A 52,989-nucleotide genomic window follows, 5' to 3' on the forward strand; every position below is an offset into this window, starting at 1 on the left:
CCAGGGGGTACTCTCTAGGCCGGACTTTGCTCTCTATGGTCCGGCAGTCCTCCAGGGGGTACTCTCTAGGCCGGACTTTGCTCTCTATGGTCCGGCAGTCCTCCGGGGGTACTCTCTAGGCCGGACTTTGCTCTCTATGGTCCGGCAGCCCTCCGGGGATACTCTCTGGTCCAGCTCCCGTCTCTATGGTCCGGCAGTCCTCCGGGGGTACTCTCTGGTCCAGCTCCCGTCTCTATGGTCCGGGAGTCCTCCGGGGGTACTCTCTAGGCCGGACTTTGCTCTCTATGGTCCGGCAGTCCTCCAGGGGGTACTCTCTAGGCCGGACTCTGCTCTCTATGGTCCGGCAGTCCTCCAGGGGGTACTCTCTAGGCCGGACTCTGCTCTCTATGGTCCGGCAGTCCTCCAGGGGGTACTCTCTAGGCCGGACTCTGCTCTCTATGGTCCGGAAGTTCCCCACGTGCACTCTCCGGTCCGGACGACCGTCTCGATGGTCCGGCAGTCCTCCAGTTGTACTCTCTAGGCCGCACATTTTCCTCTATGGTGCGGAAGTCCCCCAGCTACATTCTATGCGTCTGGACCTCCGTCTCTATGGTCCGGAAGTCCTCCAGGTGTACTCTCTGGCCCGGCAGTCCGCCATCTCTATGGTCCGGGAGTCCTCCAGCTATACTCTCTGGTCTGGACTGGGCTGGGCTCTATGGTCCGGAAGTCCTCCAGCCCCTCTCCCCGACCCCCTAGGGCTCGCAGCCCCCCCCGGCCCCCCCGGGATGCACAGCCCCACTCCTCGGCCCCCTCGGGGGTCCGCAGCCCCCCCAGTCCCCCTCCCCAGATGCTCACAGGGGGAAAGGAACGGCTCGGCCTCAAGCTCTGCGGGCTGCCTGTGGCCCCTGCAGAGCCCACGATCCTCGGCAGCCCACACGCGGGGCGAAGCTCACAGCCCGAGAAGGAGTCACGGGGGGCCGCCGCTCCTGCCACAACCCTCCTTCCCAGCCTGCTGCTGGAGCACAAGGCACTTGAAAGCAGCAGGAAAGAACAAGGAGGGCCTCGCAAGATGGCAGGAATAACGCGGGCAGCCTAAAGCGTTTAGCCAGGCAGGGCTTGCCACTCACCTTGTGCCGTGGTCGAATCCCAGCCCGCAACTCAGCACCACACAACCGCTCACTCGCTGCCCCCTCAGCGGGAGGGGGGAGAGAATTGGAGGGGCAAAAGTGAAAAAATTCCACTTGTAAGGGAAAGGGGGGGGGAAAAAAAACCCCAAACAACAGAGAGAAAAACCCCAGACAGACAAGCGGTACAAACGAAAACAAGGGCTCGCCGCCAACCGCCCGATGCCCAGCCAGCCGCAGCCCAGCAGCGGCCCCCCCGCCAACCGCCCCCCGAGTTTTATTTCCTGACGTCATAGTGTCTGGAACATCCCCTGGGTCCGCCGGGGTCAGCTCTCCCAGCGGTGCCCCCTCCCAGGCCCTCGCGCACCCCCAGCCCGCTCGCCGGCAGGGCGGGGCGAGGAGCAGCACAGCCCCCGGCGCCGTGCAAGCGCTGCGCAGCGGGAACTCACGCAGCCCCGCGTCACCGACGCCGTTTTCAGCACAAACCCAAAACGCAGGAGGAGGGCGAGCGGGGTGGGAGCGGGGGGCGGGGGAGCGGGAGGGGGGTGCCAGAGTTTGGGCGGGGGGCAACGGGCAGGTTGGCGGGGCAGGCAGCACCCCAGGGGTCCGGGCCCCTCAAATGGCTGGTGTTTCACCCCAAAGCTTCCCCAAATCGGGGGGGTTTTTGCTTTTCTATAATATCAAAACTGGGGTTTTTTCCTTTTCCAAAATATTCCACTTGGAGGTTTTTCAACGCTTTTTCACAACAAAAATTGGCGATTTTTGCTTTTTCGTTTTGTGCATGAAAATGGGGGTTTTTTTGCTTTCCGGCTGCCCAAATGCTGGTGGATTTGGCTTTCCCGGGAGCTCCAAGTTGGGTATTTTTCCCCAAAAAATGCGGGGTTTTTTTTTCCCCACCCCTTGCAGGCCCCGAATTAGGGGTTTTGTGGTGTTTTTATGCCGTGGCAGCAGGTCCCGCTCTGTGTGCACGGCCCTGCAGGGGAAAGTCCCTGTTGGGGGAACTGGCCCCCAATCAGGATGGGAAAAGGTGGAAAAGGAGAACAGGGAAGAGGCAGCTTTTGAAAGCGCTTTTGTATCTTCAATAGAGAGGTGTTTCCCTATTTCCCACTCATTATATATAATACCTGCTCAGACTAGATATCTGTCGACTTACATATTTTGACACTTAAATGTCTTTATAGACTTCTCTATTTAAACTTACATATATTTACACTTATCTCTTTATAGACTTAGATTTTAGACTTAGATACCTATTTACACTTATAGATCATCTCTTAGATTACATACAATGCCTATTTAGGCTCTCTACATAACACGTAGTGAGTGTAGACAGCGGTATCTATTCAGACTTTTTTCTATTTTCAATTCCTTCATACATAAAATATATCATCCCTTTTGCATTTGGAAGTGCTTTCTTTTTTAATTTATATAGACGTGAGTTCTTTTTGTATTTTAAAACCCTATATACGTCTTCCGAATTTTTTTCTGCTCTAAAATCCTTTATATAATAGGGCAGGTATAGGTTCCTATTTTGAAATCCTTGTATACGTATAAAGGAATATTATTTTTCCATATATAGAACAAGGAGAGATTTTTCTCTATTTCGAGGCCTCACAGATAGATTTACAGTTTTTTAAAAACTTTTGAACCCCCCCAGGAATTATCAGGCATTTTTGGGCTGTGACCCCCTTTTTGGGGGGGGGGGACGACCCCCCCTTCCCCACTCACCTGCTCCTCCACGGCATCATCAGCCCGCCGGTGATGTTGGGGTGCCCCAAATGACATCATCACCCCTCCAGGCCCCCAAACCCCCCTTTTTATTCAGCCCCCAAAAAGGCACAACAGGAGGGAAACGGCCCCAACCGGCGGCTCGTTACGTCAATAATGCCGTTGGCGTATGTACGCACGCACCCCCGCCAAAAAGGGGGGCTCCGCTAGAAAGATAAAGGAGGGGCAGCCCCCCCAAACGCTTGCAGCCCCCCCTTAGCCCCCGTCCCGCAGGCTGGCAGCCGGCCCCTTACCCTCAGCACGCCCAACGACCGGCAGGCAAACCCGGGCCGGGGGTCTCTCCTGAGCACCACGGGACGCTTACAGCGAGGCATCTGAAAAACAAAAATCCCAACGGATATTTCAGCACGTTAAAAAAAACAGCACCGAAGGCAGCAGCGGAATTCGGTCAGGACAAGGGAGAGGGTAGCAGTCGAGCTAAAGGAGGGTGCCAGGCAAACGGGTGTCCTGGTTTCGGCTGGGATAGGGTTAAATTTCTTCCTAGTGCTGTGTTTTGGATTTAGTAGGAGGAGAACGTTGATAACACCCTGATGTTTTCAGTTGTTGCTAAGTGCCCTCCTAGTCCAAGGACAGCTCCCGTGCCTACTGACTGAGCTAGGTACACAAGGTGGGAGGGAACACAGCCAGGACAGCCAGCCCAGCTGGCCAACGGGGTATTCCATACCATGTGACGTCATGCTCAGTATATGAAGGGTAGGCGTGATCCAGGAAGTACCGATCACTACTTGGTTATCGGTCAGCGCGGGTGGTGAGCAACTGCATTGTGCATCACTCATTTTGTATATTTTATCATTATCATCATTATTTTCCCTTTTTTTCCCTGTTCTATTAAACTGTCTTTACCTCAACCCACGAGTTTTTCCTCACTCTTACCCTTCCGATTCTCTCCCCGTCCCGCTGGGGGTGGGGGGAGTGAGTGAGCGGCTGCGTGGTATTTGGCTGCCTGCCGGGTTAAACCACGACAACGGGTCAGCTCGAAATACAACGCGGCCTTTAAAAGCTCGAGCGATTCGAACGCTTAAAATCCGCGTGAGGACTAATTGACGCGATTCTGAACGCGTCCTTCGCAGAGAAGTAAACGCTCTCGCTGGTGTCGGAAAACGCCCCGTCCCTTCCTTACAGCACCGCTGCCGGGAGATAACCCCGTGAGGCTGCAGGACAAGGGCGCGCCGTAATCAGCATCTACGCTCACGGATCCGCCGCCACAGCTCCAGCCCTTGCGCTGCTGCTGCTGCTGCTGCGCATCTCGCTCGCTTGGCCGATAAAGCTGAAAGTGAAGCGTAAAACTTTGAAGAGTAAAATGAAAAAGAAAGAACAAATCTCAGCAATTCATTTTATGTAAACGTACGCGCACCTTTTTAGCATACGTACAATGAGAAGGCTTATACCGTAAAAGTATTTCATTTTCCTTTTGCGTTAATTGAAATTGCGTAGCTGTGAATTCATGCCGTTAAATTATCTACCTCCAAACTACACAGCTATCGTTTGACCAGGGGTTTTGCGTGCGTTACGTGACTAGGAGCGGCGCCGAGACCGATGCTACCGAACTGCCGGGGAAAGGCGCCGTCGAAAGCGAGACAGAAATAAAGGACTTCAGAGCACTCTGCCAAAAGATCGGGAAAAAAGCCCGTAACGTTCAGTTGCCTCTCTTTTGAAACGTTTAGAGCAACTACCCAACTGCTTAAGCACACCTAATAAATTATACGCTACGGCTATTTGGCAGTTGCAGTTTAAACAACGCAAGTCAGTTTGGAAGTTATACAATTTTAACTTTCTTTTTAAAATTTCATTTACGATAGAAAAATCAGTGAGATAAGAGATCTCCCGTATGGTTTTACTCTTTTTTTGGGGGGGGGTGGGGGGGGTGGGGGCAGGCGGTGGGGAATATCAAATCCCCAGTGCTGCAATACATCAGGCTACCAAAAAGGACCGGCAGGTTTGCTAACGCTGTTGGCCGTAGCCGAGCGTGCGGAGGAACGCGTCTTTACGATCTCTCGACCGTTACACCCGAGAACCAAAGATCAGCCGTACGTCGACTATCGGAAGACGTGCTGCGCTTGGGTCTGTGCAAGGAAATCGGCTTACCCCTTTTTTTTTTCCCCAGAGAGAGAGAGAGCGAAAAGTCTCCTTGCGGATGACTTCTACTGCCGAGCACGTCATCTCTGAAGATCCATTCTGATGGGAAGTTCGTAAAAGGCAACTCCTTTGAACGAGAAAGATTTCCATTCTGGAAAATCTCTTTCCAACCAAAGTCAAAATTACGCGCTGCAGGTTAAGGAAAAAGGACGCGATAGAAGCAGTAACTCACCAAAACCGCATCAGGACTCTCTGTCGCTAGTTACGAGGCTGCTACCGCTTCTCGGGAAAGCCTGGAAAACGCACCGAAGCGACACCGATTTGTCCCGTGTTGTCCGCGCCTCTTCTTTGACCTTGATTGCTTTTAGCACAGATGCTAGCATCTCAGTAAGGTGTTCGAGTGCTCCTGTAAGGCATTTTAAACACTGACTGACTGAAAAAGCCTAAAGCTTTTATCGTGAAAACAAAGCCTGTTTCTCCCGAACATCCCAACTCTTACAAACGGTTCCTTTCCTCTTCTAGTCCAACGTTATTTTCACAGCACCCTTTCATAGCAAGCGCACAGAAACAGAAGACCGTGCTTGCAGGAAGAGAAAACAGACGGAGGGCAGCAAGCTTTGCATAGGCGTACCACGCTCCAGAACAGACCTCCTTTATTTTTAGTATTTGCGTTAAAATATTTCACATTAAAAAATCACATAGAAGGAGAGCTGCCACGTTCCTCGTGTTAACTGTAAAGTCCGTGCTACAAGCACCTTAGGAAAAATGCAGACACGTATCACAGGCCTACCTTGTACTTGCAGACCACTACGGACCCTTTCCATCTGTCTCGTACTTTCACGGCAGTTGACGTTCTGCTGAGAGGAAAGGAAAAAAAAAACAAACAACGTTTAGCACAAAGCTTCCTTTGCCGTGAAGAGAACAACTGAGTGGAGGAGAAAGTATTTGGCATCGTCTTTGGTGCAGTTGTTGAGACAGGCCACTAGAACTTCTGCACGTTTTAGACAACCGTGCCTTTTTTTTGGCTCATCGGCAGCTTTAGTTTCGCTAGAACTCACTTTCCTAGAGACGCGCAGGTGACGGGCACAGGTACCTACGTACGTTTTCTCAAGCCTAAGTAGAGCCGCGATTTCCTCACCCGATACGTCCCAAGTGGAGTATTTTTGTTAAAGAGTACGGCAACCCGTCCGTCCTCGCAAACTCGCTGCGGAAGAGGAATCCTTTTTTCCAGGCCGTTTCTCCAAACAGTCGAGATCTTTGAAAACCGCAGTTGTTTTAAAACATTTGGAGCACGTTGCCAAACAACGCTTGGCAGTAAGACTTTGACGTGTTTGACGCACGCAAATCTGGGGTAACTCGCTACTTGCTTCCTGTTGTCGTTGTTCTTCCTTCAGAAATTCTACTTGTAGCCAAGTTATTCGCTACTGGTTCAAGCATTTACCTTCCAGCTATTACCAGCGCGTTTACACAGGCGAGGAACTAAATCGCTCTTCTAAAACTACCCGAGTGAAAATGACAGCCACGAAAGAGGAGTGACAGAGAAGGAAAGGAGAGGTCAGGCAGCAAGAGAGCTCTGCAGGCTGCCACCAGTCAACGTCGCACTCTTAAGGAAAAACAAACAAACAAACAAACAAACAAAAAACCAAACAAAAAAAACCCCAAAACACACAAACACAAAAACCAACAACAAAACAAAACTTTGACGTTGTACCTTTCTTTTCTTTTGGAGCTCGTCCCTGTCTCAGCTGATCGTCTCGACAGAGCACAAAGTGCAGATGATCCGTATCCCGATGACATCTGCACGCGATGAACACGTGTTCAGAAATAGTCCAGATCTGTAAGACTGGTGTCATTTGTGTGGTTCCAAGCATCATAACTCCGTTTTACTGACCAATGCATTTGTGAGGAAACTAAGTAGCTTTTAAACGTAGCCTCTCCTTGGGGAGAAAAATGCGTTAGGGAGTGAAAAAAAGGATGATTCAGAGCTCCCAACCATGACGGAGCAGCGGGAAAACTAATGAAAGTGAAGACCAACAGCAGCAACGTGAAGCGGCATTTGGCTTCAATTCTGATCACGTACTTAAGCGGCTCTCCAAGTCTATACCTCCATCCTATGAACGACTAGCCCTTTTTTGGAAGGACCAACTTTTGTCCTTCAAAGTGCTAGATTGAAGACTCCACTGAACAGAACGTGGATTGAGCCACAGGACAACGTGCCATCGACGCTCTAATGAAAAAAAAAATCACGTAAAAATCAAGTTGAAATATCAGCTTCCATCGTGTCTCATTCATTACGTTTCTAGTAGTACCTGGGTGCTCCAAAATTCACTCTCCTGACACCACGTAGTACTACAAATTGAGTTACGCAGGTAAAAATAAAAGGCTCTTTCCAACCTGCCCGTAAAATCAGTACGAACAAACAGAAGAGAAACACTTGACCCTAAAGAAGGTCACAGGCAGCTCTTAATTTATCGTAGGCGAAAGCTCATTCTTTTCCCTGAAAGGAAAACGCTCGTAACTACCCAGGGACCGATGCGGGAACGAGGCACGCGCGCTCTGTTAACGGCAACTGTTCATCAGCTTTTCTGCACCGGCACAAATTTGCCTTTTCCCTGGGTTTGACGTGGAGCACCTGCAGCGTCCTTGAACGCGCCAATGTTTCTCCCCGCTCCCCCGGCCCCCCACGTGCCATTACCTGAGCAGCAAGCGGCATCAGCCACGCAGGATTTTCTTCACGTGACGCAGAAGGTGACGCTGGGAAAAGAGGAGGCACAAAATGAACCTGTTTGTCACACCCAGCCAACGGTGAAAACCCAGGGAAGGATTCTGCCGTGCGGGGCCGGGCTGTGCACCCCCGGAGCTCCAGCCGGCCGGTTTCGCTCCCCTTTGCCGGGTACCGGGGAGACACCGCCGCCTCGTGCTGCCGCCTGCCCCCCGGGGAGAGCCGGGGGACCCCCACCTCACTTCAGCCCTCGGGAACGGGACCGGGAGAGACCCTCCACGCAAAGAGAGCGGATCCACGCGTGGCGTGGATTTAATCCCCGAGAGAAGAGGCCGGGCTCCCCGCTGGCAGAAGGACAACTCGCCTCCCTGCCGCTCGGAGCGCCTTGCCGGGGACAGCCCTGCCTGCGCCTGGCTGCTCTTCAGCCGTGCTGGGAGTGCAGTCTGGCCGACGGATGCTCCGGCAAACAGATACTGCAGCGAATCGCAGCTCCCGCTCGTTACAGCTGCTGGTAATTTTGCCTCTGGCTAAGGCATGCCCCAGACAGCGGACACCTCGTCTCGTTCCAGCTCCTGCTTGCTACGGTTCTGGCTAATCGAAGCTCCAGCTCTGCACCGTTGATTTCAGCTCCTTCTCCTTACAAGCTCCAGCTATTTGCAACAGCCTGGGCTTTTGACAAGGTCGTAAACCAACCGCCGTCAAAACTCGACTATTAGGATTAAATATCATAGTTGGACATTGTATAAGCATTAATGAGTTTGTACGACTAATTAGTTAATAACTATTCTAAGCAGTCGACAAGCAAGAGCTGGACTCGAAGAGGGCGTGCGGGGTCTGAAAAGCAGAGACCGCCTCTTCCCCCCAGAGACCACCGCAGACGTTGAGTTGGGCCTGGTGCATGCCGGCCTCCCGCACTTCGGGGTGCAGCAGGACCAGACCCGCCCCCCCCCCCCCCCCCCCCCCCGAGAGGGTCCACGCACCCTGCCCACCCCCTGCTTTCCCCTGCAGCCCCCAATGCCCTCCCACCCCCCCGCACAAACGGCCAAACCGGCTTCTGCTTTAGGCCCCCAAACCAGCTCACTTAGCGCCCATTTCTGAGCCCAAAAACCCAGCTGCTGCGCCTCTTCTCAAGTCCCAAAGGTGACCCCGGGGAGGGCAAGCGCTTGCGTGATGCTTCGGGCAGAAACGGGGCTGAAAGGTCCGATCCCGGTGCCGGGGGAGCAGAGGCGAGCTGGCTGGGACCAGCTTTTGCTCCTGGAACAACCCCAGGTCCCTGCTCCGAGGTCCTCCCCTTGGGGCCCTGGGGTGGACCTGTCCCTCCCCTTCAAATGCTGCAGGAGTTTCGGGGGCAGAAGGCCGTTTCTAAGCCCTCTCTCCAGCAGCTCCTCCCTCGACTCGGCCCGCGAAGCCCCCAGTCTGCCTGCAGGGAGGGCTGGGGGGTCCCCGGCCCCACGGGGCGACAGTGGGGACTCGCAGGGAGGATCTGTTTGCACAAAGCGCCCCGCCCCCCCCCCCCCCCCCCGCCGGCCGGCCCCCCCCGCCCCGGCCCACTGCGCGGCCCCTCTAGGGCACGCAGCCCCCCCCCCAACTCCCCACTCCCCAGATGCTCACAGCCCCTCCCCCGCCTGGAGCCCCCCCAGACCCTGTCCCCGGAGCCTGCAGAACCGCCCCCCCCCCCGCCACAGCCCGGCTCCCCGGGCCCGCGGCCCCTCACACTCACGCTGCGCCGCCGCCTCGGTGCAGAGCCCGCCGCGCGGCCCGTTGGAATACCGTCCGCAACCAATCAGCGCGCGGCTCCACCGGACCGCCCGCGCGAGGCACGCCGGGAGTTGTAGTCCCCACCCGGGGACCGCGCATGCGCACGGCGCCCCGGGGACCGCGCATGCGCACGGCGCCCCGGGGACCGCGCATGCGCACGGCGCCCCGGGGACCGCGCATGCGCACGGCTCGCAGCCCCTCCCCAGCGTTTGCAAGCACTTCCCAGCCCCAGGACCCCCGGAGTTCACAGCACCCGACCACACCATTTTCCAGCCCCCTGGGAGCCCCACTCTCAAGTCCCGCCAGGACCCACAGCCCCACTCCCCAGCTCCTTGGGGGACCGCGATCTCGATGGTCCGGGAGTCCTCCAGGTGTACTCTCTGGTCTGGACGTCCGTTTCTATGGTCCGGCAGTCCTCCAGGAGTACTCTCTAGGCCGGACTTTGCTCTCTATGGTCCGGCAGTCCTCCAGGGGGTACTCTCTAGGCCGGACTTTGCTCTCTATGGTCCGGCAGTCCTCCAGGGGGTACTCTCTAGGCCGGACTTTGCTCTCTATGGTCCGGCAGTCCTCCGGGGGTACTCTCTAGGCCGGACTTTGCTCTCTATGGTCCGGCAGCCCTCCGGGGATACTCTCTGGTCCAGCTCCCGTCTCTATGGTCCGGCAGTCCTCCGGGGGTACTCTCTGGTCCAGCTCCCGTCTCTATGGTCCGGGAGTCCTCCGGGGGTACTCTCTAGGCCGGACTTTGCTCTCTATGGTCCGGCAGTCCTCCAGGGGGTACTCTCTAGGCCGGACTCTGCTCTCTATGGTCCGGCAGTCCTCCAGGGGGTACTCTCTAGGCCGGACTCTGCTCTCTATGGTCCGGCAGTCCTCCAGGGGGTACTCTCTAGGCCGGACTCTGCTCTCTATGGTCCGGAAGTTCCCCACGTGCACTCTCCGGTCCGGACGACCGTCTCGATGGTCCGGCAGTCCTCCAGTTGTACTCTCTAGGCCGCACATTTTCCTCTATGGTGCGGAAGTCCCCCAGCTACATTCTATGCGTCTGGACCTCCGTCTCTATGGTCCGGAAGTCCTCCAGGTGTACTCTCTGGCCCGGCAGTCCGCCATCTCTATGGTCCGGGAGTCCTCCAGCTATACTCTCTGGTCTGGACTGGGCTGGGCTCTATGGTCCGGAAGTCCTCCAGCCCCTCTCCCCGACCCCCTAGGGCTCGCAGCCCCCCCCGGCCCCCCCGGGATGCACAGCCCCACTCCTCGGCCCCCTCGGGGGTCCGCAGCCCCCCCAGTCCCCCTCCCCAGATGCTCACAGGGGGAAAGGAACGGCTCGGCCTCAAGCTCTGCGGGCTGCCTGTGGCCCCTGCAGAGCCCACGATCCTCGGCAGCCCACACGCGGGGCGAAGCTCACAGCCCGAGAAGGAGTCACGGGGGGCCGCCGCTCCTGCCACAACCCTCCTTCCCAGCCTGCTGCTGGAGCACAAGGCACTTGAAAGCAGCAGGAAAGAACAAGGAGGGCCTCGCAAGATGGCAGGAATAACGCGGGCAGCCTAAAGCGTTTAGCCAGGCAGGGCTTGCCACTCACCTTGTGCCGTGGTCGAATCCCAGCCCGCAACTCAGCACCACACAACCGCTCACTCGCTGCCCCCTCAGCGGGAGGGGGGAGAGAATTGGAGGGGCAAAAGTGAAAAAATTCCACTTGTAAGGGAAAGGGGGGGGGAAAAAAAACCCCAAACAACAGAGAGAAAAACCCCAGACAGACAAGCGGTACAAACGAAAACAAGGGCTCGCCGCCAACCGCCCGATGCCCAGCCAGCCGCAGCCCAGCAGCGGCCCCCCCGCCAACCGCCCCCCGAGTTTTATTTCCTGACGTCATAGTGTCTGGAACATCCCCTGGGTCCGCCGGGGTCAGCTCTCCCAGCGGTGCCCCCTCCCAGGCCCTCGCGCACCCCCAGCCCGCTCGCCGGCAGGGCGGGGCGAGGAGCAGCACAGCCCCCGGCGCCGTGCAAGCGCTGCGCAGCGGGAACTCACGCAGCCCCGCGTCACCGACGCCGTTTTCAGCACAAACCCAAAACGCAGGAGGAGGGCGAGCGGGGTGGGAGCGGGGGGCGGGGGAGCGGGAGGGGGGTGCCAGAGTTTGGGCGGGGGGCAACGGGCAGGTTGGCGGGGCAGGCAGCACCCCAGGGGTCCGGGCCCCTCAAATGGCTGGTGTTTCACCCCAAAGCTTCCCCAAATCGGGGGGGTTTTTGCTTTTCTATAATATCAAAACTGGGGTTTTTTCCTTTTCCAAAATATTCCACTTGGAGGTTTTTCAACGCTTTTTCACAACAAAAATTGGCGATTTTTGCTTTTTCGTTTTGTGCATGAAAATGGGGGTTTTTTTGCTTTCCGGCTGCCCAAATGCTGGTGGATTTGGCTTTCCCGGGAGCTCCAAGTTGGGTATTTTTCCCCAAAAAATGCGGGGTTTTTTTTTCCCCACCCCTTGCAGGCCCCGAATTAGGGGTTTTGTGGTGTTTTTATGCCGTGGCAGCAGGTCCCGCTCTGTGTGCACGGCCCTGCAGGGGAAAGTCCCTGTTGGGGGAACTGGCCCCCAATCAGGATGGGAAAAGGTGGAAAAGGAGAACAGGGAAGAGGCAGCTTTTGAAAGCGCTTTTGTATCTTCAATAGAGAGGTGTTTCCCTATTTCCCACTCATTATATATAATACCTGCTCAGACTAGATATCTGTCGACTTACATATTTTGACACTTAAATGTCTTTATAGACTTCTCTATTTAAACTTACATATATTTACACTTATCTCTTTATAGACTTAGATTTTAGACTTAGATACCTATTTACACTTATAGATCATCTCTTAGATTACATACAATGCCTATTTAGGCTCTCTACATAACACGTAGTGAGTGTAGACAGCGGTATCTATTCAGACTTTTTTCTATTTTCAATTCCTTCATACATAAAATATATCATCCCTTTTGCATTTGGAAGTGCTTTCTTTTTTAATTTATATAGACGTGAGTTCTTTTTGTATTTTAAAACCCTATATACGTCTTCCGAATTTTTTTCTGCTCTAAAATCCTTTATATAATAGGGCAGGTATAGGTTCCTATTTTGAAATCCTTGTATACGTATAAAGGAATATTATTTTTCCATATATAGAACAAGGAGAGATTTTTCTCTATTTCGAGGCCTCACAGATAGATTTACAGTTTTTTAAAAACTTTTGAACCCCCCCAGGAATTATCAGGCATTTTTGGGCTGTGACCCCCTTTTTGGGGGGGGGGGACGACCCCCCCTTCCCCACTCACCTGCTCCTCCACGGCATCATCAGCCCGCCGGTGATGTTGGGGTGCCCCAAATGACATCATCACCCCTCCAGGCCCCCAAACCCCCCTTTTTATTCAGCCCCCAAAAAGGCACAACAGGAGGGAAACGGCCCCAACCGGCGGCTCGTTACGTCAATAATGCCGTTGGCGTATGTACGCACGCACCCCCGCCAAAAAGGGGGGCTCCGCTAGAAAGATAAAGGAGGGGCAGCCCCCCCAAACGCTTGCAGCCCCCCCTTAGCCCCCGTCCCGCAGGCTGGCAGCCGGCCCCTTACCCTCAGCACGCCCAACGACCGGCAGGCAAACCCGGGCCGGGGGTCTCTCCTGAGCACCACGGGACGCTTACAGCGAGGCATCTGAAAAACAAAAATCCCAACGGATATTTCAGCACGTTAAAAAAAACAGCACCGAAGGCAGCAGCGGAATTCGGTCAGGACAAGGGAGAGGGTAGCAGTCGAGCTAAAGGAGGGTGCCAGGCAAACGGGTGTCCTGGTTTCGGCTGGGATAGGGTTAAATTTCTTCCTAGTGCTGTGTTTTGGATTTAGTAGGAGGAGAACGTTGATAACACCCTGATGTTTTCAGTTGTTGCTAAGTGCCCTCCTAGTCCAAGGACAGCTCCCGTGCCTACTGACTGAGCTAGGTACACAAGGTGGGAGGGAACACAGCCAGGACAGCCAGCCCAGCTGGCCAACGGGGTATTCCATACCATGTGACGTCATGCTCAGTATATGAAGGGTAGGCGTGATCCAGGAAGTACCGATCACTACTTGGTTATCGGTCAGCGCGGGTGGTGAGCAACTGCATTGTGCATCACTCATTTTGTATATTTTATCATTATCATCATTATTTTCCCTTTTTTTCCCTGTTCTATTAAACTGTCTTTACCTCAACCCACGAGTTTTTCCTCACTCTTACCCTTCCGATTCTCTCCCCGTCCCGCTGGGGGTGGGGGGAGTGAGTGAGCGGCTGCGTGGTATTTGGCTGCCTGCCGGGTTAAACCACGACAACGGGTCAGCTCGAAATACAACGCGGCCTTTAAAAGCTCGAGCGATTCGAACGCTTAAAATCCGCGTGAGGACTAATTGACGCGATTCTGAACGCGTCCTTCGCAGAGAAGTAAACGCTCTCGCTGGTGTCGGAAAACGCCCCGTCCCTTCCTTACAGCACCGCTGCCGGGAGATAACCCCGTGAGGCTGCAGGACAAGGGCGCGCCGTAATCAGCATCTACGCTCACGGATCCGCCGCCACAGCTCCAGCCCTTGCGCTGCTGCTGCTGCTGCTGCGCATCTCGCTCGCTTGGCCGATAAAGCTGAAAGTGAAGCGTAAAACTTTGAAGAGTAAAATGAAAAAGAAAGAACAAATCTCAGCAATTCATTTTATGTAAACGTACGCGCACCTTTTTAGCATACGTACAATGAGAAGGCTTATACCGTAAAAGTATTTCATTTTCCTTTTGCGTTAATTGAAATTGCGTAGCTGTGAATTCATGCCGTTAAATTATCTACCTCCAAACTACACAGCTATCGTTTGACCAGGGGTTTTGCGTGCGTTACGTGACTAGGAGCGGCGCCGAGACCGATGCTACCGAACTGCCGGGGAAAGGCGCCGTCGAAAGCGAGACAGAAATAAAGGACTTCAGAGCACTCTGCCAAAAGATCGGGAAAAAAGCCCGTAACGTTCAGTTGCCTCTCTTTTGAAACGTTTAGAGCAACTACCCAACTGCTTAAGCACACCTAATAAATTATACGCTACGGCTATTTGGCAGTTGCAGTTTAAACAACGCAAGTCAGTTTGGAAGTTATACAATTTTAACTTTCTTTTTAAAATTTCATTTACGATAGAAAAATCAGTGAGATAAGAGATCTCCCGTATGGTTTTACTCTTTTTTTGGGGGGGGGTGGGGGGGGTGGGGGCAGGCGGTGGGGAATATCAAATCCCCAGTGCTGCAATACATCAGGCTACCAAAAAGGACCGGCAGGTTTGCTAACGCTGTTGGCCGTAGCCGAGCGTGCGGAGGAACGCGTCTTTACGATCTCTCGACCGTTACACCCGAGAACCAAAGATCAGCCGTACGTCGACTATCGGAAGACGTGCTGCGCTTGGGTCTGTGCAAGGAAATCGGCTTACCCCTTTTTTTTTTCCCCAGAGAGAGAGAGAGCGAAAAGTCTCCTTGCGGATGACTTCTACTGCCGAGCACGTCATCTCTGAAGATCCATTCTGATGGGAAGTTCGTAAAAGGCAACTCCTTTGAACGAGAAAGATTTCCATTCTGGAAAATCTCTTTCCAACCAAAGTCAAAATTACGCGCTGCAGGTTAAGGAAAAAGGACGCGATAGAAGCAGTAACTCACCAAAACCGCATCAGGACTCTCTGTCGCTAGTTACGAGGCTGCTACCGCTTCTCGGGAAAGCCTGGAAAACGCACCGAAGCGACACCGATTTGTCCCGTGTTGTCCGCGCCTCTTCTTTGACCTTGATTGCTTTTAGCACAGATGCTAGCATCTCAGTAAGGTGTTCGAGTGCTCCTGTAAGGCATTTTAAACACTGACTGACTGAAAAAGCCTAAAGCTTTTATCGTGAAAACAAAGCCTGTTTCTCCCGAACATCCCAACTCTTACAAACGGTTCCTTTCCTCTTCTAGTCCAACGTTATTTTCACAGCACCCTTTCATAGCAAGCGCACAGAAACAGAAGACCGTGCTTGCAGGAAGAGAAAACAGACGGAGGGCAGCAAGCTTTGCATAGGCGTACCACGCTCCAGAACAGACCTCCTTTATTTTTAGTATTTGCGTTAAAATATTTCACATTAAAAAATCACATAGAAGGAGAGCTGCCACGTTCCTCGTGTTAACTGTAAAGTCCGTGCTACAAGCACCTTAGGAAAAATGCAGACACGTATCACAGGCCTACCTTGTACTTGCAGACCACTACGGACCCTTTCCATCTGTCTCGTACTTTCACGGCAGTTGACGTTCTGCTGAGAGGAAAGGAAAAAAAAAACAAACAACGTTTAGCACAAAGCTTCCTTTGCCGTGAAGAGAACAACTGAGTGGAGGAGAAAGTATTTGGCATCGTCTTTGGTGCAGTTGTTGAGACAGGCCACTAGAACTTCTGCACGTTTTAGACAACCGTGCCTTTTTTTTGGCTCATCGGCAGCTTTAGTTTCGCTAGAACTCACTTTCCTAGAGACGCGCAGGTGACGGGCACAGGTACCTACGTACGTTTTCTCAAGCCTAAGTAGAGCCGCGATTTCCTCACCCGATACGTCCCAAGTGGAGTATTTTTGTTAAAGAGTACGGCAACCCGTCCGTCCTCGCAAACTCGCTGCGGAAGAGGAATCCTTTTTTCCAGGCCGTTTCTCCAAACAGTCGAGATCTTTGAAAACCGCAGTTGTTTTAAAACATTTGGAGCACGTTGCCAAACAACGCTTGGCAGTAAGACTTTGACGTGTTTGACGCACGCAAATCTGGGGTAACTCGCTACTTGCTTCCTGTTGTCGTTGTTCTTCCTTCAGAAATTCTACTTGTAGCCAAGTTATTCGCTACTGGTTCAAGCATTTACCTTCCAGCTATTACCAGCGCGTTTACACAGGCGAGGAACTAAATCGCTCTTCTAAAACTACCCGAGTGAAAATGACAGCCACGAAAGAGGAGTGACAGAGAAGGAAAGGAGAGGTCAGGCAGCAAGAGAGCTCTGCAGGCTGCCACCAGTCAACGTCGCACTCTTAAGGAAAAACAAACAAACAAACAAACAAACAAAAAACCAAACAAAAAAAACCCCAAAACACACAAACACAAAAACCAACAACAAAACAAAACTTTGACGTTGTACCTTTCTTTTCTTTTGGAGCTCGTCCCTGTCTCAGCTGATCGTCTCGACAGAGCACAAAGTGCAGATGATCCGTATCCCGATGACATCTGCACGCGATGAACACGTGTTCAGAAATAGTCCAGATCTGTAAGACTGGTGTCATTTGTGTGGTTCCAAGCATCATAACTCCGTTTTACTGACCAATGCATTTGTGAGGAAACTAAGTAGCTTTTAAACGTAGCCTCTCCTTGGGGAGAAAAATGCGTTAGGGAGTGAAAAAAAGGATGATTCAGAGCTCCCAACCATGACGGAGCAGCGGGAAAACTAATGAAAGTGAAGACCAACAGCAGCAACGTGAAGCGGCATTTGGCTTCAATTCTGATCACGTACTTAAGCGGCTCTCCAAGTCTATACCTCCATCCTATGAACGACTAGCCCTTTTTTGGAAGGACCAACTTTTGTCCTTCAAAGTGCTAGATTGAAGACTCCACTGAACAGAACGTGGATTGAGCCACAGGACAACGTGCCATCGACGCTCTAATGAAAAAAAAAATCACGTAAAAATCAAGTTGAAATATCAGCTTCCATCGTGTCTCATTCATTACGTTTCTAGTAGTACCTGGGTGCTCCAAAATTCACTCTCCTGACACCACGTAGTACTACAAATTGAGTTACGCAGGTAAAAATAAAAGGCTCTTTCCAACCTGCCCGTAAAATCAGTACGAACAAACAGAAGAGAAACACTTGACCCTAAAGAAGGTCACAGGCAGCTCTTAATTTATCGTAGGCGAAAGCTCATTCTTTTCCCTGAAAGGAAAACGCTCGTAACTACCCAGGGACCGATGCGGGAACGAGGCACGCGCGCTCTGTTAACGGCAACTGTTCATCAGCTTTTCTGCACCGGCACAAATTTGCCTTTTCCCTGGGTTTGACGTGGAGCACCTGCAGCGTCCTTGAACGCGCCAATGTTTCTCCCCGCTCCCCCGGCCCCCCACGTGCCATTACCTGAGCAGCAAGCGGCATCAGCCACGCAGGATTTTCTTCACGTGACGCAGAAGGTGACGCTGGGAAAAGAGGAGGCACAAAATGAACCTGTTTGTCACACCCAGCCAACGGTGAAAACCCAGGGAAGGATTCTGCCGTGCGGGGCCGGGCTGTGCACCCCCGGAGCTCCAGCCGGCCGGTTTCGCTCCCCTTTGCCGGGTACCGGGGAGACACCGCCGCCTCGTGCTGCCGCCTGCCCCCCGGGGAGAGCCGGGGGACCCCCACCTCACTTCAGCCCTCGGGAACGGGACCGGGAGAGACCCTCCACGCAAAGAGAGCGGATCCACGCGTGGCGTGGATTTAATCCCCGAGAGAAGAGGCCGGGCTCCCCGCTGGCAGAAGGACAACTCGCCTCCCTGCCGCTCGGAGCGCCTTGCCGGGGACAGCCCTGCCTGCGCCTGGCTGCTCTTCAGCCGTGCTGGGAGTGCAGTCTGGCCGACGGATGCTCCGGCAAACAGATACTGCAGCGAATCGCAGCTCCCGCTCGTTACAGCTGCTGGTAATTTTGCCTCTGGCTAAGGCATGCCCCAGACAGCGGACACCTCGTCTCGTTCCAGCTCCTGCTTGCTACGGTTCTGGCTAATCGAAGCTCCAGCTCTGCACCGTTGATTTCAGCTCCTTCTCCTTACAAGCTCCAGCTATTTGCAACAGCCTGGGCTTTTGACAAGGTCGTAAACCAACCGCCGTCAAAACTCGACTATTAGGATTAAATATCATAGTTGGACATTGTATAAGCATTAATGAGTTTGTACGACTAATTAGTTAATAACTATTCTAAGCAGTCGACAAGCAAGAGCTGGACTCGAAGAGGGCGTGCGGGGTCTGAAAAGCAGAGACCGCCTCTTCCCCCCAGAGACCACCGCAGACGTTGAGTTGGGCCTGGTGCATGCCGGCCTCCCGCACTTCGGGGTGCAGCAGGACCAGACCCGCCCCCCCCCCCCCCCCCCCCCCCCGAGAGGGTCCACGCACCCTGCCCACCCCCTGCTTTCCCCTGCAGCCCCCAATGCCCTCCCACCCCCCCGCACAAACGGCCAAACCGGCTTCTGCTTTAGGCCCCCAAACCAGCTCACTTAGCGCCCATTTCTGAGCCCAAAAACCCAGCTGCTGCGCCTCTTCTCAAGTCCCAAAGGTGACCCCGGGGAGGGCAAGCGCTTGCGTGATGCTTCGGGCAGAAACGGGGCTGAAAGGTCCGATCCCGGTGCCGGGGGAGCAGAGGCGAGCTGGCTGGGACCAGCTTTTGCTCCTGGAACAACCCCAGGTCCCTGCTCCGAGGTCCTCCCCTTGGGGCCCTGGGGTGGACCTGTCCCTCCCCTTCAAATGCTGCAGGAGTTTCGGGGGCAGAAGGCCGTTTCTAAGCCCTCTCTCCAGCAGCTCCTCCCTCGACTCGGCCCGCGAAGCCCCCAGTCTGCCTGCAGGGAGGGCTGGGGGGTCCCCGGCCCCACGGGGCGACAGTGGGGACTCGCAGGGAGGATCTGTTTGCACAAAGCGCCCCGCCCCCCCCCCCCCCCCCCGCCGGCCGGCCCCCCCCGCCCCGGCCCACTGCGCGGCCCCTCTAGGGCACGCAGCCCCCCCCCCAACTCCCCACTCCCCAGATGCTCACAGCCCCTCCCCCGCCTGGAGCCCCCCCAGACCCTGTCCCCGGAGCCTGCAGAACCGCCCCCCCCCCCGCCACAGCCCGGCTCCCCGGGCCCGCGGCCCCTCACACTCACGCTGCGCCGCCGCCTCGGTGCAGAGCCCGCCGCGCGGCCCGTTGGAATACCGTCCGCAACCAATCAGCGCGCGGCTCCACCGGACCGCCCGCGCGAGGCACGCCGGGAGTTGTAGTCCCCACCCGGGGACCGCGCATGCGCACGGCGCCCCGGGGACCGCGCATGCGCACGGCGCCCCGGGGACCGCGCATGCGCACGGCGCCCCGGGGACCGCGCATGCGCACGGCGCCCCGGGGACCGCGCATGCGCACGGCGCCCCGGGGACCGCGCATGCGCACGGCGCCCCGGGGACCGCGCATGCGCACGGCGCCCCGGGGACCGCGCATGCGCACGGCGCCCCGGGGACCGCGCATGCGCACGGCTCGCAGCCCCTCCCCAGCGTTTGCAAGCACTTCCCAGCCCCAGGACCCCCGGAGTTCACAGCACCCGACCACACCATTTTCCAGCCCCCTGGGAGCCCCACTCTCAAGTCCCGCCAGGACCCACAGCCCCACTCCCCAGCTCCTTGGGGGACCGCGATCTCGATGGTCCGGGAGTCCTCCAGGTGTACTCTCTGGTCTGGACGTCCGTTTCTATGGTCCGGCAGTCCTCCAGGAGTACTCTCTAGGCCGGACTTTGCTCTCTATGGTCCGGCAGTCCTCCAGGGGGTACTCTCTAGGCCGGACTTTGCTCTCTATGGTCCGGCAGTCCTCCAGGGGGTACTCTCTAGGCCGGACTTTGCTCTCTATGGTCCGGCAGTCCTCCGGGGGTACTCTCTAGGCCGGACTTTGCTCTCTATGGTCCGGCAGCCCTCCGGGGATACTCTCTGGTCCAGCTCCCGTCTCTATGGTCCGGCAGTCCTCCGGGGGTACTCTCTGGTCCAGCTCCCGTCTCTATGGTCCGGGAGTCCTCCGGGGGTACTCTCTAGGCCGGACTTTGCTCTCTATGGTCCGGCAGTCCTCCAGGGGGTACTCTCTAGGCCGGACTCTGCTCTCTATGGTCCGGCAGTCCTCCAGGGGGTACTCTCTAGGCCGGACTCTGCTCTCTATGGTCCGGCAGTCCTCCAGGGGGTACTCTCTAGGCCGGACTCTGCTCTCTATGGTCCGGAAGTTCCCCACGTGCACTCTCCGGTCCGGACGACCGTCTCGATGGTCCGGCAGTCCTCCAGTTGTACTCTCTAGGCCGCACATTTTCCTCTATGGTGCGGAAGTCCCCCAGCTACATTCTATGCGTCTGGACCTCCGTCTCTATGGTCCGGAAGTCCTCCAGGTGTACTCTCTGGCCCGGCAGTCCGCCATCTCTATGGTCCGGGAGTCCTCCAGCTATACTCTCTGGTCTGGACTGGGCTGGGCTCTATGGTCCGGAAGTCCTCCAGCCCCTCTCCCCGACCCCCTAGGGCTCGCAGCCCCCCCCGGCCCCCCCGGGATGCACAGCCCCACTCCTCGGCCCCCTCGGGGGTCCGCAGCCCCCCCAGTCCCCCTCCCCAGATGCTCACAGGGGGAAAGGAACGGCTCGGCCTCAAGCTCTGCGGGCTGCCTGTGGCCCCTGCAGAGCCCACGATCCTCGGCAGCCCACACGCGGGGCGAAGCTCACAGCCCGAGAAGGAGTCACGGGGGGCCGCCGCTCCTGCCACAACCCTCCTTCCCAGCCTGCTGCTGGAGCACAAGGCACTTGAAAGCAGCAGGAAAGAACAAGGAGGGCCTCGCAAGATGGCAGGAATAACGCGGGCAGCCTAAAGCGTTTAGCCAGGCAGGGCTTGCCACTCACCTTGTGCCGTGGTCGAATCCCAGCCCGCAACTCAGCACCACACAACCGCTCACTCGCTGCCCCCTCAGCGGGAGGGGGGAGAGAATTGGAGGGGCAAAAGTGAAAAAATTCCACTTGTAAGGGAAAGGGGGGGGAAAAAAAAACCCCAAACAACAGAGAGAAAAACCCCAGACAGACAAGCGGTACAAACGAAAACAAGGGCTCGCCGCCAACCGCCCGATGCCCAGCCAGCCGCAGCCCAGCAGCGGCCCCCCCGCCAACCGCCCCCCGAGTTTTATTTCCTGACGTCATAGTGTCTGGAACATCCCCTGGGTCCGCCGGGGTCAGCTCTCCCAGCGGTGCCCCCTCCCAGGCCCTCGCGCACCCCCAGCCCGCTCGCCGGCAGGGCGGGGCGAGGAGCAGCACAGCCCCCGGCGCCGTGCAAGCGCTGCGCAGCGGGAACTCACGCAGCCCCGCGTCACCGACGCCGTTTTCAGCACAAACCCAAAACGCAGGAGGAGGGCGAGCGGGGTGGGAGCGGGGGGCGGGGGAGCGGGAGGGGGGTGCCAGAGTTTGGGCGGGGGGCAACGGGCAGGTTGGCGGGGCAGGCAGCACCCCAGGGGTCCGGGCCCCTCAAATGGCTGGTGTTTCACCCCAAAGCTTCCCCAAATCGGGGGGGTTTTTGCTTTTCTATAATATCAAAACTGGGGTTTTTTCCTTTTCCAAAATATTCCACTTGGAGGTTTTTCAACGCTTTTTCACAACAAAAATTGGCGATTTTTGCTTTTTCGTTTTGTGCATGAAAATGGGGGTTTTTTTGCTTTCCGGCTGCCCAAATCCTGGTGGATTTGGCTTTCCCGGGAGCTCCAAGTTGGGTATTTTTCCCCAAAAAATGCGGGGTTTTTTTTTCCCCACCCCTTGCAGGCCCCGAATTAGGGGTTTTGTGGTGTTTTTATGCCGTGGCAGCAGGTCCCGCTCTGTGTGCACGGCCCTGCAGGGGAAAGTCCCTGTTGGGGGAACTGGCCCCCAATCAGGATGGGAAAAGGTGGAAAAGGAGAACAGGGAAGAGGCAGCTTTTGAAAGCGCTTTTGTATCTTCAATAGAGAGGTGTTTCCCTATTTCCCACTCATTATATATAATACCTGCTCAGACTAGATATCTGTCGACTTACATATTTTGACACTTAAATGTCTTTATAGACTTCTCTATTTAAACTTACATATATTTACACTTATCTCTTTATAGACTTAGATTTTAGACTTAGATACCTATTTACACTTATAGATCATCTCTTAGATTACATACAATGCCTATTTAGGCTCTCTACATAACACGTAGTGAGTGTAGACAGCGGTATCTATTCAGACTTTTTTCTATTTTCAATTCCTTCATACATAAAATATATCATCCCTTTTGCATTTGGAAGTGCTTTCTTTTTTAATTTATATAGACGTGAGTTCTTTTTGTATTTTAAAACCCTATATACGTCTTCCGAATTTTTTTCTGCTCTAAAATCCTTTATATAATAGGGCAGGTATAGGTTCCTATTTTGAAATCCTTGTATACGTATAAAGGAATATTATTTTTCCATATATAGAACAAGGAGAGATTTTTCTCTATTTCGAGGCCTCACAGATAGATTTACAGTTTTTTAAAAACTTTTGAACCCCCCCAGGAATTATCAGGCATTTTTGGGCTGTGACCCCCTTTTTGGGGGGGGGGGACGACCCCCCCTTCCCCACTCACCTGCTCCTCCACGGCATCATCAGCCCGCCGGTGATGTTGGGGTGCCCCAAATGACATCATCACCCCTCCAGGCCCCCAAACCCCCCTTTTTATTCAGCCCCCAAAAAGGCACAACAGGAGGGAAACGGCCCCAACCGGCGGCTCGTTACGTCAATAATGCCGTTGGCGTATGTACGCACGCACCCCCGCCAAAAAGGGGGGCTCCGCTAGAAAGATAAAGGAGGGGCAGCCCCCCCAAACGCTTGCAGCCCCCCCTTAGCCCCCGTCCCGCAGGCTGGCAGCCGGCCCCTTACCCTCAGCACGCCCAACGACCGGCAGGCAAACCCGGGCCGGGGGTCTCTCCTGAGCACCACGGGACGCTTACAGCGAGGCGTCTGAAAAACAAAAATCCCAACGGATATTTCAGCACGTTAAAAAAAACAGCACCGAAGGCAGCAGCGGAATTCGGTCAGGACAAGGGAGAGGGTAGCAGTCGAGCTAAAGGAGGGTGCCAGGCAAACGGGTGTCCTGGTTTCGGCTGGGATAGGGTTAAATTTCTTCCTAGTGCTGTGTTTTGGATTTAGTAGGAGGAGAACGTTGATAACACCCTGATGTTTTCAGTTGTTGCTAAGTGCCCTCCTAGTCCAAGGACAGCTCCCGTGCCTACTGACTGAGCTAGGTACACAAGGTGGGAGGGAACACAGCCAGGACAGCCAGCCCAGCTGGCCAACGGGGTATTCCATACCATGTGACGTCATGCTCAGTATATGAAGGGTAGGCGTGATCCAGGAAGTACCGATCACTACTTGGTTATCGGTCAGCGCGGGTGGTGAGCAACTGCATTGTGCATCACTCATTTTGTATATTTTATCATTATCATCATTATTTTCCCTTTTTTTCCCTGTTCTATTAAACTGTCTTTACCTCAACCCACGAGTTTTTCCTCACTCTTACCCTTCCGATTCTCTCCCCGTCCCGCTGGGGGTGGGGGGAGTGAGTGAGCGGCTGCGTGGTATTTGGCTGCCTGCCGGGTTAAACCACGACAACGGGTCAGCTCGAAATACAACGCGGCCTTTAAAAGCTCGAGCGATTCGAACGCTTAAAATCCGCGTGAGGACTAATTGACGCGATTCTGAACGCGTCCTTCGCAGAGAAGTAAACGCTCTCGCTGGTGTCGGAAAACGCCCCGTCCCTTCCTTACAGCACCGCTGCCGGGAGATAACCCCGTGAGGCTGCAGGACAAGGGCGCGCCGTAATCAGCATCTACGCTCACGGATCCGCCGCCACAGCTCCAGCCCTTGCGCTGCTGCTGCTGCTGCTGCGCATCTCGCTCGCTTGGCCGATAAAGCTGAAAGTGAAGCGTAAAACTTTGAAGAGTAAAATGAAAAAGAAAGAACAAATCTCAGCAATTCATTTTATGTAAACGTACGCGCACCTTTTTAGCATACGTACAATGAGAAGGCTTATACCGTAAAAGTATTTCATTTTCCTTTTGCGTTAATTGAAATTGCGTAGCTGTGAATTCATGCCGTTAAATTATCTACCTCCAAACTACACAGCTATCGTTTGACCAGGGGTTTTGCGTGCGTTACGTGACTAGGAGCGGCGCCGAGACCGATGCTACCGAACTGCCGGGGAAAGGCGCCGTCGAAAGCGAGACAGAAATAAAGGACTTCAGAGCACTCTGCCAAAAGATCGGGAAAAAAGCCCGTAACGTTCAGTTGCCTCTCTTTTGAAACGTTTAGAGCAACTACCCAACTGCTTAAGCACACCTAATAAATTATACGCTACGGCTATTTGGCAGTTGCAGTTTAAACAACGCAAGTCAGTTTGGAAGTTATACAATTTTAACTTTCTTTTTAAAATTTCATTTACGATAGAAAAATCAGTGAGATAAGAGATCTCCCGTATGGTTTTACTCTTTTTTTGGGGGGGGGTGGGGGGGGTGGGGGCAGGCGGTGGGGAATATCAAATCCCCAGTGCTGCAATACATCAGGCTACCAAAAAGGACCGGCAGGTTTGCTAACGCTGTTGGCCGTAGCCGAGCGTGCGGAGGAACGCGTCTTTACGATCTCTCGACCGTTACACCCGAGAACCAAAGATCAGCCGTACGTCGACTATCGGAAGACGTGCTGCGCTTGGGTCTGTGCAAGGAAATCGGCTTACCCCTTTTTTTTTTCCCCAGAGAGAGAGAGAGCGAAAAGTCTCCTTGCGGATGACTTCTACTGCCGAGCACGTCATCTCTGAAGATCCATTCTGATGGGAAGTTCGTAAAAGGCAACTCCTTTGAACGAGAAAGATTTCCATTCTGGAAAATCTCTTTCCAACCAAAGTCAAAATTACGCGCTGCAGGTTAAGGAAAAAGGACGCGATAGAAGCAGTAACTCACCAAAACCGCATCAGGACTCTCTGTCGCTAGTTACGAGGCTGCTACCGCTTCTCGGGAAAGCCTGGAAAACGCACCGAAGCGACACCGATTTGTCCCGTGTTGTCCGCGCCTCTTCTTTGACCTTGATTGCTTTTAGCACAGATGCTAGCATCTCAGTAAGGTGTTCGAGTGCTCCTGTAAGGCATTTTAAACACTGACTGACTGAAAAAGCCTAAAGCTTTTATCGTGAAAACAAAGCCTGTTTCTCCCGAACATCCCAACTCTTACAAACGGTTCCTTTCCTCTTCTAGTCCAACGTTATTTTCACAGCACCCTTTCATAGCAAGCGCACAGAAACAGAAGACCGTGCTTGCAGGAAGAGAAAACAGACGGAGGGCAGCAAGCTTTGCATAGGCGTACCACGCTCCAGAACAGACCTCCTTTATTTTTAGTATTTGCGTTAAAATATTTCACATTAAAAAATCACATAGAAGGAGAGCTGCCACGTTCCTCGTGTTAACTGTAAAGTCCGTGCTACAAGCACCTTAGGAAAAATGCAGACACGTATCACAGGCCTACCTTGTACTTGCAGACCACTACGGACCCTTTCCATCTGTCTCGTACTTTCACGGCAGTTGACGTTCTGCTGAGAGGAAAGGAAAAAAAAAACAAACAACGTTTAGCACAAAGCTTCCTTTGCCGTGAAGAGAACAACTGAGTGGAGGAGAAAGTATTTGGCATCGTCTTTGGTGCAGTTGTTGAGACAGGCCACTAGAACTTCTGCACGTTTTAGACAACCGTGCCTTTTTTTTGGCTCATCGGCAGCTTTAGTTTCGCTAGAACTCACTTTCCTAGAGACGCGCAGGTGACGGGCACAGGTACCTACGTACGTTTTCTCAAGCCTAAGTAGAGCCGCGATTTCCTCACCCGATACGTCCCAAGTGGAGTATTTTTGTTAAAGAGTACGGCAACCCGTCCGTCCTCGCAAACTCGCTGCGGAAGAGGAATCCTTTTTTCCAGGCCGTTTCTCCAAACAGTCGAGATCTTTGAAAACCGCAGTTGTTTTAAAACATTTGGAGCACGTTGCCAAACAACGCTTGGCAGTAAGACTTTGACGTGTTTGACGCACGCAAATCTGGGGTAACTCGCTACTTGCTTCCTGTTGTCGTTGTTCTTCCTTCAGAAATTCTACTTGTAGCCAAGTTATTCGCTACTGGTTCAAGCATTTACCTTCCAGCTATTACCAGCGCGTTTACACAGGCGAGGAACTAAATCGCTCTTCTAAAACTACCCGAGTGAAAATGACAGCCGCGAAAGAGGAGTGACAGAGAAGGAAAGGAGAGGTCAGGCAGCAAGAGAGCTCTGCAGGCTGCCACCAGTCAACGTCGCACTCTTAAGGAAAAACAAACAAACAAACAAACAAACAAAAAACCAAACAAAAAAAACCCCAAAACACACAAACACAAAAACCAACAACAAAACAAAACTTTGACGTTGTACCTTTCTTTTCTTTTGGAGCTCGTCCCTGTCTCAGCTGATCGTCTCGACAGAGCACAAAGTGCAGATGATCCGTATCCCGATGACATCTGCACGCGATGAACACGTGTTCAGAAATAGTCCAGATCTGTAAGACTGGTGTCATTTGTGTGGTTCCAAGCATCATAACTCCGTTTTACTGACCAATGCATTTGTGAGGAAACTAAGTAGCTTTTAAACGTAGCCTCTCCTTGGGGAGAAAAATGCGTTAGGGAGTGAAAAAAAGGATGATTCAGAGCTCCCAACCATGACGGAGCAGCGGGAAAACTAATGAAAGTGAAGACCAACAGCAGCAACGTGAAGCGGCATTTGGCTTCAATTCTGATCACGTACTTAAGCGGCTCTCCAAGTCTATACCTCCATCCTATGAACGACTAGCCCTTTTTTGGAAGGACCAACTTTTGTCCTTCAAAGTGCTAGATTGAAGACTCCACTGAACAGAACGTGGATTGAGCCACAGGACAACGTGCCATCGACGCTCTAATGAAAAAAAAAATCACGTAAAAATCAAGTTGAAATATCAGCTTCCATCGTGTCTCATTCATTACGTTTCTAGTAGTACCTGGGTGCTCCAAAATTCACTCTCCTGACACCACGTAGTACTACAAATTGAGTTACGCAGGTAAAAATAAAAGGCTCTTTCCAACCTGCCCGTAAAATCAGTACGAACAAACAGAAGAGAAACACTTGACCCTAAAGAAGGTCACAGGCAGCTCTTAATTTATCGTAGGCGAAAGCTCATTCTTTTCCCTGAAAGGAAAACGCTCGTAACTACCCAGGGACCGATGCGGGAACGAGGCACGCGCGCTCTGTTAACGGCAACTGTTCATCAGCTTTTCTGCACCGGCACAAATTTGCCTTTTCCCTGGGTTTGACGTGGAGCACCTGCAGCGTCCTTGAACGCGCCAATGTTTCTCCCCGCTCCCCCGGCCCCCCACGTGCCATTACCTGAGCAGCAAGCGGCATCAGCCACGCAGGATTTTCTTCACGTGACGCAGAAGGTGACGCTGGGAAAAGAGGAGGCACAAAATGAACCTGTTTGTCACACCCAGCCAACGGTGAAAACCCAGGGAAGGATTCTGCCGTGCGGGGCCGGGCTGTGCACCCCCGGAGCTCCAGCCGGCCGGTTTCGCTCCCCTTTGCCGGGTACCGGGGAGACACCGCCGCCTCGTGCTGCCGCCTGCCCCCCGGGGAGAGCCGGGGGACCCCCACCTCACTTCAGCCCTCGGGAACGGGACCGGGAGAGACCCTCCACGCAAAGAGAGCGGATCCACGCGTGGCGTGGATTTAATCCCCGAGAGAAGAGGCCGGGCTCCCCGCTGGCAGAAGGACAACTCGCCTCCCTGCCGCTCGGAGCGCCTTGCCGGGGACAGCCCTGCCTGCGCCTGGCTGCTCTTCAGCCGTGCTGGGAGTGCAGTCTGGCCGACGGATGCTCCGGCAAACAGACACTGCAGCGAATCGCAGCTCCCGCTCGTTACAGCTGCTGGTAATTTTGCCTCTGGCTAAGGCATGCCCCAGACAGCGGACACCTCGTCTCGTTCCAGCTCCTGCTTGCTACGGTTCTGGCTAATCGAAGCTCCAGCTCTGCACCGTTGATTTCAGCTCCTTCTCCTTACAAGCTCCAGCTATTTGCAACAGCCTGGGCTTTTGACAAGGTCGTAAACCAACTGCCGTCAAAACTCGACTATTAGGATTAAATATCATAGTTGGACATTGTATAAGCATTAATGAGTTTGTACGACTAATTAGTTAATAACTATTCTAAGCAGTCGACAAGCAAGAGCTGGACTCGAAGAGGGCGTGCGGGGTCTGAAAAGCAGAGACCGCCTCTTCCCCCCAGAGACCACCGCAGACGTTGAGTTGGGCCTGGTGCATGCCGGCCTCCCGCACTTCGGGGTGCAGCAGGACCAGACCCGCCCCCCCCCCTCCCCCCCCGAGAGGGTCCACGCACCCTGCCCACCCCCTGCTTTCCCCTGCAGCCCCCAATGCCCTCCCACCCCCCCGCACAAACGGCCAAACCGGCTTCTGCTTTAGGCCCCCAAACCAGCTCACTTAGCGCCCATTTCTGAGCCCAAAAACCCAGCTGCTGCGCCTCTTCTCAAGTCCCAAAGGTGACCCCGGGGAGGGCAAGCGCTTGCGTGATGCTTCGGGCAGAAACGGGGCTGAAAGGTCCGATCCCGGTGCCGGGGGAGCAGAGGCGAGCTGGCTGGGACCAGCTTTTGCTCCTGGAACAACCCCAGGTCCCTGCTCCGAGGTCCTCCCCTTGGGGCCCTGGGGTGGACCTGTCCCTCCCCTTCAAATGCTGCAGGAGTTTCGGGGGCAGAAGGCCGTTTCTAAGCCCTCTCTCCAGCAGCTCCTCCCTCGACTCGGCCCGCGAAGCCCCCAGTCTGCCTGCAAGGAGGGCTGGGGGGTCCCCGGCCCCACGGGGCGACAGTGGGGACTCGCAGGGAGGATCTGTTTGCACAAAGCGCCCCCCCCCCCCCCCCGCCGGCCGGCCCCCCCCGCCCCGGCCCACTGCGCGGCCCCCCTAGGGCACGCAGCCCCCCCCCCAACTCCCCACTCCCCAGATGCTCACAGCCCCTCCCCCGCCTGGAGCCCCCCCAGACCCTGTCCCCGGAGCCTGCAGAACCGCCCCCCCCCCGCCACAGCCCGGCTCCCCGGGCCCGCGGCCCCTCACACTCACGCTGCGCCGCCGCCTCGGTGCAGAGCCCGCCGCGCGGCCCGTTGGAATACCGTCCGCAACCAATCAGCGCGCGGCTCCACCGGACCGCCCGCGCGAGGCACGCCGGGAGTTGTAGTCCCCACCCGGGACCGCGCATGCGCACGGCTCGCAGCCCCTCCCCAGCGTTTGCAAGCACTGCCCAGCCCCAGGACCCCCGGAGCTCACAGGACCCGACCACACCATTTTCCAGCCCCCTGGGAGCCCCACTCTCAAGTCCCGCCAGGACCCACAGCCCCACTCCCCAGCTCCTTGGGGGACCGCGATCTCGATGGTCCGGGAGTCCTCCAGGTGTACTCTCTGGTCTGGACGTCCGTCTCTATGGTCCGGCAGTCCTCCAGGGGTACTCTCTAGGTCAGACTATGCTCTCTATGGTCCGGGAGTCCTCCGGGTGTACTCTCTGGTCCAGCTCCCGTCTCTATGGTCCGGCAGTCCTCCAGGGGTACTCTCTAGGCCGGACTTTGCTCTCTATGGTCCGGCAGTCCTCTAGGTGTACTCTCTGGTCCCGACGACCGTCTCTATGGTCCGGCAGTCCTCCGGGGGTACTCTCTAGGCCGGACTTTGCCCTCTATGGTCCGGCAGTCCTCCAGGGATACTCTCTAGGCCGGACTTTGCTCTCCATGGTCCGGCAGTCCTCCAGGGGGTACTCTCTAGGCCGGACTTTGCGCTCTATGGTCCGGGAGTCCTCCAGCTGTACTCTCTAGGCCGGACTTTGCTCTCTATGGTCCGGAAGTTCCCCAGGTGCACTCTCTGGTCCGGACGACCGTCTCGATGGTCCAGAAGTCCTCCACCTGTACTCTCTAGGCCGGACATTTTCCTCTATGGTGCGGAAGTCCCCCGGGTACATTCTATGCGTCTGGACATCCGTCTCTATGGTCCGGAAGTCCTCCAGCCCCCCTCCCCGACCCCCTAGGGCTCACAGCCCCCCCCAGGCCCCCTCCCCGGCCCCCTCCGGGACGCACAGCCCCCCCCAGCCCCCCTCCCCGGCCCCGCCGAGACACACAGCCCCTCTCCTCAGTCCCCCGGGGGGTCCGTAGCCTCCCCCCAGCCCGCCGTGCCCGCGGCAGACCGGGGTGCAGACCCCGCCGCGCGCCCCGTTGAAATATCCTCCGCAGCCAATCAGCGCGCGGCTCCTCCGGGCCGCCCTCGGGGGGCACGCCGGGAGTTGTAGTCCCCGCCCCGGAAGTGCGCATGCGCACGGCCCCTTGTGCAGTGCGGGTGCCGGCGCAGGGACCCCCGTGCAACGGTGGTGATTGTGCAGGGACCTTTGCGCAGCGGGGGGTCGGTGTGTGGAGACCCCCATGCGATGCGGGGGGCAGTGCAGGAAGACCCTTATGCAATTGGTTGGTGTGCAGGGGACCCTCGTGCAATGGCGGGCAGGTGCACGGGGACCCTTGTGCGATGGTGGGGATTGTGCAGGACCCTCGTGTGACAGTGGTGGTTATTTTTCTCGGCAGTACCCTTGGGTTCGGGAGCAAAACAGCCGGTGCCTGAAACCACTGGGGTGTTTTGACTGCTGCTGAGCAGCCTCGAGGCTGCCTCCGGTTCCCACATGGCTCCCATGGTGTGCGTGGACCCTCCTGCAACGGGTGCAGGTGTGCAAGGAGGGTGATCCGGGGTAGGGGTCCCTCTCTGGAGGCACCCAGCTCGAGCTGGCACCTAAGAACTAATCAAGGAGTAATGAGGAACCTTCTCTTGCACCTGACGTTAACCAGCGGGATCCCAGGGTCAGACCCTCTTACGGTGATTGGACCCTGGGGAGGTGGCAGAGGGTGCCCTGGACAGCTTGGGGGGGTTCCCTGGGGAGGAGGGGAGCCCCCACCCCCCCGACTGTGGGCACTCCCCCAAGGAGCAGAGCATGGTGCAAGACTTTAGGGAGGATGAGGGCCAGCAGGACCCCGAGATGGCAGTGCCGGCTCTTCCCAGTGTCTCCCCAGTGCTGGGGGGGGTGGCTGTGTGTGTCTCATGACCGTGGGGGGGGGGGACCTCAGGATGGGGCAGGGTGGGAATCCTGGGGTCCGGGAGGGACCCTGGGAGTGGGGTAGGTAGGGGGACATTGGGGGACAGAGGTGTTTCTCGGGAGATTGAGGACACCATGTGGGGAGTTGAGACTGGGAGGGATGACCCTGGGGAGGTGGGGGGCACCGCGGGGAGAAGGGATCCCACCCCCGACACCTGCAGCCACCCCCAGGGGCAGCTGGGACCCCGACCCACTGGGGGACCAGGATGGGAACGATGGGGACTCACTCATGGATACTGCACAGGTAATAAAATAGTTCATGCTGCACCCTGTTGTAGGGTCTTTGGGGTGCCCTGGGCCCTGGGCGCCGAGTCCCCATGACAGCCAGCCCTTCCCAGGGGTCCCCAGGCTGCCGGGCTCCTCTGGCCCCAGCCGGTGGGAGCTGTGTCCTCCCAGCCGCTGGCCACGCAATGGCAGCACCAACCCACGGACACGCGGAGACAGGGCTGGGGACAGGGCCGGGGTTGCCTGCGCTCCACCTGGGTCTGCAGGGCTCGGGCAGGGGGGACCCGGCATCCTGCAGCTCCGCTCCCACCCTGGGGACCCCAAACACCCCCGGGGGTGCGTCGCTGTCCCTGTCGCTGGTGGCAACCGGCATAGGGGGAAGGTGACAGTGAGGGTCCCCGCCAGTGGCCCGGAGTTCGTCACCACTGGGGGCACAGGGGACAAGCAGGGCCAGCACCAAGGAGCGATGGCAGCACAGCCCACTCTCTGGGGGTCCCCACCCCCTGTCCCCAGGGGTCCCCTCCGTCCCCGTGTTTTATTGGGGGAACACAGAGCCCAACGACCAGCCGCAGGGACAGGGGATGGGGAGCTGCCCCAGGGATGGGGACAGCACCGGGACACGCCGATACTCTTGGGGGTGCTGGCATGCGGGGGGGGGCACCCTAACCATTGCCGCCCGGGATGACGAATGCACCGGGATGAGGGAGGCACCGGGATGGGGACGGCGCATGGAGGGGCCAGAGCCGGCGCGCGAGCGCCGGGCTGCAGGACCACGCTTCGGCTTCGGGGCGGCAGCAGCGGAGGCGGCGGCGGCGGCGCTGCTGCGCACCTGAGCGGTGCCGGCGCTGCAGTACCGCGATTCGGCCACGGGGCGGCAGCAGCGAGCAGCCGCCGGGCGGCGCGTGCACGGGGGCGGCACCGGCGCTGCAGGCCCGCGCTTTGCAGGCCCAGCGCCCGCCGGCACCGCGCACGTGGGGCGGCAGCGGCGTTTCCTTACCGGAACGAACCAACGAACGCAGCGGCATCACCCCGCAGGCACCACAGTACGGCATTGCCGTTACCGGCGGACGGCAGCGCGGAGAAAGGGGGCGCCACCGCGCATGCGCGGCTGAACAGCTGCAGTACCGAATTTTGGTCGCTCGGTGGCAGCAGCGAGCAAAGAAAAGCGCGCTACCGCGCATGCGCGGCTCAAGAGCTGCAGTACCCAATTCTGGTCGCAGGGTGGCAGCAGCGAGCAAAGACAGGCGCGCCACTGCGCATGCGCGGCTCAGGAACTGCAGTACCGAATTTTGGTCGCTCGGTGGCAGCAGCGAGCAAAGAAAGGCGCGCCACCGCGCATGCGCGGCTCAGGAACTGCAGTACCGAATTTTGGTCGCTCGGTGGCAGCAGCGAGCAAAGGACAGCGCGCCACCGCGCATGCGCGGCTCAAGAGCTGCAGTACCGAATTTTGGTCGCTCGGTGGCAGCAGCGAGCAAAGAAAGGCGCGCCACCGCGCATGTGCGGCTCAAGAGCCGCAGTACCGAATTCTGGTCGCTCGGTGGCAGCAGCGAGCAAAGGAGAGCGCGCCACCGCGCATGCGCGGCTCAGGAGCTGCAATACCGAATTTTGGTCGCACGGAGGCAGCAGCGAGCAAAGGAAAGCGCGCTACCGCGCATGCGCGGCTCAAGAGCTGCAGTACCGAATTTTGGTCGCTCGGCGGCAGCAGCGAGCAAAGGCGCGCCACCGCGCATGCGCGGCTCAAGAGCTGCAGTACCCAGTTTTGGTCGCTCGGTGGCAGCAGCGAGCAAAGAAAGGCGCGCTACTGCGCATGCGCGGCTCAAGCGCTGCAGTACCCAGTTTCGGTCGCTCGGTGGCAGCAGCGAGCAAAGGAGAGCGCGCCACCGCGCATGCGCGGCTCAAGAGCTGCAGTACCGAATTCTGGTCGCTCGGTGGCAGCAGCGAGCAAAGAAAGGCGCGCCACCGCGCATGCGCCGCTCAAGAGCTGCAGTACCCGGTTTTGGTCGCTCGGTGGCAGCAGCGAACAAAGAAAGGCGCGCTACTGCGCATGCGCGGCTCAAGAGCTGCAGTACCCAGCTTTGGTCGCTCGGTGGCAGCAGCGAGCAGAGGAGAGCGCGCCACCGCGCATGCGCGGCTCAAGCGCTGCAGTACCCAATTCCGCCCGCCGGGTGCCACCGTCGCCTCACCGGCCCTTTCCTCTTCTCTCCGCCCAGTTCGTACCATCGAAAGTCGGTAACTGCTTACTGGCGGTACTGGGCTTAGATTTCCCTGCCCTTTTCCCACTCGCGGCCCGGGCACTAATCTTCATCGCCCTGTACCAAAAAGCACCCGGTGGCTCCAGCATTTCAGTCCTTTCCCTTTGGCCGCTTTACAAGTCCCGTGGTTGTTTCTGCCCGTGCCCCCCGGCCCATTACCCGGGGAGGAGAAGCAGCACGGGGAACCTGTGGAACAGGTTTCTTTCTAACCCGGAGGAAGCCCCAGGGATCGCTGTCTCGGTCTGCAGGTGGCATCGGGGTTGTGGGAGTGACAGCGGCGACTCAACAGATGCTGGAGAGAGATTTAAAAAAAATAAGGCCACACGGGTGACACCCTGAGAGCAGGGGAGGGGCAGCTATGTCCATCAGGAAACCGCGCTTCTGAGCAGACCCGGTGCCAGTGGCTGACCTGCAAACGAGCGATACGCTGGTGGTCCTGGGGCTGTGTTGCGGTGTTTGCACCTTTCCTCGCCTCTGTGCTATCAGCACTCTGCTCTCCTCATCCTGCACACACGCAGGGCTTGCCACTTGGAGGAGAGACACTGCACGACGTCACTTACCACCCTGCCCTCCAGCATGCAAAGGAATTAGAAATGAAGCAGGGAAAGCCAAGAGGCCTGCTGGTGTATTAGGCGTCCTCAGCAGTTGACCGTAGAGCCCGGCAGGTTCCATCCTTGCTCTGTGCTTTTGTAGCTTGAACCCCCGATTGTTTTGCCATCGAGACTGCAAGGCGAGGAATACGCCTCTACTTGAACAAGCAAGACCCCTGCCAAATAGCTGAGCTGTGCGCAGTGATAGGCGGCTGCCTGTGACCGACACCTTTTTCTGCTAAAACCAGAGCACGCTTCCCTTGTGAAGAGCCATCGGCAGTACAGAACGGACCTGAGCTCTCCTTGCACCGGCTCCCCAGAGAACGGCGTCTCAGTTCGACTGAAGCGTGCAGCAGCCTGTCGTCATCCCAGCCCCTCGCCCTCGAGCAAGCGGCTGCCTGTAGCAGCGGCAGAACCGCTGCTGCGCAGAGGGGAAAGGAATGGCTTGGCCTCAAGCTCTGCGGGCTGCCTGTGGCCCCTGCAGAGCCCACGATCCTCGGCAGCCCACACGCGGGGCGAAGCTCACAGCCCAAGAAGGAGTCACGGGGTGCCGCCGCTCCTGCCACAACCCTCCTTCCCAGCCTGCTGCTGGAGCACAAGGCACTTGAAAGCAGCAGGAAAGAACAAGGAGGGCCTCGCAAGATGGCAGGAATAACGCGGGCAGCCTAAAGCGTTTAGCCAGGCAGGGCTTGCCACTCACCTTGTGCCGTGGTCGAATCCCAGCCCGCAACTCAGCACCACACAACCGCTCACTTGCTGCCCCCTCAGCGGGAGGGGGGAGAGAATTGGAAGGGCAAAAGTGAAAAAACTCCACTTGTGAGGGAAAGGGGGGGGGGAAAAAAAACCCAAACAACAGAGAGAAAAACCCCAGACAGACAAGCGGTACAAACGAAAACAAGGGCTCGCCGCCAACCGCCCGATGCCCAGCCAGCCGCAGCCCAGCAGCGGCCCCCCCGCCAACCGCCCCCCGAGTTTTATTTCCTGACGTCACAGGGTCTGGAACATCCCCTGGGTCCGCCGGGGTCAGCTCTCCCAGCGGTGCCCCCTCCCAGGCCCTCGCGCACCCCCAGCCCGCTCGCCGGCAGGGCGGGGCGAGGGGCAGCACAGCCCCCGGCGCGGTGCAAGCGCTGCGCAGCGGGAACTCACACAGCCCCGCGTCACCCACGCCGTTTTCAGCACAAACCCAAAACGCAGGAGGAGGGCGAGCGGGGTGGGAGTGGGGGGCGGGGGAGCGGGAGGGGGGTGCCAGAGTTTGGGCGGGGGGCAACGGGCAGGTTGGCGGGGCAGGCAGCACCCCAGGGGTCCGGGCCCCTCAAATGGCTGGTGTTTCACCCCAAAGCTTCCCCAAATCGGGGGGTTTTTTGCTTTTCTATAATATCAAAACCGGGGTTTTTTCCTTTTCCAAAATATTCCACTTGGAGGTTTTTCAACGCTTTTTCACAACAAAAATTGGCGATTTTTTGCTTTTTCGTTTTGTGCATGAAAATGGGGCTTTTTTTGCTTTCCAGCTGCCCAAATCCAGGTGGATTTGGCTTTCCCGGGAGCTCCAAGTTGGGTATTTTTCCCCAAAAAATGCGGGGTTTTTTTTTCCCCACCCCTTGCAGGCCCCGAATTAGGGGTTTTGTGGTGTTTTTATGCCGTGGCAGCAGGTCCCGCTCCATGTGCACGGCCCTGCAGGGGAAAGTCCCTGTTGGGGGAACTGGCCCCCAATCAGGATGGGAAAAGGTGGAAAAGGAGAACAGGGAAGAGGCAGCTTTTGAAAGCGCTTTTGTATCTTCAATAGAGAGGTGTTTCCGGGGGGGTGGGGGTGGGGGTGTGGTGTGTGGAGTTTTTAAATCCTTTCTATAAACAGGGTTTCTTTGCATTTTAAAAACCTCCTCTATCGTAGACATTTACGCATAACGTATTTACACATACCTCTCTATATATATTTAGTGAATATATTTATGTTCCACTTATACCCCCCTATTTCCCGCTTATTATATATAATACCTGCTCAGACTAGATATCTGTTGACTTACATATTTTGACACTAAATGTCTTTATAGACTTCTCTATTTACACTTACATATATTTACACCTATATCTTTATAGACTTAGGTATCTATTTAGACTTAGATATCTATTTACACTTATATATAATCTCTTAGATTACATGTAATGTGTATTTAGACTCTCTATGTAACACGTAGTAAGTGTAGACAGCGATATCTATTCAGACTTTTTTCTGTTTTAAATTCCTTCATACATAAAATATATCATCCTTTTTGCATTTGGAAGTCCTTTATTTTTTAATTTACATATATACACGAGTTATTTTTGTATTTTAAAACCCTATGTATGTCTTTCGAATTTTTTTATACTCTAAAATCCTTTATATAATAGGGCAGATATAGGTTCCTATTTTGAAATCCTTGTATACGTATAAAGGAATATTATTTTTCCATATATAGAACAAGGAGAGATTTTTCTCTATTTCGAGGCCTCACAGATAGATTTACAGTTTTTTAAAAATTTTTGAACCCCCCCAGGAATTATCAGGCATTTTTGGGCTGTGACCCCCTTTTTGGGGGGGGGGACCCCCCCCATGACCCCCCATTCCCCACTCACCTGCTCCTCCACGGCATCATCAGCCCGCCGGTGATGTTGGGGTGCCCCAAATGACATCATCACCCCTCCAGGCCCCCAAACCCCCCTTTTTATTCAGCCCCCAAAAAGGCACAACAGGAGGGAAACGGCCCCAACCGGCGGCTCGTTACGTCAATAATGCCGTTGGCGTATGTACGCACGCACCCCCGCCAAAAAGGGGGGCTCCGCTAGAAAGATAAAGGAGGGGCAGCCCCCCCAAACGCTTGCAGCCCCCCCTTAGCCCCCGTCCCGCAGGCTGGCAGCCGGCCCCTTACCCTCAGCACGCCCAACGACCGGCAGGCAAACCCGGGCCGGGGGTCTCTCCTGAGCACCACGGGACGCTTACAGCGAGGCGTCTGAAAAACAAAAATCCCAACGGATATTTCAGCACGTTAAAAAAACAGCACCGAAGGCAGCAGAGGAATTCGGTCAGGACAAGGGAGAGGGTAGCAGTCGAGCTAAAGGAGGATGCCAGGCAAACGGGTCAGCTCGAAATACAACGCGGCCTTTAAAAGCTCGAGCGATTCGAACGCTTAAAATCCGCGTGAGGACTAATTGGCGCGATTCTGAACGCGTCCTTCGCAGAGAAGTAAACGCTCTCGCTGGTGTCGGAAAACGCCCCGTCCCTTCCTTACAGCACCGCTGCCGGGAGATAACCCCGTGAGGCTGCAGGACAAGGGCGCGCCGTAATCAGCATCTACGCTCACGGATCCGCCGCCACAGCTCCAGCCCTTGCGCTGCTGCTGCTGCTGCTGCGCATCTCGCTCGCTTGGCCGATAAAGCTGAAAGTGAAGCGTAAAACTTTGAAGAGTAAAATGAAAAAGAAAGAACAAATCTCAGCAATTCATTTTATGCTAAAAAGGCGTGCGTACGTTTACAGACGTACAATGAGAAGGCTCATACTACAAAAATATTTGATTTTCCTTTTGCGTTAATTGAAATTGCGTAGCTGTGAATTCATGCCGTTAAATTATCTACCTCCAAACTACACAGCTATCGTTTGACCAGGGGTTTTGCGTGCGTTACGTGACTAGGAGCGGCGCCGAGACCGATGCTACCGAACTGCCGGGGAAAGGCGCCGTCGAAAGCGAGACAGAAATAAAGGAAAAAGCCCGTAATGTTCAGTTGCCTCTCTTTTGAAACGTTTAGAGCAACTACCCAACTGCTTAAGCACACCTAATAAATTATACGCTACGGCTATTTGGCAGTTGCAGTTTAAACAACGCAAGTCAGTTTGGAAGTTATACAACTTTAACTTTCTTTTTGAAATTTTATTTATGATAGAGAAATCAGTGAGGTAAGAGATCTCCCATATGGTTTTACTTTTTTGGGGGGTGGGGGGGGTGGGGGCGGCAGGCGGTGGGGAATATCAAATCCCCAGTGCTGCAATACATCAGGCTACCAAAAAGGACTGGCAGGTTTGCTAACGCTGTTGGCCGTAGCCGAGCGTGCGGAGGAACGCGTCTCTTTCCAACTGAAGTCAAAATTACGCACTGCAGGTTAAGGAAAAAGGACGCGATAGAAGCAGTAACTCACCAAAACCACATCAGGACTCTCTGTCGCTAGTTACGAGGCTGCTACCGCTTCTCGGGAAAGCCTGGAAAACACACGGAAGCGATGCCAATTTTTTCTGTTTTGTCCACGTCTCTTCTTTAACTTTGATTGCTTTTAGCACAGATGCTAGTATCTCAGTAAGGTTTTCGAGCACCACTGTAAGATATTTTAAAAACTTATTGACTGAAAAAGCATGAAGCTTTTATCATGAAATCAAAGTCTGTTTCTTCTGAACATCTGAACTCCTATAAACGGCTCCTCTCCTCTTCTAGTCCAACATTATTTTCACAGTACCCTTTAACAGTAAGCACACAGAAACAGAAGATTATGCTTTCAGGAAGAGAAAATAGATGGAGGGAAGCAAGCTTTGCATAGGTGTAACATGCTCCAGAGCAGACCTTATTTGTAAACACCAAGACACCAAGCTGAGTGGTGCGGTCGACACTCCCAAGGGACAGGATGCCACCCAGAGGGACCTGGACAAGCTCAAGAAGTGGGCCCATGTGAACCTCACGAGGTTCAACAAGGCCAAGTGCAAGGTCCTGCACCTGGGTCGGGGCAACCCCCAGTATCAGCACAGGCTGGGGGATGAAGAGATTGAGAGCAGCCCTGCCGAGAAGGACTTGGGGTACTGCTGGATGAAAAGCTGGACATGAGGTGGCAATGTGCGCTCGCAGCCCGGAAAGCCAACCGTATCCTGGGCTGCATCACCAGCAGCGTGGCCGGCAGGTCGAGGGAGGGGATTCTGCCCCTCCACTCTGCTCTGGTGAGACCCCCCCTGCAGTGCTGTGTCCAGCTGTGGAGCCCTCAGCAGAAGAAAGGCACGGACCTGCTGGAGCGGATCCAGAGGAGGGTCACGAAAACGATCAGGGGGATGGAACGCCCCTCCTGTGAGGAAAGGCTGAGAGAGTTGGGGTTGTTCAGCCTGGAGAAGAGAAGGCTTCAGGGAGACCTTATTGCAGCCTTTCAGTACTTAAAGGGGGCTTACGAGAAAGATGGGGACAAACTTTTTCGTAGGGCCTGTTGCGACAGGACCAGGGGGAAAGGTTTTAAACTAAAAGAGGGTAGATTTAGACTAGATATGAGGAAGAGATTTTTTTACAATGGGGGTGGTGAAACACTGGCACAGGTTGTCCAGAGAGGTGGTAGATGCCCCATCCCTGGAAACACTGAAGGTCGGGTTGGACGGGGCTCTGAGCAACCTGATCTAGTGGAAGATGTCCCTGCCCACAGCAGGGGCGTTGGACTAGATGACCTTTAAAGGTGCCTTCCAACCCAAACTATTCTGTGATTCTATTCTATGATTCTATTATTTTATTTTTAGTATTTGTGTTAAAATATTTCATATGAAAAATACAGAAGGAGAGTTGCCACATTCTTAATGTTAACTTTAAAGTCTATACTACAGGTGCCTTAGGAAAAACAGACACACATCATAGACATACCTTGTACTTGCAGACCACTATGGATCCTTTCCATGTCTTGTACTTCCACGGCAAAAGAAAGTGCAACCACGGTGAAATGGTGGCAGTTGACATGCTGCTGAGGGGAAAAAACCATTTAGCATAAAGCTGGGTAGGAATCTAAAGCTTCCTTTTCTGTGAAGAGACAACTGAGTGGAGGAGAAAGTATTCCGCATCATCTTTGGTGCAGTTGTTGAGACAGGCCACTAGAACTTCTGCACGTTTTAGACAACCGTGCCTTTTTTTTGGCTCATCGGCAGCTTTAGTTTCGCTAGAACTCACTTTCCTAGAGACGCGCAGGTGACGGGCACAGGTACCTACGTACGTTTTCTCAAGCCTAAGTAGAGCCGCGATTTCCTCACCCGAAACGTCCCAAGTGGAGTATTTTTGTTAAAGAGCACGGCAACCCATCCGTCCTCGCAAACTCGCTGCGAAAGAGGAATCCTTTTTTCCAGGCCGTTTCTCCAAACAGTCGAGATCTTTGAAAACTGCAGTTGTGCCACCAAACCTGCTCAGGGTCCCTCCCAACCTTCGACCGTCATCAGATTTAACAGGCACACGCTCTATTCCGTCTTCCAACAGCAAAAATACATAACGCCCTCAGACCCACAGCACACCCCTACGGACGTCCACACACACCTCGCTGTTTTGATGAGGAGCCACTGAGCACCCCTGCGAGCACAGCTGCGTGTGCAAGATCAGTGTCCTGGTTTCAGCTGGGATAAAATTAATTTCCTTCCTAGTAGCTGGTATAGCGCTGCGTTTTGGATTTAGGACAAGAAAAACGTGGATAACACACTGATGTTTTAGTTGTTGCTAAGCAGTGCTTACGCTAGTCGGGGACTTTTCAGCTTCTCATGCCCTGCCAGCGAGAAGCTGGGAGGGACCTTAGCCAGGACAGATGACCCAAACCGGCCAAAGGGACAGTCCAAACCATATGACGTCACGCTCAGTACATAAGCTGGGGGAGTTGGCCGGGCGGCGGCGACTGCCGCTCGGGGACCGGCTGGGCATCAGTCGGCGGGCAGTGAGCAATCGCATTGTGCGTCGCTTATTTTGTATATTCTTTTATTGTTATGATTGTTTCCCCTTCCTGTTCTGTCCCATTAAACTGTCTTTACCTCACCCCACGAACTTCACTTTTTTTTCCGATTCTCTCCCCCACCCCACTTTGGGGGCAGGGGGAGCGAGCGAGCAGCTGCGTGGTGTTTAGCTGCCTGCCGGGTTAAACCACAACAACCAGCTTCACCTACGCCGATTTCAGCGAATGCAGCTTCTGAAGCTTTAAACTGAAAGCCGTATCTTGACACTTTGCCGCGGCAGAAACGATCCGTAACTAGAACTCTACAAAAACGCAGTAACGCAAATTGCAAACCCACAGCAGCGACAGCTTCAGAAATATTTAGACCAGGAACAAGGGAAAAAAACAAAACAGCTTCATCTCATGCCCAGGAAAGCAGCAGGCAGAGCAAAGAGTCAGCATTCATAGCCCTTACAGACCACAGGCATTCTCCTTCCATTCCTAAACCCATCTGTTAGGTCGAAATATGGCAGCACTACTGCGATATTGAGAGTACAACAACAGCCCTGCCACAAAACATGCTCCTGACTGACGCTATTTACGTAGCAGGACACCTAGACAGAGGGACATGTTTTGCCACACACAACCCTGAACTTCCTGAAAATTTATGTTTACCAAAACGAGCCATTTGGAACACACCGCCAAATAACATTTGGCAATAAAACTTTGATGTGTTTGACACACACAAATTTGGGGTAACTTCCTATTTGCTTCCTGTTATTGTTGTTCTTCCTTCAGAAATTCTACTTGTTATTCACTACTGGTTCAAGCATTTACCTTCCAGCTATTACCAGCACATTTACACAGGCAAGGAACTTAATTGCTCTTCTAAAATTATCCAAATGAAAATTACAGCCATGAAAGAGGAGTGACAGAGAAGAAAAGGAGAGGTCAGGCAGCAAAAGAGTCCTGCAGGCTGCCACCAGTCAACATCGCACTCTTAAAAACAAACAAACAAAAAAAACACACACAAAAAACCACAACCAACCCAAAACACACAAACACAAAAAGCCCACAAAAACCAACAACAAAACAAAACTTTGACGTTGTACCTTTCTTTTCTTTTGGAGCTCGTCCCTGTCTCAGCTGATCGTCTCGACAGAGCACAAAGTGCAGATGATCCGTATCCCGATGACATCTGCACGCGATGAACACGTGTTCAGAAATAGTCCAGATCTGTAAGACTGGTGTCATTTGTGTGGTTCCAAGCATCATAACTCCATTTTACTGACCAATGCATTTGTGAGGAAACTAATTAACTTTTAAACGTAGCCTCTCCTTGGGGGGAAAAAAAAAAGTTTTAGAGACTGAAAAAAATTCAGATTTAGAGCTCCCAACCATGACAGAGCAGTGGGGAAATTAACGAAAGTGAAGATAAACAGCAGCAACATTAAGTGAAATTTGGTTTTTATTCTGATCATGTACTTCAGAGACTCTCCAAGTCTACACCTCAATCCTATGAATGACTAGTCCTTTTTTGGAAGGACACACTTTTTTATGTTAAGGTCCTAGATTGAAGGTTCCACAGAACAGAATGTGGATTGAGCCACAGGACAACATGCCATCAGCACTCTAATGAAAAAAAATCAATCAAAAATCAAGTTGAAACATCAGTTTCCATCATGTTTCCTTCATTACATTTCTACTGGCACCTAGGTGCTCAAAAATTAATTATACTGACACCACATATTACTAAAAATTGAGTTATGCATATAAAAATAAAAGGCTATTTCCAACCGGCCCATAAAATTACTATGAACAAACAGAACAGAAACACTCAACCCTAAAGAAGGTGACAGGCAGCTCTTAATTTACCACAGATGAAAGTTCATTCTTTACCTGAAACGCTCGTAACTACCCAGGGACCGATGCGGGAACGAGGCACGCGCGCTCTGTTCACGGCAACTGTTCATCAGCTTTTCTGCACCGGCACAAATTTGCCTTTTCCCTGGGTTTGACGTGGAGCATCTGCAGCGACCTTGAACGCGCCAATGTTTCTCCCCGCTCCCCCGGCCCCCCACGTGCCATTACCTGAGCAGCAAGCGGCATCAGCCACGCAGGATTTTCTTCACGTGACGCAGAAGGTGACGCTGGGAAAAGAGGAGGCACAAAATGAACCTGTTTGTCACACCCAGCCAACGGTGAAAACCCAGGGAAGGATTCTGCCGTGCGGGGCCGGGCTGCGCACCCCGGGAGCTCCAGCCGGCCGGTTTCGCTCCCCTTTGCCGGGTACCAGGGAGACACCGCCTCACTTCAGCCCTCGGGAACGGGACCGGGAGAGACCCTCCACGCAAAGAGAAGCGCATGGCATGGATTTAATCCCCGAGGGAAGAGGCCAGGCCAACAGGACCAGACCCCCACCCCCGGGGAGGGTCCACGCACCCTGCCCACTCCCTGCTTTCCCCCACAGCCCCCAATGCCTGCCCACCCCCCCGCACAAACGGCCAAACCGGCTTCTGCTTTGGGCCCCCAAACCAGCTCACTTAGCGCCCATTTCTGAGCCCAAAAACCCAGCTGCTGCGCCTCTTCTCAAGTCCCAAAAATGCAGCACTTGACCTCTGTTCCTGGGCCCAAAACCACACGACTCAGTCCCCTCTGTCAGGTCCTGAAAACGCAGGACTCAATCTGTTTCTGAGCCCCAAGTCAGCCACATGAGCCTGTTTTCAAGCCCCAGGAACAAAAGACCTGCTCTGCATTTTTGGGCCTGTCCTGGTTTCAGCTGCGATGGAGTTGATTTTCTTCCTCTTAACTGGTATAGTGCTGTGTTTTGGATGTAGTATGAGAATAATGTTGATAACACACTGATGTTTTAGTTGTTGCTAAGTAATGTTTACACTAGTCAAGGATTTTTCATCTTCCCGTGCCCTGCCAGGTGCGTGGGGGGCTGGGAGGGAGCTGGCCCAGCTGGCCAATGGGCTATTCCATACCATAGGACATCATGCCCAGCATATAAGGCTGGGCGAAGAAGAAGGAGGGGGGGATGTTCGGAGTGATGGCGTTTGTCTTCCCAAGTCACCGTTACACGTGATGGAGCCCTGCTTTCCTGGAGGTGGCTGAACTCCTGCCTGCCCACGGGAAGTGGTGAATGAATTCCTTGTTTGGCTTTGCTTGTGCGCGCGGCTTTTGCTTTCCCTATTAAACTGTCTTCATCTCAACCCACGAGTTTTCTCACTTTTACCCTTCCAATTCTCTCCCGCATCCCACCTGGGGGGGGGGGTGTGGGTGAGCGAGCGCTGTGTGGTGCTCAGTGGCCGGCTGGGGTTAAACCTCGGCAGGGCCCCAAACCAGCTCACGCTGTCTGCGTTCTGACCCCCTGCGTGTGATGCTGAGGGGTGGGGGAGTGAAGCCTCCCCACAGCCCTGCACCCCCAGGCCCCACATGCGGTTTTGGGGAGTGCTTGGGAGCTGCGGAGGGCCCGGCCCCGCGCCCCTGCGGGGCAGCCCCAGCACAGGCCGGGCACCGCTTTGCTGTGTCGGGCTTTATTTCTCCGGCACCACCAGCACCGCCGGGCCCGCGCCCCAAACCCCGCAGGCCGCCACACCCCCGCGGGGAGCCGGGCCCAGCCGCCCCGGGAGCGCAGCCCAGCCCGCCGCCAGGAACGCCGGCGGCAGCAGCCGGGGCCCGTCCCCGCCCGCGCGGGCAGGAGCCCCCCGGGCCGCCGCTGCCCGAACCGCGCGGGAGCAGCAGAGGGTGCCCGACCCCAGCAAGGAGTAGCCGAGAGCCGGATGGGGCGGCCCCCGCTCCCCCCGGCCGGCCGCGGGCTCGGCCCCAAAACCCCGACGAACCCCAGGACAGCGCTCGGCCGGGGGCCGCTTCCGCCCCCCCCCCAGCGCCAGGAGAACAGGGCCCGGCCCCCGGAGGCTCCGGCCGGGGGAGCCCACATCCGAGACCCGCCGCGCCCACAGCCCCATAACGCGCCCAGCCCTGCGGCCCCTCACCTGCCCCGGCGCGGCTCCAGCGGGCACATGGCCGGAGCGGAGCGAAACCCCCCGGCCGGACCGGCCGCCGCCGCCGCCGCTCTTCTGCGCCCGCGCAGGCGCCCCCCCCGCCCCGCCCCCTCAGGGACCGGCCCCGCCCCGCCCCGCTCCCGGCCCCGCCCCGCCCCTAGGTGAGCACCGCCCGGGCCGGGGCAGCCGCGCTCTCCCCGACCCCCGGCCCCGGGGCGGTCCGGGGCCGTTCTCGTCCCTTTTCGCCCTGACGTCTCCAGCCGGTCCCACTCCTCCGGGCTACCGGTGGTGCCCGCTCCTGTTCGGGGCTGGGCCCTGCCCACCGGGGCCGAGTGCTGCTCTCCGCCCGGCCGCGAGAAGCCGTCCGGAGGCTTCCTCGGTGTGTCCGGCCCCGTCCCCTCCCGAACAGGGGAGAGCTGGGTACGAGTGCGGAGCCTCGGGGCAGTTGCCCCGGTCCAACCGACGGTCCCATCCCGCTGCTGCCTCCCTTCCCGCCCCCCCAGACCTTCCCTCTGCCCCGCGCGGGTGTCCGCGGGCAGGGGCATCCCCGGGGAGCCGCGGGGCCAGGCTGCCCTGGGTACGGGGCCGTGCCGTAGGGAGGCAGGCCGGGGGAGACATGAGACACGGGTGACGAGCACTGGGAGCTGCGGCAGGGGAAGGTGATGTTGGTTCCCATTCTTCCCACAGGCCAATTCCCATCCCCGTTCCCCATGCATTACAGCCCCCCAACGCGAGTCCCGGGGCCAGAGGAGCCACACGTGCAGCGATGAGGACGGGGACACCGGCCCTGGCGCCCCATCACCTCCCAGCGGCTCTCCCAGGCTGGTATCGTGAACCCCCGCTGGGGCAGGTGACTAATACCTGTGGGGGTTCGTAGCTGTAACGGGGTGGCCCCTGGCTTTGGGCTCTGGCTGAGGCCACTCCTGGCTGATTTCTCCCACTTGTTGGGAATCTGGCGGCCAACGAGGCCAGGAGATGCTGTGTCGCTGCCCGTCACCATCAAGATGCCGGGCTCTGGCCAAGGAGGTCCCCGTGCTGTCAGAAACGCCGGCTCCTCAAACCCGCTGCTGGAGACATCATAGAATCATAGAATCCTTAAGGTTGGAAAAGACCTCCAAGATCATTGAGTCCAACCGTCAACCCAACACCCCCATGCCCACTACACCATGTCCCTAAGCACCTCATCTACCCGTCTTTTAAATACTTCCAGGGATGGTGACTCCACCACTGCCCTGGGCAGCCTGTTCCAAGGCCTGACCACTCTTTCAGTAAAGAAATTTCTCCTAATGTCCAATCTAAACCTCCCCTGGCACAACTTGAGGCCATTTCCTCTCGTCCTATCGCTGTTACTTGGGAGAAGAGACCAACCCCCACCTCACTACAACCTCCTTTCAGGGAGTTGTAGAGCGCGATGAGGTCTCCCCTCACCCTCCTCTTCTCCAGACTAAACACCCCCAGTTCCCTCAGCCGCTCCCCATTTCAGAGTTGTGCTCCAGGCCCTTCACCAGCTTCGTTGCCCTTCTCTGGACACGCTCCAGCACCTCCAAGTCCTTCTTGTCGTGAGGGGCCCAGAACTGAACACAGGATTCGAGGTGCGGCCCCACCAGTGCCCAGTACAGGGGCACGATCACCTCCCTGTTGGCCACACTAGTTCTGATACAGGCCAGGATGCCGTTGGCCTTCTTGGCCACCTGGGCACACTGCCGGCTCATGTTCAGCCGCTGTCGACCAGCACCCCCAGGTCCTTTTCCTCTGGGCAGCTTTCCAGCCACTCTTCCCCAAGCCTGTGGCGTTGCCTGGGGTTGTTGTGGCCGAAGTGCAGGACCCGGCACTTGGCCTTGTTGAACCTCATACATTGGCCTTGGCCATCGATCCAGCCTGTCCAGGTCCCTCTGCAGAGCCTTCCTACCCTCCAGCAGATCAACGCTCCCGCCCAGCCTGGTGTCACCTGCAAAGTTACTGAGGGAGCACTCGATCCCCTCGTCCAGATCGTTGATAAAGATATTGAACAGGACCGGCCCCAGTACTGAGCCCTGGGGAACACCGCTCGTGACCGGCCGCCAGCTGGATTTGACTCCGCTCACCACAACTCTCTGGGCTCGGCCGTCCAGCCAGTTTTTTACCCAGCGAAGAGTGGACCTGTCTGAGCCGTGAGCTGCCAGCTTCTCTAGGAGAATGCTGTGGGAGACAGTGTCAAAGGCTTTACTGAAGTCCAGGTAGACCACATCCACATCCTTTCCCTCATCCACTGGCGGGTCACCTGGTCATAGAAGTAGATCAGGTTGGTCAAGCAGGACCTGCCTTCATGAACCCATACTGGCTGGGCCTGATCCCCTGGTTGTCCCGCACATGGCCTGTGAGTGCCCTCCAGACAAACCGCTCCATAATCTTCCCCGGCTCCAAGGTCAGGCTGACTGGCCTGTAGTTCCCTGGATCCTCCTTCCAGCCCTTCTTGTAGATGGGCGTCACATCGGTTGGTCCGTCGGTTGCCTGGCCCCCCCGGTGCTGTTTCTTGGTCCCACAGGTAATTGTCCATGGTAATAATGCTGGCACAAAAGTGTGCAGTGGGGCACACATTGTCCTGCAGATCTGTAGGTGCTGTTAACGATGCAATTGGAAACACAGAGGCGGCTGGGTGTGAAGGTGAGAGCGCTGCGGCGTGGTTGCAGGAGGCTCCATTACAGGTCCTGTGCCCGAAGCGAACAGCTTGGGTTCATACCTCTGACCGCTCGTGGCAGCTGCTGGTGCTCCTGCACGGTGTGATGGTTCTGCTCGGGTGGCGATTCACTGTCCTCGCCAGGGCACCTGTTTTAGGGTGGATTCGAGGATTCCCGAGAAGGTGAGCACACATACACAGACTACAGGGGGAAAGCGAGCGTTTTATTAACTACAGTCATGCATTACACTAAGGGTATTTTGCAAAGCGATTGTCTTACCGACCCGAGGACCATGAAGATGAACCTCATACATGCAACCCTACATTCTTGTGTCATCCTGCGCCGCGAGCTCAGCCCAGCAGTCGGTAGGTGCCAGCCTTACGTGCGTGTCCGTAAGGCAACGGTGGCAACGGTGACCTCGCTGTACACCGGCCCGCTGTTCTTCGGGAAATCCCGGTATTTTTACATTTGCAGAGGAAACGGGCCTCGACACACGTGACCAGCGGGTGCCGAAACACGCCTCGGTTGCCAGCTCTCAACATAGGGAGCCTATGGCGCATGGGCCCGCTGGTCAGGCGCGCTGCACGCGCCATAGCCACCCCGTCTATTGGTTCGTAGGCTTTGTACACGCGGCATATTACCAATGTCCAGCATTCACGTATTAACCACGCTCAAGCCAACAGCAAAATGTAGCAAGGCAAGCAAAATTATACGTTGTGCTTTATATTCCTTCATTACTGCACGTCCTCCACGTCCTTCACACACCTTCCCCTAACATTTTCTCAACTTTCCTTATCTCTCTGTTCAGCATTTCAAACAATAGACAGTAAACCATCTGTTTTCTGTGCTGACTGTGGTTTTCTTAGCTATCTATTTCTCACCCAGTGTCCATCCACGGACCAAAATTCCATCTTTTAACCCCTCCGTACACATGCCACCGCGTGGTCCGTGGTTGGAACACGACGATATTCTACCATTCGCACGACATGTTGTTGCAGCAAGGTATCAATCATTTGTCGTATTAATTGGATAATACAGGGGACAAAACACATGATACATAGAAACACAGGACATATTATAGCAAAACCCAAAATGAGTTGTCGTAACCGTGGCCACCCCTATGTCCATCCTGCGAAGGGGTTCCAACCTGTTTGTACAACAAGTCGGTGATTCAGTCTTTGTAGCTCCTGTATGTGCGCATGAATAGATGTGGAGTGGTCACTCAGGTTCATGCAACAGAGTCCATCAAAGTCTTGGCAACCATGCCCATGAACAAGTAACAAAAAGTCGATTGCAGCTCTATTTTGTAATGTTGCGTGTCTAATACTATCTACATCTAACAGTAAGTCAGATAATGCTAAACTAGTGGAGTTACTGTATTTGGCTAGCCAACATCCCAGTTTGTTTAGTTGAGATAGGGCTGCAGCACTTACTACCCCAGGTGTGAGCACAGATGCTGCGATAATCTGTGGAGCATCCCAAAACTCCACTTTGTCCTTGCAGTCGGGAGCAAAGGCATCTATTTCCCGTGTCCCTCGAGTATGGTTTTTCTGCATCCAGATCGCAAGGGTGATGTTTGGGGCTAGCAAGGTGAGTCGGCCCAGGGTACATGGCCCACCTTTGATGGCCCGTGGTATTGCTGGACAGGCTCAGTCACCGCATATCAAAAACAGTCCCCGTGGCAAAAACATATGCGTAGAAAAACTCATCGTAACATTGTTGGAGGTGGTGTTACACCATCGCAACGTGTTGGAATATCCTGGTAGGGTGGTATTAACCCACCGTGACTCACCCTCCTTTTTGGTGTAACTAAAATAGGTACAACAATCTGCATTCGTGGATCCTAGAGTCTGCAGTTCCTGGGGTGGCAATGAAGGCAAACGTCCGATTCGTGAGAACCAGGCATTCCAATCCATCGAGTTCATGGCTACCTGCACGGCAGTCATTGACAAACCTTTGAACTCCTTTGATGACAGCGGAACTCCTATTAGACACGTGGAAAAGGGGTTGTTTGGTGTTGCTGTGCTGAGACACAAGGAATCTTGTCCGGTCACTTCAGCCAAGGTTACCCAGACGTTTTCCTTGGGTTGTGGCGGTATCCATGACTGCATCCATCTGTGAACACAAGAGGGGGCGAAAACACTATACCCTACTCCCGCCTCGATAAATGCTGTGCTGGCACGCGCCGCCACGCAGATTCTCCCTGCACCACGATAGTTACAGCTTGTGAGTCATCAGCGGCTATAACTTCAGCCGCAACTGGTTGTCCTAACGGGGACCGATACCATACCCGTGTTCCAGCAAACCACCGCGTGGTCTCTGTAACCGGTGGTGCACTCAGGACATGATATACTAAAACCCATGGGGCGGCAGGCAAGACCACCGCCCGCGAGGAGGTATTTTTAATCCCAAGTATGAGTGGTCGTTGTCCCGATTCCTGAGTTGGGTTCAGTAATACAAGGCCCCGGGCCAGGAGCCCTGGGGTTAAGCACAGTAAACGCAGACAGTTGCCGGAGGCTGGATACAGCGTGACACCAGTACGAAACCACCGCGTCTCTTGACTAGCCATGGTTACGTCTGTAGTACTTTGCACGGCGTATCCACCTCCCTGGGGTGTAGCCGTGTAGGCCGTCCCTTGTAAGATGGATATTCCTGGATTTGCAGCTCTCGTGGTTCTGATCTGCCCTTGCTTCATGCGCAAGATGGGGGTTGAGCTCTGGCCAATGACACGATTGTTCAGGGTGCGTACTGCCTCAGTCAGATGGTCCACCCACCCGGTGAACGTGCCACCCCCCAAGCGCTTCAGCTGCTCTTTCAATAATCCATTAGCGTGCTCCACTAATCCTGCCCCCTGAGGGTGGTAAGGGAGATGCCATGTCCACCTAATTCCTCGGTCACTGGCCCACTACGCTACCCTGATGTTTTTAAAATGCGTCCCATTATCAGACTGGATCTCTACGGGGGTACCATAATAGAGCTCTATTATCTCTAGGCATCTAATTGTGGTGTACGCATTGCTATAGCGGCTAGGAACGGCTACTACGAGTCCCGAATATGTGTCCACAGCTACAGTGTTGTCGCCTATGTTCCCGTAACAGCCCAACATAGTCGATCTGCCATACTTCACCCCCAGTTGTGCCCCGTCGTATGCGCCCCACTGGCTGATCTAAATAGGGGTGTTTCTTCAGCAACTGGCGGGTCTTGCATTGGGCGATGCACGTTTGAACATCTTTGGCTGATAGCTGAACACCCCGAGCCTTAGCCCATGCTAAGGTGGCATCCCTTCCCCCATGGCCGGCCTTTTCGTGGGCCCGCCGTGCCAATGCAGCATTACTCTGTTCCTCTAGTTTTACTGTCTGAACCTTTGCAAGGGCATCGGCTTGTGCATTCCCCAAACGTGCCTCAGACTGTTCTTTCGTGTGTGCGTCCACATGAAACACACGGACATCTCTATCCGGGAGGAGAGCCCAAATGCGCCCCATACATCCTTACTCCCAACGTGCCACTGGTCGGCATGCCACTTTGGCAACCAATGTACCAGTCCCTGGGTTACCGCCCAAGCGTCAGTATAAAGATAACAGATATGATTGGGTGGGGTGGCACCTACAGCTTGCCAGGCTGCTACTAATTCTGCTGAGCGCTGCCTGTTTCACCCTCAGTACCGAGAGCTGTGCCAGTGGCGGGGCTGTAGGCGATGCCCCTCCAGTGGTCGTTTGCAGAACAGCTGCCGGCAGTGAGCCAGGCGAACCCTTTCTGTTCTTTTGTCAGCTCTTCACATGGCCCACCCCACAAACCCAGCTGATAATTTACCACATCACTAGCGGTTTTCCCTTCCTCGAACACCCCATTGCTCACTGCTTCCTGGAGTCGGTGTGTACCCTTTGGACCTGGCTTGGCTCTCTCCTGTAGATGCCACCGCATTTTTATAACTGTGGCTTCCTGTGCGTGACCAATTTTATGTGTTGTGGACGGGGTGATTGCCCAGGCTATCACCGGTGTCTCGGTCCGAACTAAGACATCGTGTCCAAGGGTCCTGGCTTCAGTGTGGAGGGGGGCCCAATATGCAGCCACGAGTTGTTTTTCAAATACAGTGTACCACAAGTACAGTCAAATACAGTGTACCGCAAGTACAGTCAAATACAGTGTACCGCCCCAGTAAGCAGCGGGACCAAAACCCCAAAGGCCGTCTGCGACCATCCTGTAGCTGCCATAAGCTCCAGAGAGCCACATCTCGCTCTAGCGAAACATGTAGCTCGACAGGCCCATCTTGGACAGGGTGTAGTTCCAAATATTCTTGGACTATGTGTTTTGCTTGCTCAAAAGCCTCCTGCTGTGCTTGTTCCCACTGGAAATGGGTCACAACACGCAGGGGCTCCAATATCACGGCTAGGCGGGGAAGGTACGATCGCCAGAAGCCGAGTACTCCCAAAAATTGTTCCACCTGTTTTTTAGTGGTCGGCTGTGGCCATTCCTGTGTAGTTTTCAACACAGGTTCAGGGATCTGCTGTTTTCCTTGATGCCACATGATACCTAAGTATTTAATAGTGTCCGAGGGTCCTTGGACTTTCTTGGGGTTCACCACCCACCCATCCTGTCTCAATCTGTCTAGAACATAATCAAGCTGTTGTTCCACTTGCTCTTGGGATGGTTCCTGAATCAAAACGTCATCAATATATTGTACTACTTAGGTTTTAGGTTCCCGACTGACCTGTTGTAGGGTTTTGTGAATAGTTTGGTGACAAAATGTTGGGCTGTGTATATACCCCTGGGGTAATCTGGTAAAAGTGTACTGGTTCCATCTCAGGTAAAGGCAAACTGCTCCTGAGCGGTTACAGGAATAGGAACAGTGAAAAAGGCATTGGCTACATCAATCACAGCGTACCAGGTGCCTGGGTGCGCCTGGATCTGATGCACCAATTCGGCTACTTCAGGAACAGCAGCGGTTATCGGTGGGGATACCTTATTTACCCCTCTATAATCTACTGTCATCCTCCAGCTCCCATCTGACTTTTTTACCAGCCAGACAGGACTATTAAATGCGGAGTGCGTATGACGCACCACGCCTGCTTGTAGCAGATCTTGTATTGTTTGCTCAATTTCAACCTTCCCTCCCGGAATTCTGTATTGCTGTAAGTGTACCACTGTGTGGGCCACAGGTCTATTTGCCCCATCAGG

At 55.1% G+C, this 52,989-nt stretch overlaps 6 long non-coding RNA genes across 7 annotated transcripts; all 6 read right to left on the minus strand.

Annotated features, from left to right (window-relative positions):
• Window positions 1–2,954: 2,954 nt before the first annotated feature.
• LOC142081550 (uncharacterized) lies at window positions 2,955–4,413 on the minus strand. The gene is made up of 3 exons (XR_012673385.1): window positions 4,355–4,413; window positions 4,012–4,177; window positions 2,955–3,205 (listed from the first exon to the last, which is right to left on the minus strand). It is a non-coding gene; the product is annotated as an uncharacterized LOC142081550 (long non-coding RNA).
• A 1,904-nt stretch (window positions 4,414–6,317) lies between these two features.
• Window positions 6,318–9,470, minus strand: LOC142081551 (uncharacterized). The gene is made up of 3 exons (XR_012673386.1): window positions 9,410–9,470; window positions 7,663–7,721; window positions 6,318–6,802 (listed from the first exon to the last, which is right to left on the minus strand). It is a non-coding gene; the product is annotated as an uncharacterized LOC142081551 (long non-coding RNA).
• Window positions 9,471–12,868: 3,398 nt separating this feature from the next.
• Window positions 12,869–14,327, minus strand: LOC142081552 (uncharacterized). The gene is made up of 3 exons (XR_012673387.1): window positions 14,269–14,327; window positions 13,926–14,091; window positions 12,869–13,119 (listed from the first exon to the last, which is right to left on the minus strand). It is a non-coding gene; the product is annotated as an uncharacterized LOC142081552 (long non-coding RNA).
• A 1,904-nt stretch (window positions 14,328–16,231) lies between these two features.
• On the minus strand, window positions 16,232–19,385 carry LOC142081553 (uncharacterized). The gene is made up of 3 exons (XR_012673388.1): window positions 19,325–19,385; window positions 17,577–17,635; window positions 16,232–16,716 (listed from the first exon to the last, which is right to left on the minus strand). It is a non-coding gene; the product is annotated as an uncharacterized LOC142081553 (long non-coding RNA).
• Window positions 19,386–25,720: 6,335 nt separating this feature from the next.
• On the minus strand, window positions 25,721–34,950 carry LOC142081555 (uncharacterized). Its single transcript, XR_012673391.1, has 5 exons — window positions 34,777–34,950; window positions 34,054–34,186; window positions 27,627–27,685; window positions 26,643–26,766; window positions 25,721–25,785 (listed from the first exon to the last, which is right to left on the minus strand). It is a non-coding gene; the product is annotated as an uncharacterized LOC142081555 (long non-coding RNA).
• Window positions 34,951–41,242: 6,292 nt separating this feature from the next.
• Window positions 41,243–45,242, minus strand: LOC142081554 (uncharacterized). Of its 2 annotated transcripts, none has more exons than XR_012673389.1 (3): window positions 45,149–45,242; window positions 43,242–43,300; window positions 41,243–42,386 (listed from the first exon to the last, which is right to left on the minus strand). It is a non-coding gene; the product is annotated as an uncharacterized LOC142081554 (long non-coding RNA). The 2 variants fall into 2 exon arrangements; XR_012673390.1 differs by having other exon boundaries at window positions 41,243–42,394.
• Between the last annotated feature and the right edge of the window lie 7,747 nt (window positions 45,243–52,989).

Source organism: Calonectris borealis, chromosome 4 (genome assembly GCF_964195595.1).
Source record: "Calonectris borealis chromosome 4, bCalBor7.hap1.2, whole genome shotgun sequence".
NCBI classification, from domain to species: Eukaryota; Metazoa; Chordata; class Aves; order Procellariiformes; family Procellariidae; genus Calonectris; species Calonectris borealis.